The sequence below is a fragment of the Dendropsophus ebraccatus genome, chromosome 1, assembly GCF_027789765.1.
Source record: "Dendropsophus ebraccatus isolate aDenEbr1 chromosome 1, aDenEbr1.pat, whole genome shotgun sequence".
Classification (NCBI taxonomy): Eukaryota; Metazoa; Chordata; class Amphibia; order Anura; family Hylidae; genus Dendropsophus; species Dendropsophus ebraccatus.
The window spans coordinates 29,947,804-30,019,892 of NC_091454.1; positions in this window are offsets into that span (position 1 = coordinate 29,947,804).

Here is a 72,089-nt window from a genome sequence, read left to right on the forward strand (position 1 = left end):
TATCTTCTGACATTCCCGCCCTCATCATGGGCGATTTTAATATCTCTATTGACAAACCACTTTCCCCATCGGCCTCTCAGTTTCTTTCCCTAACCTGCTCCCTTGGCCTCTCCCAGCATTCTGACTCTCTAACCCACAAGGGTGGGAATACCCTGGACCTTGTCTTCTCCAGACTTTGCCTAGTTTCTCGCCTTAATAACATTCCTACCGGGCTCTCAGACCACAATCTTCTCTCCTTTTCAATCACTAATACTAATTCTCCTCCTGACACCCCAACCTTGGTCATGTACAGAAACTTACGTGCCATCAACACCCAACAACTTATAGACTCTGTACAGTCATCACTGCCTCCTATCTCTTCACTCTCCTGTCCCAATCTGGCTGCCAAATGCTATCACGACACCCTCAAAACAACCCTTGACAAAATGGCACCCCTCACACCTCAATCAGCAAAACGCAGACGACCACAACCCTGGCACACACCTTCAACTCGTTTTCTTAGACGATGTTCTAGGTGTGCTGAACGTTCGTGGAGGAAGTCTAAAACTGATGCAAACCTCCTACATTACAAATTTGTGCTTAGAAGCTACTACTCCGCTCTTCATTCTGCTAAACAATCTTACTTTACCTCTCTCATCTCTTCTCTATCCCATAACCCAAAACGTCTCTTTGATACCCTCAACTCCATCCTCAAACCCAAAGTTCAGACACCCGTAACTAACCTCTGTGCTGAAGACCTAGCATCCTACTTCAAGGAAAAGATAGATACCATCCGTCAGGAGATCACCTCCCAGTCCCAAAGAAGTGTTGATCCCATTCCCTCTTGTATTTCCTCCTCTTCCCTCTCAGTATTTGAACCTGTAACAGAGGAGGAAGTCTCCAGACTCCTCTCCTCCTCTCGTCCCACCACCTGCCCTAGTGACCCTATTCCCTCACACCTTGTCCAGTCTCTCTCTCCTGTTATCACTACTTACCTTACTAAAATCTTCAACCTCTCCCTCTCCTCTGGCATCTTCCCCTCGGCTTTCAAACACTCCATTATCACTCCATTACTGAAAAAAACCTCTCTAGACCCCTCCTGTGCTGCCAACTATCGACCTGTCTCTAATCTTCCTTTTATCTCCAAACTGTTGGAACGTCTGGTCTATTCCCACCTAACCCGCTACCTCTCTGACAACTCTCTCCTTGCCCCCCTTCAGTCCGGTTTCCGTCCTCACCACTCTACAGAAACTGCCCTTACTAAAGTCTCTAACGATCTCCTCTCCGCCAAATCTAAAGGTGACCATTCACTTCTCATCCTCCTGGACCTATCTGCAGCTTTTGACACTGTAGACCACCAGCTCCTCCTCTCCACGCTCCGCTCTATCGGCCTCAAGGACTCTGCTCTTTCCTGGTTCTCCTCCTATCTCTCCGACCGCTCCTTTAGTGTATCACTTTCTGGCTCCACGTCATCTTCTCTCCCCCTTACAGTTGGGGTTCCTCAGGGATCAGTCCTGGGCCCTCTCCTTTTCTCACTTTACACTTTACCCATCGGACAAATCATCAGCAAGTTTGGTTTTCAGTACCATCTCTATGCTGATGATACCCAGCTATATACCTCCTCCCGTGATATCACCCCTGCTCTTCTACAGAACACCAGTAACTGTCTGTCTGCCGTCTCTAACGCTATGTCCTCCCTATTCCTAAAACTAAACCTTTCTAAGACTGAGCTTCTTGTATTCCCTCCCTCTGCTAAACACCCTCCACCTGACATCTCCATCTCTGTCTGTGGTGCGACCATAGCCCCTACACAGCAAGCCCGCTGCCTTGGGGTTATGTTTGACTCAGATCTGTCCTTCACTCCTCACATTAAATCTCTTTCACGTTCCTGTAATCTGCATCTTAAAAACATCTCTAAAATCCGTTCCTTCCTTCCTGTCGAATCTGTTAAAACTCTCATTGTCGCTCTGATTCATTCCCGTCTTGACTACTGCAATTCCTTACTAATCGGCCTTCCTTCCTCTAAACTCTACTCTCTCCAGTCCATTCTCAATACAGCGGCCAGGCTTATCTCCCTTTCCAGCCACTATACTGATGCTTCCCCCCTGTGCCAGTCACTACACTGGCTCCCTGTTAAACACAGGATACAATATAAAGTCCTCCTGCTCACCCACAAGGCTCTCCACAGTGCTGCACCTCCATACATCTCCTCCCTCATCTCTGTCTACTGCCCTACGCTCTTCTAATGACTTACGATTAACATCCACCTTGATCCGCACCTCTCACTCCCGTCTCCAGGACTTCACCCGAGCTGCACCAGTTCTATGGAATGCATTACCCAAGACTGTCAGACTCACCACCAATACACAAAGCTTCAAACGTGCCCTCAAAACACATCTGTTCAAACAGGCTTACCAGGTTCCCTAATTTTGACTCAACCCTCAACCCCCCCTCCACACACACACACACAGACACCTCCACCACGCACACACACACAGACACATACATACACGCGCACACACACACCAAGCATTTAAGCACTTAGACCTGTGCATGCAGGCATTGGCTGGTGACAGGTTCACCCCCCCTTACCCGCACTGCCTTATTCATAAAGATGGCCGGACCATAGTAACAATGATGCATTTTGCCCCTCTGCCATTTTGTCTCGCACCCTCTCCTGATAGTGTGTAAGCTCATGCATGCGAGCAGGGACCTCACTCCTCATGTATGGATAATTATATGTATCTCTGTAATGTCGATTTTTTTGTCTATGTATGTACCCCCAGAATTGTAAAGTGCTGCGGAATCTGTTGGCGCTATATAAATAAAAATTATTATTATATTATTATTATAGAGTCCATGCTTTTTCACCTGTGAATGTTTAATTAAAAATTGGAAGTTTGTACAAGAGCCAAAACAACCTTTCAGCCATCCACTTCCTCCTTACCCCTGACGGGTCAGAGCCCCAATGCCCAAGATTGGGTATGGAAAGACATAGACATCTTATGTACTACAGACACATGCAAATTCCACAATGCAAAAATAGTGGTTCAAACCTAAGTGTTTCTCAAGTGAAGCACTCTATCCTGAGGAAATCAATTTTTAACAGGTCCGGTTAAAGTGTCCTGTTATTTAACAAAACTTTTGAGAAGTGACAGAGACATGGCAAAAGTTTAGATTGGTAAAAAGAGATGGAGATGTCAATAAGCCGGGAAATGAAGTGCATAGCTTTGCGCCTCTCCAAACTCATTCTAATTATCAGTGGGAGGTCTGAACACCCAGACTCTAACCAATCAAAACCTTTGATATATATCTCTGTGACATAGTCAGCTCTTAAAATGAGCCGTGTACGGATCTGCTAGAAACACCATAGCCTTGCAACATAAGTGTATTACAATGCAAGTCTATGGTACTTTTGCCAGTTTCATACACCACTTGCTTTTGTAGTGAACTAAAAACCTGTTTTGAAAAGGTATCCTGCTGTAATGCAATCAAAATGCTAAGTATGATTTAAACCTAAAATTCCCTATGTACAAAATGAATCCTTGCCTTGAATTGAATAAAGAAAAAAATATATATTTTGTTCTATCAGGTACTAGATTGTTTTGATAGCAAATTATATCTCAACAAAAACAGCAGTCTGGATAATGTCAAATGGATTTGTTCATTTATTATAGGGTTTTCTTGACATTATTGCTTTTGATTAGGGTAGATTACTGATTAAATTAAGTTTGGGTAACTAGACTTAGAGAGGCTAATGATTGATATACCTGGAATACTTACCTGTGTCCATTCTCCCTTACACCTGTCTGTGTTGCCCGTACTTTTAAGCAATTATAATCTGAATTCTGAATTACATTAAAACTTGAGCAAGAGTAGACTAAGGATTTTGGTTTTCTTTTAAAAATCTTAAGGGCAAATATTTTTCTCATGTTTCACAAGTACAAAAGTTGAATTATTGTGTTTTATTTATTTTTTTTGTTTGTTTTCTTTTATAAAAGGAGAAATATTCCATTGGGATAGATAAATGTCCTTGGAAGTGTTTGCTTGGCTTTTAGAGTTTGGAGATGAGATATTCAGATGTTCTTGTTTTTTTACTGGACGGGCGTCATTCAACGACAAATAATGATGTTATTTTATAACAGTGGCCATGACTCAAGGTATTGCGGAGGAGTTCATTCCGGATATCCTTAACCCTTCCCTAAATCGTTTTTTCTTTTCCCACCATTCTCCCCTGCCTTACCCACAAACTCCAAGGAAACTAAGAAAATGTTGGAAGAATTGGCCAAAACAGCCTTTATTAAAGTTCTTCAAAGGTATTAATAACATTAAATAACAAGATAATTAACAAGATAAAGTCAGATCTAGGAAGGTCTGGAAGATCAACATTCAGCAGCTCAAGTACTTAAACTTTCCCTAAGCCGCATTGCACCAACTCAGTAGCTGACAAATCTGTCACCTGACACTACGCTTCCATTCCTTGGGTCCTATCACATTTCTGGGGTTCATTCATCTCACTGATTTTCTTTGTAGACCCTGTAAAAATATCTTAGTCTGGAAGAATCCAGATTTTTCCCTCTTAATTATCATATATATTTTTTTTATTTCTTTTGTCCTTTTATGCAATAAAAAAAATAAATTATTGTACCCCTTTAACCCTTTTCCACTCCCATAATGCCCTGTCAGTGCAGGAGGCCCAGGTTGGGTAGACAAGCCAGGGCCCAAGGTACATTTAATTCACCATAGCTATGTTCACACAAAGAACTTTAAAATTCATATATCACAATAGTGATAACCATAGTAAACAACACATAAGTAGTAATCTTGGAAAATAAGATTGCTTAAAGAGGTATCCAGCGCTACAAAAACATGGCCACTTTTGCCCCGCTCTTGTCTCCAGTTCAGGTGTGGTTAGCAATTAAGCTCCATTTACTTTAATGGAACTGAGTTTCAAACCCCACCTAATCTGGAGACAAGAGCGGGGCAGAAGTGGCCATGTTTCTGTAGCACTGGATAATCCCTTTAATCATGATAACATAATATCTTTCTTTAATAATAGAGAATAAGCTCCCGTTTAAGATTTTTCCCTCTTAATTATCATATTTTTTAAGATTTAAGCCACCCAGGCTTGCAGTGATCAATGTCATAATCCAATAGCCCTCGCTATCTTAAAGTCTACATTCCCAGTTACCTCCCCTCACCGATTTCCTGGCACACTCAATGCCATATATTTTACACATATGTGTCAGGCCTTCATGCTTCTTGTTGTATATCCTTGAGATGTTTCAGGAACCTCTGTAGGCACACACCTGTTGGCACTCACCTGGCACCCAATTTCATTAATCACATGTGAAGAATTACAGGTAATGTTTAGTTTATCTCTGTCATAACAAACCAGTATTTTTTTTTTTTATGTAGACGGCAACATTCTGGAAGATTTGTTTTTTTAAAAACTCTTCACGACATCATTCCGCTTGAACACCTTAATTTAAAGTGTAAGGAATAATTTTTGTTGTGCTGTGATATTTAGTTTTTGTCAGTACCATATCTGCAAAGACCAAAGCAATATGGGGCCCTTAACACCCCCTTTTAACTCTTCTGTGTGGCGGACAAGTTCATTCTTTACTGAAATAAAGCCGTATATAGACCAAACAGAATGACCACGGTTATCTATGGGACAATAAGTTCAATATAATGATATAGGCAGTTTGTTAAGCAGATCCCAAGTAACATTTTCCCCATAAGGGGTACCTGTCATCATGCTGTCTGAACCACACAAAGCTAGTTCAGGGGACTCATAGCACCATCCTAGAAAAGAGCAGCAAGGAGGACATACTCTGGTGGCTTCTCTTATTCCGGCAGACTTCATTGATCATTTCTTACTTGTTTATGGGGATAGATCTGTCAGTCAAGGCAGGTTGGCTATTCCTGGATGGTGTGATAAGTTTCATTCCTTTGAAAAACTGCAGCATTCTAGTGAGAACCGTAGATTTTTGCAATGAGGGAGAATTTCTAGTTTCTCAGTGGAGCAGCATGAAACTGATGACAGGTTCCTTTTACATCTACTCTGGAAAGCAGTTCCATGCCAGTTATTTAGTGTTGCAAAACAAGAGTCCGTGGAGCCTCAGTTACGAGTCTCAAAACACGGGATAGCCAGATATCTCTAGCCTGTTGCCAACGGGGTGCCTCCATGATGGGGAGAGCACCACACCACCCTGATAAATAACCCCTTAAGTCCCACTCGGTTGCGAGTATTGGAACATAGACAGGGAAACAACAGGGTGGCCCCTTTTGTCAATGTCTAACTCAAGGTGCGAGTATTGCGATCATGACAAGGGCTTGCAAAGGCAGGCTTCCACCCACAGACAGCCGTTTCGGGGTTTTTGCCCCTCGTCAGTGTGGGGTAGGATTCTGGCTAGTTGGGGCAATGAAAAATCAACCAACAAAACACAGTAATCACTGAACTCAAGGAGAACAGCGAAAAAAATTCCAATGAAGTACTCAATCAAGAGTCTCCACTGATGCCCCCAAAAATTTAAATATGCAAAACAAGAGTCCGTGGAGCCTCAGTTACGAGTCTCAAAACACGGGATAGCCAGATATCTCTAGCCTGTTGCCAACGGGGTGCCTCCATGATGGGGAGAGCACCACACCACCCTGATAAATAACCCCTTAAGTCCCACTCGGTTGCGAGTATTGGAACATAGACAGGGAAACAACAGGGTGGCCCCTTTTGTCAATGTCTAACTCAAGGTGCGAGTATTGCGATCATGACAAGGGCTTGCAAAGGCAGGCTTCCACCCACAGACAGCCGTTTCGGGGTTTTTGCCCCTCGTCAGTGTGGGGTAGGATTCTGGCTAGTTGGGGCAATGAAAAATCAACCAACAAAACACAGTAATCACTGAACTCAAGGAGAACAGCGAAACAAATTCCAATGAAGTACTCAATCAAGAGTCTCCACTGATGCCCCCAAAAATTTAAATATGCAAAACAAGAGTCCGTGGAGCCTCAGTTACGAGTCTCAAAACACGGGATAGCCAGATATCTCTAGCCTGTTGCCAACGGGGTGCCTCCATGATGGGGAGAGCACCACACCACCCTGATAAATAACCCCTTAAGTCCCACTCGGTTGCGAGTATTGGAACATAGACAGGGAAACAACAGGGTTTCGCACCTTGAGTTAGACATTGACAAAAGGGGCCACCCTGTTGTTTTCCTGTCTATGTTCCAATACTCGCAACCGAGTGGGACTTAAGGGGTTATTTATCAGGGTGGTGTGGTGCTCTCCCCATCATGGAGGCACCCCGTTGGCAACAGGCTAGAGATATCTGGCTATCCCGTGTTTTGAGACTCGTAACTGAGGCTCCACGGACTCTTGTTTTGCATATTTAAATTTTTGGGGGCATCAGTGGAGACTCTTGATTGAGTACTTCATTGGAATTTTTTTCGCTGTTCTCCTTGAGTTCAGTGATTACTGTGTTTTGTTGGTTGATTTTTCATTGCCCCAACTAGCCAGAATCCTACCCCACACTGACGAGGGGCAAAAACCCCGAAACGGCTGTCTGTGGGTGGAAGCCTGCCTTTGCAAGCCCTTGTCATGATCGCAATACTCGCACCTTGAGTTAGACATTGACAAAAGGGGCCACCCTGTTGTTTCCCTGTCTATGTTCCAATACTCGCAACCGAGTGGGACTTAAGGGGTTATTTATCAGGGTGGTGTGGTGCTCTCCCCATCATGGAGGCACCCCGTTGGCAACAGGCTAGAGATATCTGGCTATCCCGTGTTTTGAGACTCGTAACTGAGGCTCCACGGACTCTTGTTTTGCATATTTAAATTTTTGGGGGCATCAGTGGAGACTCTTGATTGAGTACTTCATTGGAATTTTCTTCGCTGTTCTCCTTGAGTTCATTGATTTTTGTGTTTTGTTAGTTATTTAGTGTTGCATTCTACTTACACTACCTGGTGCACTTGTGGATTGCTCCTCTTAATTTTGTCTATTTTTTTAGATTGACTCTTCCTTAAATCTTACTGGTATTGGCTTTGGAAAGTCTGGCACTCTCTTGCCTGTCTCCCTGCCTTGTCATGCTCTCCTGATTTGACACAGATTTCCTTGTTTAGATATTAAAGAGAATGTACCACCGATTCATTGCTTTTTTGTCTTTCACATGAATAGACTGGCACAGGGACCGGCTGATCTATTACCGAGCACCGACCGGACATAAAGCACTGAAGATGGAACCCCCTGCGCAGGAACCAGGCAGCGATTCAAAAAAGGAATTGCGGCACCGGCATCCCTGTGCCGGTCTATTCATGTGAAAAACAAAAAAGCGATGAACCGGAGGTGCATTCTCTTTAAATTCTGTTTTGGCTTTGTTGTATATTGCACCTTTCCAGTAATGACCATTCACTAGCTTCTTCTTTCTTCAGCCTATCAGCTCCATCTGCCAGTGACTACACTTCACTGGCGCAACCTCTTAACCAGTAGTGATGAGTCTCTTCCTGCTCTGCCGGTGTGCGCACCCCTGCCTCCTAGGGCGCGCACGTTGGCTCTCTGTGATTTAAAGGGACAGTGCATCCCTGATTGGTGCTTACCGCAGCAAGTACATCCCGCCATGCGGCGGCCCCTTAGAATCCGCTCCCTCTTCCGGCTTACACCATCGCTAACGTGGTACAGCGGATTCACAACTCTAGTCCTTACAATATGGAAGTTAAATGGTAAAAAATGGCATTCCCTTAGACTCTTCTAAAAAAAAAAAAAAAATAGTCAGGGCAAATCCTGATAGTGGAAATGCAATTGCTTCACAAGGCATTGCCTCCATTACAATTTTTACACAGGCTTTTCCCTTTATTACAGATGCCAAGTGATCATCACTGAGAGATACATCCATCACGGTGCACTTTGGCATTGAGGAAAAATACACAAATGTCATGGTCATTCCGCTTAGTGTTCGTGATGGTGTTCCTAGAATCTAACAAATCTCCAGATCCCTGAATTGAGCTCAATTTCTTGGCCATTCTGTAAGCAAAGCGACAAGACTTTAAATCTCTTCTCCAAGGCAACCAAAGCTTAACATTATTACTTATAGAATGAGAGACAAGTATCAGCTCTCTGGAGCTAAGTGGTGCTCAGGATGTGTGGTCATAGCAAATGCCAGCTCTCTCTGCAGAGGTGGTAGCAATTAGTGTCATTGGTGATTGTTATTTTATTCTACCTGTCCTTGGGGATCTGTACAGCTCATTACATGGCTGGCTATTAGACCTGGCAGGTCGGAGAGTTTTCTCTTGCATGGCTATATGGAAACTACTGTGGCAAGTAACCTTTAAATAAATCATAACTAACCAGAAATCGCATAGTAGGTGAGGGGCATGTGATTTTCTAAATACAGCAGGATGTTAAAGATATGTCACTAATGCCATTGCTGGAAGCGGGAGAATTAGGAGGCTTAACTTTCTGCAAGAATATGAAGTGCGTGTCCGCCAGCTGACGATAACAGGTTCCTCTCCTCATCTTGTCACCGTGAGAAGAGAGGGAAAAGTGATAAGGTTTACTGGGTGAAGCTTGTTATGCTGATGGACGGCTGGGAAAATATAGAGTGCTATTTGTTTTTTCCTCTTATCGGCACAGAAAAATATTGGATTTTTTCTTGGTTATTTGTTCTTTGCTATTTCTTTCTTTATTTTTATTATTTTTTTTTACTATATAGTTGACATCCTTGTGCCACTTTAACATTTCTACTGCTGCTTAGAATTGGAGGATAATAAACTCTTAAACAACATAAACAAAGTCTAATGCATAGGAGCGGCTGAAGCAATTCTAACTAATGGAAGGAGTCCCCACAGAAGGCTAAATTATGGAAAATGCAGTAATGCAAGATTATACGTGTTGCTTAGATATAGTTCTCGTATGTTACTTATTATAGTACATTGTTGAGTTCAAGGCTGTTTTATTTTTCAATGGGCTACTGAGATGGAAGGAAAGTTTAAAGGGGTACTCTGACAGGGAAAAATAAATATATAAACATGCCTTAGAAGCATGTAGAGTTGCTTACTTGTCTGCCCCAGTCGTGTTTTGTTGTGGGGGTCTTATGTCTGGTTGAGTAGTTGCACGGTACTACAATTCCCAAAATGCATTGCTCTACCTCAGCCCTCTATCACAGTCCTCCCACCTAACCTATTCCCCTCCCCCAGCACTCCTGCTAGTTCCTTGCCCAAAACCTGTTGCAGTATACTCTTTCAGTGTGTGTATATATATATATATATATATATATATATATATATAGCGTAGTGTAGTGAGGGGCTTCAGCTAAAAGACAAGCCTCCTCCTTGCACAAAAACACACTAGAGCTATTACTATTAAGGATTACACTATATTAGTAAGTTTAAGGGTTGCTCTGTCATCCCGTGCTCCGGGCTGCCGCTGTACCCCCTTTCCCTTTCTCTCTTACTTTGCGGAAGCTAGTGCCCATTAGTGATGAGCGAACGTGCTCGTCCGAGCTTGGTACTCGATCGAGTATTAGGGTACTCGATGGTACTCGTTACTTGGACGAGCATCTTGCGATACTCAAGGAAATCTCGTCATACATTTCCTGTAAGTTCTCAGCCAATAAACATGCAGGAGACTCTTTGGTACATCCTGCGCTGATGTGGGACCCATACATGTCGATAGCAGCGATTGGTTGGCCAGAGCAGATGACCCTGCCATATAAAACTCGGCGCCGGCAGTGCTCGCTTCAGACGCATGCTGTGAGAGATCAGGGACAGAGCTGCTGCTGGTCAGGGAGAGTGTCAGTGTAGGATTTAGCGTTCCAGTAGGCAGGGTATATACTAGCAATATAAACAAACAGCCCTTTTCTGGGCTTAACAGCTTTTATTAATACTATTACTAGAGACTGCTGGCTGGGAGTTGCAGTGCTGCTACCGCGATTTAACTAGCACACTGTGGTGACCGGCTGCTGGCAGAAAGGGGACATTAGGTGTTGCATACTCACCCTAAGAAGTGCTCAGTGTACTCCTTTTCGATTTTGGGGCTGGTGGTCCTGGTGTACTGCACTGTATTGCTGGAATTTGTAGTGCATCCTGCATAGAACTTCACTGCCCATTGTATTGGGGTGACAGAAAGTGTGTACAGTTGGTGCCCATACCAGATAGCACCCCCTAAACTAGTGTGTACTACACTGTATTGCAGGGATTTGTAGTGCATTCTGCATAGAACGTCACTGTTCATTGTATTGGGGTGACAGAAAGTGTGTACAGTTGGTGCCCATACAAGATAGCACCCCCTAAACTAGTGTGTACTACACTGTATTGCTGGGATTTGTAGTGCATTCTGCATAGAACTTCACTGCTCATTGTATTGGGGTGACAAAAAGTGTGTACAGTTGGTGCCCATGCCAGATTGCACTGTACAGCCCCACCAAACCATTGGTTACTACAACTATTTTTCCAGATATCTCTATTTTATACGCAAGTCCTATCTCAGTTCCATACCGTACAGTGTCCATAAAATGGTGAACCCCAGGGGTAAGGGCCGAGTGCGTGGGCGTGGGGTTCCAAGTGATGTGGTTGCAGGAGGCCGTGTTTCAGGGCAGGGTGACACAGCAGCACCTGTTGAGGAGGTAGCAGTGGCACACCGCAGACGTCCACTCCCTAGCTTCTTTGACCAACTTACGGGGTCTTAAGGTAGACCGTTATTGAAACCACAGCAGTGTGAACAGGTGATCACGTGGATAGTGGATAATGTGTCCAGTAACTTATCCACCACCCAGTATTCAACGGAGTCCGCCCCCATGCTACCCAAGGGAGTGGAACCCTCGCTCCATTAGCTCAGCCTCCTTCCCCACAGCCTGGCCCCTCCAGGAAAAGAAGGGATTCAGATCCACCACAATGCTCCCAGGAACTGTTTTCTGGACTGTTCCCTGAGTCAGAGCAACCGGAGCAGTCGATCTGTCCTGATGCCCAAACTATGCAGCTCATGCAGTCAGTGAGTGATGAGAGTGGGGACTTGCAAACGGGGTTGGAAGAGGTGTCTGATGATGACGATGAGACCCGGTTGTCAGACAGTGAGGTTGTTGTCATGGATGTAACTCAGAGTAAGGAGGAGAGTGAGGAGCTGGTGGATGAGGACGAGGTGACTGACCCGAGCTGGGTGGATAAGCCTAGTGAAGACCGCGCTTCTGAGGGGGAGGCAAGTTCACCCGCAGGAACGGTTGGAAGAGGAAGAGGGGTGGGCAGAGGGAGAGACAGGGGCAGAGCGAGTAGATCAGCAACTGTTTCACGGAGTCGTGGCCAGGGCTAGATGTTCCGAAGTCTGGAGGTTTTTTAAAGAAACTGCGGATGACTGACGGACTGTAGTGTGCAACATGTGCCATGCCAGGATTAGCAGGGGAGCCATCACTACCAGCCTAACCACTACCAGCCTGCGCAGGCTAAACACCCCACTTAGTGGAACCAAGGCCAATTAGTGACTGCAAGTCGCACCCCTGCTCCTTCCCCTGTGTCACGTGCTGGCTCTGTCCCCCTGCCCAGGCCCCAGGCACGAGCGACTCCCACCCTACACGCAACCCATCACCTCCACTATGCTCCACATCCTCCAGCAAGGTGTCCAAGCGCAGCGTTCAACTGTCCCTGCCGCAACTGTCCCTTGCCTCCATGTTGCCTACTGCTGGGCCTTTACTGGCATCCATGTTGACTACTGCTGGGCCTGTCCTTGCATCCTTGTTGCTGGGCCTTAACTGGCATCCATGTTGACTACTGCTGGGCCTTAACTGACATCCATGTTGGCTACTGCTGGGCCTTAACTGGCATCCATGTTGACTACTGCTGGGCCTGCCCTTGCCTCCTTTTTGCTGGGCCTTAACTGGCATCCATGTTGACTATTGCTTGGCCTTTACTGGCATCCATGTTGACTACTGCTGGGCCTTAACTGGCATCCATGTTGACTACTGGTGTGCCTGCCCTTGCCTCTAGGTTGACTACTGCTGGGCCTTCACTGGCATCCATGTTCACTACTGCTGGGCCTGTACTGGCATCCATGTTGACTACTGCTGTGCCCGCCCTTGTTTTTTTTTTTTTTTTTTTTTTTTTTTTTTTATTATTTGTATAGCGCACACAGATTCTGCAGCACTTCACCTATCTGTATGTTTTTGGGTGTGGAAGGAAACCGGAGTACCCGGAGGAAACCCACGCAAACACGGAGAGAACATACAAACTTTTTGCAGATGTTGTCCTTGGTCGTATTTGAACCCAGGACTCCAGCACTGCAAGGCTAGAGTGCTAACCACTGAGCCACCATGATGCCCTTGTCTCCATGTTGGCTACTGCTGGGCCTTTACTGGCATCCATGTTGACTACTGCTGGGCCTTTACTGGCATCCATGTTGACTACTGCTGGGCCTTAACTGGCATCCATGTTGACTACTGCTTGGCCTTAACTGGCATCCATGTTGGTTACTGTTGCTCCTGCCTGGCCTCCATGTTGGTTACTGTTGCTCCTACCTGGCCTCCATGTTGGCTACTGCTGATCCCGGCAGTTCTCCGTGTGCTTAATGCCATGCAGTGTTTGGCCTAATTTTGGGCTCACTTTCATCCTAACTCACTTTTAATGGTTCTCTGTGAGCTCACTGCCATGCTAGGTCTGGTATAATTTTTGGAAGGCTGACTGGCTACCGCTTCTACCTTGTTCACTCTGTCCTCACCGTTATGCTGTATCAGGCTAAATTTTTGGGTGGTTCATGATAAGCTACCTCTGTTTTAATGGTTCCCTGTGTTCTCATTGCCATGCTGTGTCAGGCTGAGTTTTTGGGTGGTCCCTATGCCTACCTCTGTTTTAACAAGGCTGTTGCACAGAATTAGGCATAATGGTGCCATTAGGCAGCCTCAGAGGCATGCATACATGCTGCCCCTGCTGTTTCCTGTCCATTTCCATTGTGTTGTGTCCATCAATTTCTGAGGTTGACAGGTTTTCACACGACCTTCTCTCTACCTATCTTGAGTCTCCTGCAAAAAAGCTAGAGTCTCCCTTTGACTTCAATGGGGTTCGTTACTCGAAACGAGCACTCTAGTATCGGGAAATACTCGTTTCGAGTAACGAGCACCCGAGCATTTTATTACTCGCTCATCACTAGTGCCTCTTCCCTGATGTGACTTACATCATCGCTAGTGGGGGTTAGCAGATCCACAACTCCTGTTGTGCTAGTAAGTTATATATCTTCCTATCAATCAATCAATAAATCTATCTATCTATCTATCTATCTATCTATCTATCTATCTACTCATACTCTAAAATGTATGGCTAGATATCATTTTGAAATTTAATAGAGACATGACAGAAGACCTCGACTTTTAGGTTCAGACAAAGATTCGCTTTGATTGCTGAGAGTAATAGTGTGTTTACACAGACAGATATATCTGACAGATTTTTGAAGCCAAAGCCAGGAACAGACTATAAACAGGGAACATGTCATAAAGGAAACCCATGAGATTTTTCCTCTTTTCAAATCCATTCCTGGCTTTGGCTTCCAAAATCTGCCAGATAAATCTGCCTGTGTAAATGCACATAAGAATCTACAATCTTGTGCTCCTCTGGCTCGACTACTTTAGAGAGACATAAATGAGCTAGAGAAGTTTATGGCCCATATTCAACTGCATAAAAAGTGAAGAGGAGCTGCAGGAGCACAATGCCTTTCACCTTGACTCTTGCATGTTAGTAGTGGTGGTGAAGGATGGGGGGGGGGGGGGGGTGTTTCCTCAGTCCTAGAATCTTGATGTTATCCTGTAATGTGATTTTCTGACATACTTCTATATAATGGTAAAAGAAAAATAATAGGATGTGAATGATGCTTTGTCTAATTGTATGACAGAAAATAATGAATACTGTATAAAGAACACTCATTGCGACAGGAGAGAAATGGAGACAATGGTATTATGGTCATACTGAATGACCAGATAATAGTGTGTGGGTTGTGCTGTATGCTGTTCTATTGTTTTTACATAAAGGATTTTATATCAACATATTTTGTAGCCTATCCAACCTTGACCTAAAACCTTGCTTCTGTTCATAAAATTATCCAAACAGAATTCTAATTATTAATAATAATAATAATAATAATAATAATAATAGGAAAATGTTATACTGACGTAGCATACTTAGTGCTGTTCTTTATGGAAACCTCTCACAATATGGAGGACATAATATATTAGACCAGCTACAGTATTAAGAGTGGTGGTAGCGGGATAAGGGAAGGGGACACAAAATCTTACAGCCAAATTCAAATGTAGTTGGAAAAGAAAAACTCTATCTGATTATTTTAAAAGGGTTATCCAACGCTACAAAAACATGGCCACTTTCTTCCACAGACAGACGCTCTCTTGTCTCCAGTTTGGTTGCAGGTTTTGTAATTCAGCTCCATTGAAGTGAATGGAGCTTAAATGCAAACCGCACCTGAACTCGAGACAAGAGCGGTGCTGTCTCTGGAAGAAAGCGGCCATGTTTTTGTAGTGCTGGATAACCCCATTAAACCATTTGGCTATTGGAACATTCCAGACCTCATTGTTGATCTGTGGTTTACTGAATATTGTGTTATCATGTATTATAATTAGAGATGAGCAAAGCAAACCTGGCAAATAAAAATTTGCTCTGAATCAGGGCATCAATTCGCTTCGTTTTGTTGTAGCTTCCAACCAAGTTTCCAGTTAACCAAGTAACTGGGTGCCTATAGGAATTCACTGGGACCAGTGAAGACACAGTCCATATTATTCACTCACTGGGCACTGTAAGCTCTATTGAGTTATACCAATTTACTGGGATCAGTGAATGGAGCGTGCGCCTCACATAATCACTGCTCGCACTCCACTCCTACTGTGTTATTAGATTGGACGATTGACTGGCTGAGTAACATTTTTTTTAAATTGTGATTTTCCAATTTTTGACACTTTTACAACAACATGTGTTAACAAATTTGTTATTCTGTAATAGTCCCAACATTGTAGCTACTATAGTTAGGCTGTTTAGTTGAAATTTGTTATAGTTCGATTCAAGAACATTTACGAATTTGACAAAAAATTCCTGAAGCTTATGAAACCAATTTCCGCCTGCTTCGCTCATCTCTAATTATAATTATCACATGTGGACAAAACCCAGTTTGCATGTGGTGACTAATAGCTGCTTGATATTACAGATGTGGATAACTTGATCCAAAGTCCAGTAGGAGGTATCAATATATAGTAATCCACTGAGGCAAACGCCCCAAAAAAATACCTATATTCCCTATTGGTAAAATATAACTTTTAATGAAAGCATAATTAAAATTTACAAACTAGACAAACAGTAAACAACATATAATGTGGACAGTGGTTTAAAAGGCTTTGGACAATCTGCCTTTATACTCAATCATAAGAAATATATATACAAGGGATGGAAGTGCATCACTAAACGGTCAGTACTCGCTTGGAGTCACCACAAACAATTTACTAATCCAAAAAGGGGATAAAGCAAGACACCCCAAAGGATATAGATGCCTCCTATCCAAGAATCAGTATATATAGGTAAGGTGACATAGTGAACGGGTTTGCCTATCTCGTCCCCCGAGCGATTTTGCGCGTTACGCTCAGCTAGCTAGCCCCCCGTATTATCAGTATCAGTGTCACCAACTACGGCAGTGTCCAAAGTACTAAAACAGCCCAACGTCTGACATGTTTCATTGCCAACGCAACTTTCTCAAAGACTATAGTTTTCTCAGAGCCATAGTCTTTGAGAAAGTTGCGTTGGCAACGAAACATGTCAGACGTTGGGCTGTTTTAGTACTTTGGACACTGCCGTAGTTGGTGACACTGATACTGATAATACGGGGGGCTAGCTAGCTGAGCGTAACGCGCAAAATCGCTCGGGGGACGAGATAGGCAAACCCGTTCACTATGTCACCTTACCTATATATACTGATTCTTGGATAGGAGGCATCTATATCCTTTGGGGTGTCTTGCTTTATCCCCTTTTTGGATTAGTAAATTGTTTGTGGTGACTCCAAGCGAGTACTGACCGTTTAGTGATGCACTTCCATCCCTTGTATATATATTTCTTATGATTGAGTATAAAGGCAGATTGTCCAAAGCCTTTTAAACCACTGTCCACATGATATTACAGATGTTGCAGAAATATTGTGGTTTCATTTATATGTGAAGACTGCAATGCGGTACCTACCTTCCTAATACAGTACCTACCTTCCCATTACAGTACCTACCTTCACAATGCATTACCTTCCTTCCCAATACATCAGCTACCTCCCCAAAACAGTAACCTCCTTCCCAATACAGTACCTCCTTTACAATACAGTACCCACCTTCCCGACACATTACCTATTTTTCCCCTACAGTACCTGCCTTCCCATCTTATTATACTATTATATCTTATATCTTATTATACTTCCAAGAATTTAGGGAAGCAAGGAAAAGAAATACTTTACTTGCTCATATATATATATATATATATATATATATATATATATATATATATAATTATTATTTTTTTTTTTTTTTCATTCAAAAAGTTTTATTGAGCAACAGGGCATACAGCATACGTCTCTCTGTTCAGTAGATAGATTTTATTGGTCCACAAAGTAAAGTGGCAAAGTTATCCAAAAATAATGTCATGCCAATTTCTCAGAAACCTTCTGAAATATTTCTGGAATCCTGGAATATTAACAATGAGATATTTCTATGTAATGGTAGAAGAAAAATAAGAGTTAAAATGTGAATGATGCTTTTCTAGTTGCATGGCACAAAATAATGAATACAAAAACTACTTATTGCTGCAGGAGTGAAATGGAGAAAATGGTATTATGGTCATATTGAATGACCAAATAATAGTGTATGGATTGTGTTGTATGCTGTTCTATTGTATGATCCAAAGGTCTTCATATGAACATATATTTCAATTTAGCCAACTTTGATCTAAAACCTTGCTTCTGTTCATAAATGTTTCCAAATAAAATATTATAGGTTAGACATCGGAATAAACTTGAACAACTCCTCACAGTTCCGTTTCTATAAAGCAGTTAATTCCTCTATTGGGAAATGGGGAGGGGGGAGGTCTTGAGCACACAGTTCTTAAACAAGAGCAAACATTCAGGCTTTTGGCTAGGGCAGAATAACCCAAAATGTTGGAATTCCTTGGGAACCCAGAGCTAGTCCATTTTACTCTAGTTTTTGATGCCACTAGTCACTGTTTGCAATACGCCAACAAATCATTGTTTATGGCTGAGCGGAAAGGTGACAAGCTATATTTACTTGTCCACTTGCTGTTATTCCCAATGGTAGGGTCTTGGGGGTCATAACTGGTCATCCATGAGATACTATGAAGCCCACTTGGGTCCTAGTGTCTTGCCAAGGGGGCATCTTTCAATGTCATCTTTCCTATCTTACAATAATTTTTTCCTTGATTAGGCTGGGTTTACACTACGTTTTTGCAATCCTTTTTTTTGTAAAAAACTAAACAAAAAACGGATAGAATAAAACGGATGCATGTGGGTGCATCCGTTTTGATCCTTTTTTTTCTATTGAGTTCCATTATATAAAAAAAAAGTATCCATTTTTTTTAGCGGATACTATTTTCTAGTTAGTTCCTCTTATATTATTATCTGGTATTTATAAAGAAACTATGAGCAGGCTAGAAGAATTTAACCTGCTGATATGCCACTATAGCGTATGGGGTGATACAGAAACTTAACTTAATCCTCGGTGGCGTTTTTGGTAGTCTGTAGTTTAATCTTTATGCTAATAAGGTGGTTTAGTTAACTGGGGGAGGTACTACCCTCATTTCACCAATTCGCCCTGGTTGGGCCACCACTTATAATGAATATTCACCCGGAGCTCAGCAATGGTGAGCCTCAGAGTAGCGTCACTGCAGAGTACTGCCCCAATATTCATTAGGAAGGTGGGCCGGCCAGGACAGATCAACGAGGGTGGTAATCACCTACCCTGTGCACTATACCGCCTCATTAGCATAGGGGATATACAACAAACCACACTTCATCCTCAGTGCCTTATGCACTATAGGGACATATCAGCAGGTTGGATGCTTCTAGACAGTTTCTCTTTAAAAATAAATAAACTAAACTAGCTTAAAAAACTTTTATAACTAACAAACTACAAATACTCTCTACAAATACTTTTTTTTTTTTGGGAGGGGGGGGGCAATGACATTACATTCCTGAAATGAAGACTGTCTCAGCATCTATTTCATGCTGCTAAACAAATTTTTAACTCGATCATGATAAAAATTCCACTAGGCAAATAGCTTATAAAAGCTCTCGAAAATTACGTCTGCTAACTCTATGATCAGTAGACCTCCAGTAAACAGCATCCTGATTGTCTTGAAAGTAGATATAGAGCAGCACGTTATACCGTAAATCCCCTTTGTAACTTGTTGAACCTCCAAACTTCCCCAGCCTCAAAGTGAATAGACGGAGCAGCAAAGGACAACTTAGAAACTGTTAAAAGAATCAAACAAAACAGTTGCCGCTGAATGATTGCATGAATTGCTTTTTTGATCCTGTCCTTACATTTCCCTTGAGAAAATGGTTTTGATGAGTACTCGGCAGTTTTAGCATGGTGTGGAGAAAAAATCTTCAGTGATGACAAGTTGGGCAAATGAAGCAGCAAAACAATTGATCCAAATCTACTGATACACTTGTCTGAAAGACATCATTCCTGAACTGTAACACACTGCGCGCAGTGTGGCAGAATTGACAATTCCTTGTGAGTAATCTAGAATGTTATTTTGATGGAAACTATAATTTTTTTTTATTTTTAGTTTTTAAGTTAAATTCATGTATGTATAATTAAAGAACTTAAAAAATAAATAAATAAAATCTATTACATGTGTAAATTCAACTGGCCCAAAGGTAAGTCGGTTAGGAGTTAATATCTAATGATGATAAGAACTTACAAACATTGTTTTGGGAGGTTTAATTCAAATTGACCATCAGAGTTTTTGCAGTTTTGAAGATCTTATTTTAATCCTGCAATATATTCTGTGGGGCAGCACATTGCTGTTTACTGTACAGGAGCAGGACACCAGTAAAAATGACTGGATCCACGGCGCATGACCGAGCGGCGGTGACGCGATGACGCAGGGCCGGGGCTGGCCTGATGTCACTTCGGTCACGTTGCTACCTGTGAGGAAATGCAATTATGGATCGCCAACATGCGGCACAGGTGTGTATAGTTGAGCCACCAATCCCTGGACAGCAGTGCAGGTATATATGGTCCCCTGGTCCTCCCCCTCATTACTCCCTGAGGAAGCGGTGCGAAACAGCGTTGGAGTGAGGTGGGAGGCCAGCGGACTGGGACCACATACACCATTGGTAACTGATAGTGTTATGTGTATTGCCATATCCAATACAGCACAGCACTGGCACTTTATATTTTTTGGTATATGCATTTAATGCTGAATGAGTTGTATACAAGGCTTACATTCATGCACATGTACTTTAATTTATCTACTGTCCCTTGTCCCAGTAGTGGAGTCTCCCACCCCCTAGGTCTTCATTTTAATTGTTCTTTTCTTTTTTGTGATAGAATAAAGTTTTGTCTATTTGATATGAACTTGTAGTCAGTTATGGTTATTATGCGGGATACACAGTACAATATAGGTGTTTCATAATGTAAAGTATGGCCTGCAGTCGTACTTTACATTGTGTGCACAACTATTTTCTATGGCCGTTGTTTGCAAATTGCGGCCATAGAAAATAGACATGCTCATTATTTTCTGCGGCCGCAGTTCAACTATGGCCATAATGTATACTGTGTTTATACACTATGGCCATTGAAATCAAACGTATTAATTTAAGTAACAACAGATGTTCTTTTCACTGAAAAGAACGACCATTGTTCATTAAATTAATACATTGTGTGAACACAGCCTAAATGAGCAATGAACATACTGGATAAGCCTTACTGCTTACTCAAAGGAGGCCTGGATTCTCTTCTTGAAAAATATAATATTACAAGTTATGGCCACTAGATTTCATGTGATAGAACGTCGATCCAGGGATTTTTTCTGATTACCATTTTGAAGTAAGGAAGAATTTTTTTTTCTTGTTATTGGTATCTGCCACATAAGGGTTTTTGCCTTTTTCTGGATCTCTGTAGGTTGAAGGTTTTTCAATCTTATTAACAATGTTACTATGTAAATGAGCAGAGACTCCTGTCAAAAGGACAATAGTCTCTGCTTCTATATTTAGTTTCTGTGGTTCCATATGCTAGGGTGCTATGAAAGCTACATGGGGGGCAGGAGGCTGTGACTCACTAGGTGAGAATATGAGTGGTGATGCATACAGAACTGCCACTTATCTACAAGTAACACACAGTCATTGGACCATGTGCTGTAGAACATTGTTTTTAGAGCTGTATACTATGATGTTCCTCAGTTCTGGTATGAATAAATTGACAACTTGGCACTATCAACCTTCATGTCAATGGGGTGTGTTCTACAACAGAAAAACTTAAAAACTGGCCAGCACAACCAATACCATTATTCCCACTGTGAAGACACATGCTGCCATGGTTAAGATACAGGAGAAGAAAAAAAAGAAGAATGCAACAGCACGCTGCAATTGCTGCCGACATGCCGTTAACATAATATATTTAGAACTCAAAACTGTTCTAGAATTTTTATTTTTTTTTAAGAGAAAAAAATAAGGTTTCTAGCAATCAATTTGATGAAATAGAGTTTGCCATCTCATCACATTAAGGTAACTTCAGAGAGATGGTCCTACACTGCACACAAGCCTGTCTTGGGCTAATACTAAGCCTATATACTGAGCATGCAGGATTCATCTAATCTCAGTCTAACATACCAACAGGGGATTAAAAGAGTGCTTGGCCAAATTTAGGTAGCCTCTCCCCACACATGCAGCACAGAAAATCAAAAAAATGAGCAACACAACCAATACCAAGACCACTACTAAACATTATGTGGGTGCACGGCCATGGCTAAGGTACAGACAAAAACAGAAGAGTGCAACATTTCAGTGGTATTGGTTTTGCTGGCCATTCTTTTGTTTTTCTGTGCTATGTTCATGTGGGGGGCTGCCTCCATTTGGCCTTGCACTCTACCCATCTCCTGTGGGTATTTAAGGCAGTGACTAGGGGGATCCTGCATTCCCATCGTGTAGGCTTAGTACAGTGTTTCTCAACTCCAGTCCTCAAGACCAACCAACAGCACAATACAGAGTTCATCATGAGGCTATGTTCACACTATGTAAAACTAAGGCCGTTGTTGCCGATGGCAACAACGGCCGTAATTTTTGCGCAGCAGAACACAGCCTATTAAGCAATGGGATCCCGGCCGGAGCGTACACACATCGTATACGCTCCGGCCGGGATCTGTGCGGCCCCGCAAATAACTGAGAGGTCAGTTTTCTGCGGCCGGAATTCAGTGAATTCCGCCCGCAGAAAGACCTGTCAGTTCACACAGTGAAGCGAGCGGCTCTGGACGCTCGCTTCACTGTGTGCTATGGGAAGCTCTGATGCGCCCGCATCAGAGCTCTGCGGCCGGAAAGATCACCTGGCTGGTACTTAAGTAACGGCCGAGATGGTCCGGCCAGAGACCGGCCGTTCTGTGACCCGGCTGGGGTCACGGAATGACCGGTCTCATATGTAGTGTGAACATAGCCTTAATATGTACAACTATTGTTAGTTTAGGGGTAGTGACATACAAAATATCACATTACATACAAAATAAATTAGTACTTCTTGACTAGAGAAGAGCGACCTTATAGTAAGTTTGAATGTGTGTGAACCCAATTATTCAGTGTTTTAATCCTGCAGCCTGGAAAGCATGGGTGCAGCTCTCGGGTTTGCATGAACATAGACTGACTGTAATTTTTTTCTTTTTTATTTTCTACTAGTGAATAGAGAATAGCTATTTCAGCGAATTCTACGCGATTCAAACTATTTGTTTTCGTTCGACTATTCAAACAAAAACGCAGTAAAAATTCTATTCACTTTTTTAAAATAAAGCTTTAACTGTGATTGGCTGGCTAAACTATGTTATCTCCTGAGTATACAAATAGGTGATTTCAGATTTGTGTTACTTGCTGGTTGGGGCTAGAGAGGGACAGACTGTATACCAGGGAGAGTTAGCTTTTAGTGGAAATTATGTAGTAAGCGACTCCTCAAAAACCCTTTGTTAGGGCTAAAAGTATAGAAAGCAGATATTTAGAAGGTGTTTTGAGACAGTGTGTTCAGGGACCTATTAGACAAAGCGATTTTTAACATTTACCGAAAAAAGATAAACTGTTGCAAACAAGATTGTTTATTGTTAACCTAAAATTGTTAACCATATTACACAGAACTATAGTCGTTAGTTCCGATCGTTATTGCGAACGTTACTACAATCGTTTACTCCATCTGATTCCAACAAAACAATGAACAATGTGCGACTACACTGAACGAGTAGTAAACAAATGCGGAACTTGAGCAAATGAATGTGGAATTACAGCGAACGATTAGCGAACGATTAGCGAACGATTAGCGAATAGAGATGAGCGAACCTCGAGCATGCTCGAGTCGATCCGAACCCGAACTTTCGGCATTTGATTAGCGGTGGCTGCTGAACTTGGATAAACATGTGGAAAACATGGATATAGTCATTGGCTGTATCCATGTTTTCCAGACAACCTTAGAGCTTTATCCAAGTTCAGCAGCCCCAGCTAATCAAATGCTGAAAGTTCGGGTTCAGATCGACTCGGACCCGAACCCGGTTTGCTCACCTCTATTAGCGAACAATAATTAACAAACGATAATCATCCCGTGTAATAGGAACCCCTAAAAGTTAGATGCACCTAGGCATGCTTCCTCTGCTGTCCCATATGCATTCCAGTAGAGTTGGCATCATTTCCTGAGGTGTCATTGTGGACTTGGTGACCTCCAAGTGATCGAATAATGATTTTAAAGTCCTAAGTATTTTTCTCCCATTGACCATAATGGAATTTGATAGTCGATCAAATATACAAATATCGGGGGCTATTTGAATAGAATTTTGAATTTTCAAATATTTTACTATTTGCTCATCTCTAGTCTATTCTAAACAGCTATTTAAGATGATGTTAAAGAGTAAGAGGGCAGATGTACAGTTTACCCAAGTAAAGAGAATTCAGACAAAAGCCACATAGTTTTAGTACATAATGCAGTTTCATTACGATCCATCATGGTTTGGATGAGGGTTGTCATAATTTTTTTTATTTCAGTTGTCATAAAGGAAATTCTCCAGGCAAAACGGATACAGTGTGTTATGCGTAGTGCAGAGCCTGAGGGGGTGATGCATGACTTCTCTTTTGAGTGTTCTTTGAATTCCTGAGTCATGTTCCACTGCTTCTGGCCCTGCACTAGGCATAACCCAACAAATCAGTTTTACCTGAAATGTTCTTTGAAGAAAATGCTTTCTTAGGTTATTTTCCCACCATGTAAATATCACGGGCATCTTTCTGGACAGCAGTCATTTTAGCACTAAATCACGGCCATCTATTGGTAATAATGGCTGCAAATAATGTTCATGAACATTACTTGGGACTTGCAATACTGATAGAAAGCCATCAATTTGGTGCTGAAATGATGGATGTCCGGAAAGATGGCCCCCTTTTTTACATATAGGGGAACATAGCCTTATACTGTTAGACAGCAACAGGACAAGTGTTAAAAGAGCAATAGTTCAATGCTAAATATGTAGATAAGGCACTCTGGAATCATGGGAAATGTGTTTATTAAAAGAGACATGTCAGGAGAGTGGACAGCCCCACCTTAAAGGGAACCAATCAGCCCAATCGGCTGATATGGTTTCTTGAACCGCTGTATACTGCTCCTGCAGCAGCTGTGTAAGCGAAAAAAAAACATCAATTTAATCCCCTGGGTGCATGACAGGCAGCGACGGGGAAGTAGTCATCTCGGCAGCTCCCCGCCCGTATCTAGTCACAGTGCTCTGCCTTTCAGTGAGCTCTGAGGGGATGAATGAAAGTCTGAGATGTCCGTTACTGGCCTCTCTGCCTGTCAATCATCTCCTCGTGGGTGGTGACTAGATATGGGCGAGAAGCCACCCAGAAGACTACCTCCCCGCCACTGCCTGTCACACGCCCAGGGGATTAAACTCTTTTTTTCGGTTATACAGCTCCTGCTGCAGCCACGGCCGGTACAGTTCAGGGAACCATATCAGCCCGGGCTGATTGGTTCCATTTAAATTGTTCCCACCATGAGGTTCAACATCCTATTTTAGTTAAAATAAATGCACCATAACATGCCTGAAACTTCCTATGGAATCTTAAACTGCTAAATCAAAGCTGCAACAGTTTACTTATGCCATGACATATGTACCATCTTTAAACATAATATTACTAGAGATGAGCGAACCGGGTTCGGGTTCGAGTTGATCCGAACTCGAACGTTCGGTATTTGATTAGCTGGGGCTGCTGAACTTGGATAAAGCTCTAAGGTTGTCTGGAAAACATGGATTCAGCCAATGACTATATCAATGTTTTCCACAAAGCCTTAGGGCTTTATCCAACTCCAATATTATCCAGCAGCCACCGCTAATCAAATGCCGAAAGTTCGGGTTCAGATCGACTCGAGCATGCCCGAGGTTCCCTCATCTCTAAATATTACACATAACTCAATGCTATGATTGTATAAATAAACACTACGGGGGAGATTTATCAAAGGGTGTAAAATTTAGACTGGTGCAAACTGCCCACAGCAACCAGTCACAGCTCAGCTTTAGGCAGTGCTGAAAGGAAAGCTGAGCTGTGATTGGTTGCTGTGGGCAGTTTGCACCAGTCTAAATTTTACACCCTTTGATAAATCTCCCCCTACATGTCCAGATAATATTGTTAATAATGCTCAACACAACAAATCCTTGACTCACAAAGGGTTATCCTCCAGCACTCAGGGAAAGAAAAAAACCCTGTGTAAGAAACCTTTAAGGAACCATGGCTGAAGGATTGGCCTTCCCTTTACTTACAGGATTATTGCCGTCCTGTTTCTTCAAATTGACAACAAAATTGTATTTCATGAGCCATACTAAGTATTTTTGTATTTTTTTGTCCATTTTTTTATTTTTATTTTTACATTTTCTTTGTACATATGTTACTGTATCATTAACATCAAGTGCATAAGTCTTCCCTTGTAGTTCCTTGGAAATTTCCTGTAGCACATGCCACATGTGCTTAACTACAGTGATTAGAATTAAAACAAAACATTTCTTTGTTTTATTTTTAGAGGCAGATGGGAATAATTCTCTCCCTTCATGTGTTTTGTATTTTTACGCTAAACCCTCCTATTAATGTAAAAAAAAAAAAAAATAATAATTACACATTATGGGCCTGCCGCGTGTTTATGGTCTGTCCCAGATTCCCCTATCAGAATAATGAAATATCTGAGAGCAGCTGATAAGACGAAGAGGCTGCTTTCATGACAGCTACATAAAAAATACACATCGTTTCCAAACCTTACTAGCTTATTTACTTATATTTATTTAATTTTGTAACTTTTTTTGCACCACCGAGACTTTCGGCTGGATGTGCGGAATGAAGTATTTGAGAAATTAATTAAGACAACAGAGGCCTACAGAAAGAAAAAGTTAATTAGTTGCGGCAATCATTTAGATGTGATCCAAGGGAAAGAAACAAAGGATTAAACTCGTGTCAGAGGGAGGAAGGCTTCTCTAGAAAAGGGGATTACTCAAAGATTTCAACCAAAGGGACGGCTCTGTGTGGTTGCTTCTTTTGTAATTGGGGATTTACAACAAACACATAGACTCATTAACATGAAATTTCTTTGTGGAAAGGAAAGAGGGAGGAAAAAAAAATCACAAACCGAGAGGCGGGAGGGAGCGGTGGAGCGAGGGAAGTCAAGAGCGAGGTGGCAGGGAAAGTGCCCTGTGTCAGTCATTGTCTATTGAGGTTTTTAGAAAGGCGCGGTATGCATGCTGAGCCTAAGAAGTGGAGATTTAGAAAAGTTATCATGGTAGACGTGGCTCTGAGGCCTGCTGTTGTTGGCTTGGATGCTCATCTACCTGCTAAATGATGTATTTAATTATATAATTGGAAAATGGCTTCCTGCGCGGCTAGAAAGACTTGATTCGAGCCATTAAAAAGTAGTCTGCAAACAGATTAACTCAGCAACAATGGGATTAGAACTTCCAAAGGAAATGTTCTTTATCTGGAAAGGTCTGTAGTAAAATTTACAAATATAATACCTAATTATCATCTCGTACTGAATTAGCATTGACTAATCTATCATATTTGGAACGTAAACATATGGATATTTTTATGATTCTTACAACTCATGTGCACTAGCTTCCCTATAAAAACAGTGTAAAAAAAAAGTGTAAAATAGAAACTGGTGTAAACTGCCTAAAGCAACCATCACAGATAAACCTTTAACTTTGGTAAAATAAAAACAGAACTGCAATTGGTTGCTGTGGGCATGTTATACCAGTTTACACACTTTGATAAATCTAGGCCCGTGTTTTCTTTAGGTTGATTCTGGGTTGATTCTTCTTTTTTTTTTTTTTTACCTTGTACCAGTAATAGACCTTGATGGAGAAGGGTCATTGAGGGTCCAGTGCCCCTGATTTGCTCATATGTTCTAAAGATGATGTTACCAAATAATCCTGGCTCCTGTTTCAGGACTTTGCTGTAGTTGTAGGCTGTCACCTACATGACTTGCCTCCTTTTTTCTCCAGTTACCACTTGGCAGTAATAAAAATATTTAATAATAGTACCTCCCTTCCTTACTGTGACCAATAACATTAGGTTGCTAAGGTGTTGGGTGCTCTTTTATATCAATAGGCCAGGTGGTCTTTTTGTAGAAAATTTGTTATATTTCTATTGACCTTACATTAACCTGTAAAGAACCGGGCCAATTTCAATTTTTGCATTTTTGTTTTTCCCTCTTTGTGCTTAAAAGGCCATAGCACTTGCATTTTTCCACCTAGAAACCCACATGAGCCCTTATTTTTTGCGCCACTAATTGTACTTTGCAATGAAAGGCTGAATTTTTTCATAAAGTATACTGCGAAACCAGAAAAAAATTCAAAGTGTGGTGAAATTAAAAAAAAAAAAAAAACCAAAACACATTTCTTTTATTTGGCGGGTCTTCGTTTTTACGCCGTTCGCCCTGGGGTAAAACTATGTTCCTCAAGTCGTTATGATTACAATGATATGTAACATGTATAACTTTTTTTGTATCTGATGGCCTGTAAAAAATTCAAACCATTGTTAATAAATATATGTTATTAAAAATCTCTCCGTTCCCCGGCTTATAGTGCTTTTATCCTTTGGTCTATGGGGCGACTTTTTTATCGCTTTTTATTACAATTTTTCTGGATTTGATGCGACCAAAAATGCGCAATTTTTCACTATGGGATTTTTTGGCGCTTACGCCATTTACCGTGCGAAATCAGGAATGTGATTAATTTATAGTTTGGGCGATTACACACGCGGCGATAGCAAACATGTTTATTTATTTTTTTATTTGTTTATTTTTATTTATAAAAAAGAAAAAGAGCATGGAGAAGACTACGATGATTGTAGGTACTAGATAAACAATTTATAAACAATTAATAAAATCACAAGCAATAAATATATAATACAAACTTTCTAAAAAAGAAGAACATAAATGTCCCAAGGTGAATCGCTGCGATCATAGGCTGGTATTGTGAATGCCGATCTTACTCACAGTTCATTATGCTATCCGGCCGGATAAACAGCTAATGTTCACAGAGTCTAGTCCATGAGAAAGGAGCAACCAGGTGGTGTAATCCTCAGCGTGTGATCTTCCGGACGCCGTGCCGTGGCCACAGCACGTGATATCCGCACGTGATATGATTGGTTGTCTTGGACGTAGAAAGACTCCCAGCAGAGTCGTACTAGGATCGCAGTTAGAGTAGATTAGATGGATGTATGATGGGGACAACTATCATACATCCATCTAATCTACTCTAACTGCGATCCTAGTACGACTCTGCTGGGAGTCTTTCTACGTCCAAGACAACCAATCATATCACGTGCGGATATCACGTGCTGTGGCCACGGCACGGCGTCCGGAAGATCACACGCTGAGGATTACACCACCTGGTTGCTCCTTTCTCATGGACTAGACTCTGTGAACATTAGCTGTTTATCCGGCCGGATAGCATAATGAACTGTGAGTAAGATCGGCATTCACAATACCAGCCTATGATCGCAGCGATTCACCTTGGGACATTTATGTTCTTCTTTTTTAGAAAGTTTGTATTATATATTTATTGCTTGTGATTTTATTAATTGTTTATAAATTGTTTATCTAGTACCTACAATCATCGTAGTCTTCTCCATGCTCTTTTTCTTTTTTCTATTCCCCTAAGTGCAAACAGGTGTACACTCTGGAGTACAGACTCTGATAGTAGGCAGTTACAAGTTGGTGGGACGTTTTCTTTTCTTTTGTCGTTCCATTTTTATTTATAACATGGGAAAAGGGGGGGGATTCTGACTTTTATTAGGGGAGGGGGCTTTTTACTAATAACATCACTTTTATTTTAACTCTTACACTTGTACTAGAAGCCCCCCTGGGGGACTTCTAGTATAAGTGCACTGATTTCTCATTCAGATTTGTGCTGCATAGATATGCAGCACCGATTGATGATATTCGCACATCGATTGCTTCCGGCTGCTGCAGCTGGAAGCAATCGAGTGCCGAGCTGGGATCAAAGCCATTACGGCGCTGACCCCGGAAGGGGTAAGATGTGTGGATCGCTCCTTTGACAGCTGCATCCGATCACTGTATTAGCGGGCACGGCGATCGGACCGTGCCTGCTAAAACCCGCGGTCCCGGGCTACGAGTGGAACCCGGTAACGCGGCAGTTCAGAGCGCGGCCGCCACGCGGCCCTGCTCTAAGCGTGGTAAGGCGGCCCTGGACGTCTGGGTACGTCCAGGGTCACCTAAGGGTTAATACTGATCTTGAACTAGGTCTTTTTTCTGACTAAGCTCCTGTCTAATAATGTTTTTATTTGTATAGCGGCAACTGATTCCGCAGCAAACACAGAGAGAACATACAGATGTATACCTCCCAAGTGTCCCTCTTTTGGAGGGACAGTCCCTACTTTTGATCCATATCCCTCTGTCCCTCTTTGCCCCTTACCTGTCCCTCTGTTTCACCTAGAAATGATATTGGCATTAATAAACTTTCTTTGTTGCTCTAGAAAGTTTCTGGTTTCTTACTGTATAATAGACCCAAACCTTCATATTATTCTATCATGTGGTACAAGTTGGATCTTAAAAATTGTTATAGTCAGATAAATCATGTGACATTATGGCCCCTGTCACACATCATTTCAGACATGCAGATCATACAGGGTCCCATGCATACATCTGTAGGTGTTTTGGATGCATTTCGGGGCCATTTTCTGCGCTTAAAAAAAAAAAATGATTAAGCCATTGTGCGTCCATGTCACCTATCTGACAGTGGGTTCCTGCAAATGTGGACAGTTACTGAAACACATCTGTATTCTTGTCCGCAGTTGCAGGTCCGTAGTTACATACAGGGTTACTGATGTGTGAATGGGACCTAAGGATGCAGTCACACACAGGACCTGCTGCAGATTTGCAGATATCAATGTAACTAAATGCATTAATCTGCAGCAGATCCTAAATTAAAAAGTGTAGAAATGTCTGTGAAATTTCCCTAGACTGAACTACAAGTGTCCCTCTTTGACCGTCCAAAAAGTTGGGAGGTATGCAGATGTAGCCAGGGTTAACATGACGCAACAATTGTGTCAGAGAGGTATGTTCGGTCAATTAGAACGTCATTATGATCATGTTAACACTGAGCCACCATGTTGGCTTGTGTTAATGTTTGTGTTCATGGTTGTGTCAATAGCCTGCTCCTGATCGTTTCCTGGTAACCTAATGAAGGTTCTATGAGATAACACTGAGCCGAAACACGTTTATGTCCTATTCACATTCAGCGGCATACGTGCGTTTTTATTTTATATTTTTGGCTGGTTGCGCTTTCATCTTATGAGGAAGTCCTCTTTTATCTGTCTGGTCCGGGTCGATGTCCCTGCTTATATTGAGTGTTTGGGTTTATATTAGTTTAGCAAGTCATGTCGGAGGTCTGAATTCATTAAATAACAATAACTAGACCTGAGCAATCACCAAATAATCCTATGGGTTTATAATAATAAATATAAGTTACTAAATAAATAAATATTTCTCATTGGTTATTTTCTAAAACAATCTTTGAGATCCAAAAAGGAGCCAACTGAAAAAAGACAATGGACAAATGATGTTGTTACTGACAATCAAAATAATGTATGGTCAGTTTAACTGATGATGTATGACCAGAAAAAAAATGTGACTTTCTTGTTCTGTATTAGTGATTATAGTATTTCAACAGTTAAACAAGATTAATTCAGAGCAGTCGCTTACCCACTAAAACAGCCCTGTGGTACTAGCAAGATGCAATGTTCTTCCAGTTGTATGAATCATTACCCATCCAGTTATTTTTGGACACTTCTATGATTCAGTCCTGCTGATTGGCACAGCATGAAGTTTCACTTTATTTTTTACCAGTAAAACTTTTTAAAGACTAAAATAAATGTAATAAATTCCCAATTTTTTCAGATCCATTTGTCCACATACAGTGTAACATGACAACCACATGCACTTTCTGCCTCATTTTCTAGATGTCCCTTTTGTTCTAAATTAATTTTGTTCTAAATTAATTTAATCATAACTAGAGATGAGCGAACTGGCCGAGATTCGGGTTTGTATGAACCTGAACTCTCGACTTCTGATTCCCTCTGTCTGCCCGCTCCATGGAGAGGGTGGATACAGCCTGAGGACCGCCTAGAAAACTGGATTATAGCCTATGGCCCGGACAGGTAAGCATAGGCTCTTTTTTGCTTTCTATGTGTAATAAATTGTTTTGAACTTGTTGTGAACTTTGCTAAAAGTTTGGTTCTGTAATGAGCTGAACTTTTTGCAAAGTTTGTAACAATTTCAGTTTTTGAAGTCAGATTTGCACATCTCTACTTATTACCCCATAATCAAGACAAGTGTTGCCAAAAAATGATAACTTTTGTCGGGACTGCCTAACTATCTGATGTAAATAAGAGCCTTCTGACTTTCCCCCAACAGATGATGCTGGGGGAGAGGAGGATGGGGCTAGTAGAATTATAGTTATCCAATACTTTATCCAATAGTTATCCAATTTACTGGCATCTAAATTTAGAAAGAATATTTCTTCCAACCGAGCTCTTTATACATCTTATAAATACATCTTATAAATTCTCACGACTGGACATCAGTTAGTGCCTGAGCATCCGTTCATTATATTTTAAATGGGATCTGTCATCCCTCCTCCCCAACACATATTATGTTATTGATAGAGTTGGATTGAAGTAGTTAAAATCTATGTTCATTTTTCTGATTTGGCAAAAAAATACTTTTTATTACAATAAACAAGCCTAGGGCAAGGGAATGCATGTCAATGGGTTGGTGTGTTTCTCCACTACAATGCATCTACTCCTGTCAGTGTCATGTCTGGCTCAACAGAGTGCACACCTGCTCTCTTTCTGATGCTTAAAGGGCCACTGCTTGATTCCAAATCCTTACCTTTCCAATAACCTGCCACCTTAGGGTGGCATAACACTTCTCCAGCCACTAGGAGTTAGGGCCCTATTAGACGGGACAATTATTGTGCCGAAAATGGTTATATCATTCGAATTTAAACGATATTCGTCCTGAGTAATTGCAGGCAACGATCGAAAAATCGTTTCTGTGACGTTGATCGTTTATTTAGATCTGACCCTAAAATCATTGTTAATCGTTCGCTGTAATTCAACAATTGTTCGCTGTTATCCCGCATTTGTTCACTAATCGTTCAGTGTAATTCCAAATCTTTCGAGATTCTCTATTGATGAACTTCAAAAGAAGGGTCAGAAAGAAAAAATAATATATATATTTTTCTGATTCTGGGCAATCTGTTTAATCCACTGATCATGACATATTGCTACCTTATCCCTAAATTACAGTCCACTCTTCACTTAGTTTGACATTGATAAAGAAAGTGGCAATTAACTGCAATCTTTTTTTCTACTGAACAGGTTCTGCTCCAGACATTATTCTTCTATTACAGCAGCTATAACTGAACTCCTTTGTAAGATTTTTATGAAAATCTTCACTATCTATAAAATGGAACGATCATACAATGTTGAATTCCCTATTCCCATCCCACCAATATCCAGGCCCAATGCTATTCCTCTAGGTGGCCTTTGTCATTATAAATTACATTCAATATACAAATTTCTGGCAGTGTGCAAAAGGAAACCACTAGAGATGAGCGAACCTTGAGCATGCTTGGGTTCATCCAAACCCGACTGTTCGGCATTTGATTAGCTGGGGCTGCTGAAGTTGGATAAAGCTCTAAGGTTGTCTGGAAAACATGGATACAGCTCATGACTATATCCATGTTTTCCACATAGCCTTAGGGCTTTATCCAACTTCAGCAGCCACCGCTAATCAAATGCCGAACAGTCGGGTTCAGATGAACTCGAGCATGCTCAAGGTTCGCTCATCTCCAGAAACCACCAATATCCATATAACTGGAAATAGACACAAGATAACTTTTCCGAGCTATGCAATATTTTTTTGCTTAGTGAGCATATATACTTACGATTTGGCAGTGACTTGTTTAGACTTTATTTGTCTTTTTGTTGCAGTAAAACTTCAGTTGCGTGTACATATTAGGCTCTGTGCACACAAAGCTGTTTCGGCTCAGTGTTATCTCATAGAACCTTCATTAGGTTACCAGGAAACTGGCAGAATTCCACGCGGAGAGAGGAGGCGTGCAAGCCTCCCATAGACTTTCATTATGACAGGGAGACTGGCGAGTTTCCGCTGCAGAGGATTATGCCAGTTTTGCCCCATGTGCACAGAGCCTTACTAGAGATTTTGGCTGTGTGCCTGCCTCCACCTCCCTCCATACCTTCTCCTCCTGACCTCGGGACTTCTTTGCCCGCCATGAGGCTCTGAGGCGGCGTCGGAGACGGCGGCACCCCGGATCGGGGACGACGGCCCTGACGCGGATGATGGCGGGACGTACCGGTGTGGTGGCGTGCTTGCGGAGCTCCTCCGGGTGCCCCTTGGGGGAGCCGCTGATGCTGGCGATGGTGCGATGGTGCGATGGTGCGGTGGTTTGTTGGCGGCCGGCGCTTGCTGCAGCCGTGGGACTGCTCCAAGGCGTGGAGGAACGGGATCTAGATCCGGCCGCATGAGAAGATCCATACGCGGCTCCGGTGATAAAGAGGAGACATCCGGTCACTGGTGAGAGCAGTGGACCGGAGGTGCCTCCAGATGTCCCACAGTCTTGGTGGACTCTTCCCCCCCACAGGACGTCTGTTGCACATTGGGAACCAGTAAGTGGCTGAGCTGGCTGAGCTGGGCAGTATGGGGACTCGGATCTCTCTCATCCCCCAGTATCTGGACAGTATCAGTATATTGCAGGTATTACTTGGGGCAGCAGGCCCAGGGGTGTGTATTATTAGCTCATGGACTTGGAAGCTGGCCGCAGGGCCTACTCATAGTGGGAGGAAGGGGAGATGAGCGTGCTGTTAGTACGTTATACCTTTGCTGTGTGCATGAACTGTCGGCTCAGGTGTTACTGCCACTATTTATATATATACCTCCTGCTTTGATCCCTGTTCCAGAGGCCTCTTGGTGGACTGTCTGGAAATCTGTATGAACTTCCTGGACTTATACTATCTATGTCCCTGAGGAGGTAATGGAGAAAAGGTTCTTAGAGGAGTGTTTAATATAAACTGGAGAGGCAAGGTATGCCCTATGTTTCTACACTTGCAGACATTGCAGCTGGTTGAGAGTTGAACTGTAATATGGGGATAATTTTCAATTCTGGCTGTAATTTCCCCTGTTGCCTTCCCAGCTGGTGTAAATCCTGAGCACAATCAGTCCCGGGCCACGCCAGCGCAGAATGCCGCCTAAAGCACAGAACAGGAAGTCCGTTGGTGCCGTCTCCACGAAAGATGCTCCAAGAGCCTCAAAAATTGATAAGCACATGAAATCCCCTGTGCAGCCGGCTAAGACACGGCAGGCCCCTACAACCCCCCCTGCTGGGAGAAATCCTGATTCTAATTTAGAAGAGGGGTGCCTGCCAGAATCAGCTGAATCAAATACCTTAGAGGTGATACTTTCTGAGCTTAAAAACTGCACCAAGTCAATTGGAGTCCTGGCTACAAATGTGGGCTCATTAACGTCAGATGTATCCATTATGAGAGATGACATGAGAAAGATGAGGGAGAAAATTGTGTCTATGGAGGAGTCAGTACCTGTATTGGAAAAAGATGTAACTGAGCTTAAAGCTAAACTGCACTTAATGGGAAATCAGCTATCTGATGTGCAGTCTAAAGTAATTGACTTAGAGGACCGGGCAAGAAGGTCCAACATAAGACTGCTCGGTTTTCCTGAGGGGGTAGAGGCGGCTGACCCGCTCAAGTTTTGTTATGAATGGATATTGGATACGTTTGGGAAGGATGATTTATCACAGCTTTTTGCACTGGAACGGGCTCACCGGATACCTTTTAAGCCTCCCCCCCCAGGTGCTCCCCCAAGGACCATGATTATTAAAACTACTAGCTCGGCTGACCGGGATAGAATCCTGAGAATGGCCCGACAGAGGGATTCTATCTTATATAATGGGTCTAAAATTGCATTATTTCCTGACTTCTCTTTTCAGACTCAAAGGAAGCGTGCATCCTTCAGGGAGATCAAGAAGAGAATGCATAGCGCTGGAATCTCGTTTTCCCTCATCTTTCCAGCTAAGCTGAGAGTAATATACAAGGAGTCAGTAAAATTTTTCCAGAATCCTCAGGAAGCCTCGGATTGGCTGGAGAGGGAGGGAATGTGAGAACATGAAGTTATCTTTTGTTTTCCTCTTCTTTTTTTGTATGTTCCTTATTTCTCTGGTTCTTTTTTCTCTTCCTCTTCTTCTACTGGATTGTTTCTGCGGAGGGGGGGGGGGGAGGGGGTGCATGGCTGAGGGGGTGTAGCAGGAGTAACACCAAGGTTAGAGGTCGTTGAAGCGGGTGACTTCCCGCTCAGGGGCCATGAGATTGGGGAGGGAGGGGGGGGATATGGAGGGAGGGGCAGGGGAGGGAGGGTTGGCTCGTGGGTTGGGTTTTTTTTTTTTTTTTTTTTTCTATTTTGAATGAGTTATAGAATATTGGTATGGAACATTAGGGGTATGTCGGACAGACTGAAAAAAATGGCAATCCTGGAGGTTATAACTAAACATCTTCCTGCGATAGTTATATTAGTGGAAACTCATGCCACTAAGGACTGTGTCCCTTTAGCTAAAAGAAAATGGGCCCAGCTGGAGTACCATTCGGTCTGTTCGGCATACTCCTCTGGAGTTTCGATTTTCATTCACCATAAAATTAATTTTATTTGTAAAACTGTTAAAATTGATACCAATGGGAGGTTTATTTTTCTACATGGCACATTGGAAGGAGTTGAAACTATTCTCGCAGCAGTTTATATCGCTCCTCCTTTCAGAAACGAAATACTGATTAATCTTGTAGGGTTTATGAAAGAGAGGAATTGTGAAGCAAGTTATGTGATGGGGGACTTCAATTGTGTCATGAATTATTCTCAAGATAAGAGACGCCCTACGGGGACCACTGAGCAATGTGTTTCTCCCTTATATAGATTATGTGAAGAGCTAGGCTGGGTAGATGCCTGGCGAGTACTAAACCCTGGGAAGACCGGTTTTACATGCTATAGCACCTCATACGATACAGCGTCCAGAATTGATCTAGTCCTGTGCAATGATAAAGCACTGAAATATATAAGGAAGATAAAAATTGAACCGAGGTCTGTTTCCGACCACACCCCGATCTCTGTGGAGATGGTGGGAAAGAGAGTGGAAGCGGCTCCTCCCCCTTTCAGGCTGAACCCCTATTGGTTGACAATTTTACAGAAAGAGGATGTAATTAGGAAAGAAATCTGTACGTTCTGGGAGGTGAACAGAAATTCAGCCGATTTGTTGGTTGTTTGGGATACGTTTAAAGCTTACATAAGGGGTATCTTCTTTAAATTGATCTGTCAGAAGAAGAGGGGTTTTGCCTGGAAGGAGAGGGAGCTGTGTGAGGACGTTGAGAAGGCGGAGGCCTCCTATGGGTCAGATCGCTCTGTTGACTCCTGGAATAGGCTCCAAGAGGCGCAGGATAAATATGCAGCCTTTTTATCGGAGAAAGCGCAACATAAGGTCTTTTTCCAGGGTCAGCAGAGATATCTGGGTGGAGGGAAACCGAATAAATTCCTGGCAGGGATCCTTAAAGGTAGGCAGGAAAGACAGGATATTACGCTCCTTAGGGACTCTGGGGGGTGTTTGATCTCGGATAGTAAGGAAATTGAGCAGGAGTTCCTGAACTACTTTACTTAAAATTGGGTGGGTGGGGGTGAGTGTGGGTTTGGGTAGGGGAGGGTTTTAACAATAATTATAAAGTAGTAATGTTTATTACTCATTGTTTATACTTGTGCAATCTAAGTATTTATTTGCAAAAATAAAGAGAATTAAAAAAAAAAAAAAAAAAAAAAAAAAAAGATTTTGGCTAGTGTTCCTTCACTTACCATGATGTTTCGAGGGACAAAGCCCTTTTAGTATTGCAGAGCCCTCTTGCATAGCCCAGAAACTTTACAAATGACATGTCATTGCAGTAAAAATGGTCATACACCTTTAACACTTGGCTGTTAGTTATCTGTTCTAATCTACACACACACACACACATACACACACACACTTTGTACACCACCAGTCTTGACCGATCTATATCTCCTTGTTTACGTATAAGGTATCAATCAAGGTCACTGGGCCAAAAAGAAGCCACCAGGAAACGTCCAGATGACTTATGGTTCAGAATGAAAAAATAATAAATAAAAATAAATGGGATATGTGATTGTTAGAAGCAGCATGTGGCCACGTACCACTTCACCACTCTCTGTCTCTCTGTCTTTTCTAGGCTACTGGTTCTTTATGGGATCGGCAAATCAGAAAACAATCTTGACATCATTTGCTTTGCAGTGTCTAATTTAAAATCCGTTTTGAAGTCACGGTAAAATATTTGGACGGATTCTACTGAACGAGGAGGATATAGTTATAAAAGTAAAGTTATGTGTGAAGATTATTAACATGATACAATTAGAATCTGTCATTCTTCGAGCCGGCCGTGCTTGTTCGGAAGAAGAGAAGGGAAATTTATGGCGTATTGAGTAAAGAGAGATATGATAAGACTACAGTGATGAGAGCTTTGAATTAGCATATTCTACAGTTCATCTGACGGATGCTCAGAAAATAAGGGAGGGTGATATGGAGAGGAGGAGTGTAAAGGGGTATAGAGTAGCTAATTCTCGGTTTTCTGGTTGAGCTGCCACCTAAAGCTTCTCCTCCTTATCTCCTCCTTCTGTTTCACAGTTTACAACTTTTAATTATTTTATGTGTTTCCGAGGCTCCATTTCTTCCTGTGCAGTGTGAACTGCTGTCTTCTCTGGTTTAAAAAGCCTAAGATGATATCCAAGGCAGTCAATAAAGGCTGTGAGCGAGTACGGGTCCCTTTGGGAATACGCAGGCCTTTGAGATAGAGGTGGGAAGACATTAAAACAAAGATGTATGAGAGGTTGGCATTACACTCTGTTAGCAGTGCAATATTTAAATAATCTAAAACTACAGGCAGAGCTAAAAGGGAAAAAAAATCAATTTCAAGTTGCAAGATTGTACTGCATAGGCAGCTTCATCAGTATTGCTGCCTTAATTTGGTCTATCGCCTGCAAATGAACCTTTTAATAGAGAAAAGCATTTTTAAATGGGTATTAATGTACTCTACGTGAATATATACGCTGCTATAATGAAGCACTTTTTCTCGACGTCGAGAAAGTTACATGCCATCGGAGCAAAGATTATACTTGTAGCATAGTTTTTTTTCCAAATAGAATTCTCAGGAGATTGGGAAAATGAGGTTGGTGGTGGCTATTAAGACTTTTTGTTGTTGTTGTTTTCTAATAACATTATTTTTTATGGTTTTTAAAGGGGTTGAAAAGCTTGACTGCTTTATTCCAAATAGATTCATGTAAGTCCATGGGTTATATTGGGTTCTGCATGCAGATCAGCCCCATGCACAGCAATGGACATGATGGCACTTTTTCTCGAAGAATGCAGGCACATTTTTGTAATCTTGTACAGCTTCTTTAATAGTGTGAGCATAAAAAAAATAATATAATAATATTGCTATATGATTACAAAATTATAAGGTGTTTATAAACTATATCTACATACCATTGATGTCAAATGGGAATGGGAATTATAAGGAAACATTGTTTAGTATTGATGTTTTCTATTGTTTTCTACCATTTACATCATTACCAACAATCCACAGTCAGAAGCCATAATTGAATCATTGTCCGCACCCTTATGATCACTCAGATTAGTTCTAAGCAAGCTAGGTTCTTTCCCCATTTTAAATATATCAGAGATGTAGCCAAGTTATTGGTGGTACCTCCCCAGCATCCAGCACTCAAGGCATATATCTCACCTACTTACTCTAGCTACTCTACATCCATACATAGAGTTAAATGGAGGGCCATGTATATGCTCAGGTACCATATCTTACAACTTATCTGTGTCACCATGCAACTGGAGAGGTATGAGATGCATCATTCTAGTAATGTAAAGAAGAATAAAGAAGTGTTAAAGTGTCACTGTCACTTCACAAAACTTTTGACCCGTACCGATCAGGAGTTTAGACCTGTACTGATCGTGAGATAGAGTGGCTGAAGCCCGTCTTCTCCCAGCTCTGTGTCACGTGATCAGTCGGGCTTATAAAGGAGCACTATGGAGCCCAACTGATCACGTGATACAGAGCCGAGAGATAACTAGAGATGAGCGAATCGGCCGAGGTTCGGGTTTGTATGAACCTGAACTCTCGGCTTCTGATTCCCGCTGTCTGCCCGTTCCGTGGAGAGGGTGAATACAGCCTGAGGACCACCTGGAAAACTGGGATACAGCCTATGGCTATGGCTGTATCCCAGTTTTCCAGGCGGTCCTCCCGCTGTATCCACCCTCTCCACGGAGCAGGCAGACAGCGGGAATCAGAAACCTAGAGTTCAGGTTCATACAAACCCGAACCTCGGCCGGTTCGCTCATCTCTAGAGATAATGTGCTGCAGCTCGTGAACATTCAGACCCAGACCGATCAAAACTTTTGACACGTCTCTATGACATGTCAAAAGTTTTGTGAAGTGACAGTGACACTTTAAAGGAGAAGTGCGTCAATTTAAAAAGAATCAAACGGCATGAGCAGGAGAGAACACAATTAAAAACAACTACTTACCTCCCCTTGCCTTTTGCATTGCTGGATTGCCGCTCTGGGACTCCCATCAGGCTCCTGAATCTCCATTACAGCTAACGCCATGACCCAGTTGATGGACTGACCGCCCACTCAGCCAGTCTGAGACTGGGAGGCGACACGACTCCAGCATTTTCCAAGTCGTGATACTATCGGAACTCAGGGGAAAATGCCTTCTGGTGGGGTTCCCAGAGCCTGTGACGCAGTGCTTTGTGGACATGGGGAGGGGTAACAAATAATTGTTTATTATGTCCTCCCCTTCCCCAGATCGCCAGGCGTCTCCTTTAAACACTGGCCAAAATGCATTGGTAAATATATTTATTGCCTAAGCCTCAAGAACACTTTTTTTTTTTTTTTTTTTTTACTCATAACATCAGTGATATAGCTCCATGTGAGTAGGAAGAAACTTGTTCACATTATTAGTATTATACCTGGGCATATAGACTCACACTTCAGTCATCATTCTTCATGAATAGGCTTTATTCCATCTGTATACAGTATATGTAAAACTATAGTAGATTGGACATTATATTATATGAAAACTCAGCCCCTCTAGATGTCGTGCAGCATGTGGAGAGAAACTTTTACTTTTTCAATGCTTGAGTGCCCGACTGAAATCAATGAGAGACTTGAGCATTTAACCAGGTCCCCCCTGCATGGCACAGAGGAAGGTTCCTGGTTAACCTGTTACTTTTTTTTCAATTTTTTCATGCCTTCCAGGGACAAAATTTACAAAAATTAGAACAAAAATATACAATAGGCTTCAGGAAGACACATTACCTGGTAGTTGGCTATTGTTTGCAGTGTTTGATAGGGCCTACACATAGGAACGTCACAGAACCTATACCTAGACCTATATGTTATATTATTATTACTAGTCATCACTCCATTTGACCAATTAGTGATTATTGCTGCCATAGTTTCCTTTAAAATAACCCATTCTCTTGTAGTAGTAAGTAGGTAAAAAAAAAAAATCTCTTGACTAGGTCCAATGAGAAAGAAGAAGATGCATGCTAATGTTTTTTTTTTTGAGAAGGAGTAGTTCACAAAAAAACAACAACACAACTTTCAAATCAACTGGTGCCAGAAAGTGCCAGAGATTTGTAATTTAATTTTATTTAAAAATCTGAAGCTTCTAATCAGCTGCTGTATGTCTTGCAGGAAGACATACTTTTTTTTTTCTTTATAGGGATTTGCTACTGCTCTGAACAGTTCCTGTCATGGACAGGGGAGTCAGCAGAGAGCACTTTGTTAGACTGGAAACAATACACCTCTTTCTGCAGGGCACACATCAGCTGATAAGTACTGGAATGCTTGAGATTTTTTTTTTTTTAAATAGAAGTAAATTACAAATCCCCGGGGATTGCTGGGACCTTTTAACCCTTTAAAAATGGAAATATGTTAGATGAAGGAGGGCTTGGGTGCAAATATTACTCTACGCTTCCTGCAATTATTTCTTCAAACATCCCAACCTGTAATAGCTTCTTATATGTTACTGTAGACTGCATTTAAGCATGAATTAAAATAGGATTAATTATTCTTTAATTTAGCATGTTTCATTTTTTTTACATGATGTTAATAAGACATTTGTTTGGAAAGATATATTTCCAAAATGTAGAATATTCGTGCAGTATAAGGCTATGTTCACACTACGTAAAAGTACGGCCGTTGTTGCCATTGGCAACAACGGCCGTACTTTTTGTGGAGCGCAGCATAACCTTATCTGATATGGGATCCCGGACGGAGCGTATACATCGTATACGCTCTGGCCGGGATCCCATACGGTGCCGCAAATAACTGACATGTCAGTTTTCTGCGGACGGAATTCAGTGAATTCCGGCTGTAGAAAGACTTGTCAGTTTACACAAGTCTTGCTTCACTGTGCGCTATGGGAAGCTCTGATGCGGGTGTGCTGATGCGCCCGCATCAGAGCTCTGCGGCCGGACGGATCATCCGGGGTCATGGAACAGCCGGTCTGATACGTTGTGTGAACATAGCCTTAACCAAATATGATATGTAATCAGTATATTTCTAAATATTTAGGTTAATTACTCACTATTTTTGTTATATTCGGTGAGTATGTAAGGGAACACTCCAGACACAAATGATTGACTGTTATAAGCCAAATGCAGGACCTGCTGCCGCCGCTCCTATTGCGCGGGGACAACAATCAACCGACATCATGTATTTAGGCTGATCGTCGCCTTTTATTAGACAAAGCGATTATCAGCTGTAATAGTCGATAATCGGCCAAATGCGGCTGATAATCGCTTTGTGTAAGAGGGCTTTTAGTTCTATGGGCCCTAATACTCTATGTAATCAATTGTTGATCTTGAGATCTGGGCTCATTTACAAAGGCTATTGCATGGCTCAAGCATTGGGTGGGGAGGGCCTTGTGAACAATTAGTAGATTGTGGCCCTTAGTGGCAATCAGTCGTTGTGGAGATGAACGACTAATGTTTACCTTTTTTTTTTTTTTTTTTGATGGGTTAACATGACCCAATCAGCTGAAGAATTACCATTTCCCCATACATCAGCTGATTGCTGACCTTATTACGCAGGGTTAATTGAACCAACCACAATTTCCTACATACATTACATTCACTAAGTTGATATATGATCATGTTACAATCATTTTTTTACTAGTTCTAATTTGGTTACTCAAACCACTAAAAGGGCTAAATCTCTTTACCTACAGTATGGCTATTTTCATTGGTATTGAATTCACCAGAGGACCCTCAAGTTGATGAGTGCTTATAGCGTATTTTAGACACCACTCTGAAATTGCGTTAAAATTGCAAAAGAAACTCTCATTTTATTGCTTAGCATATATTCCAATATATTTAGTCAACCACAGCTGAGCTCTCTAACACCGACTCCATGGGTTGTAGCCAACTCATTTGGCTTGTGTTGTAGTACTTGAGAAAATCACTTGGAAAATCCATGTTTTTCTGCTTGTACTGTATCTACAATAGCTACAAGAGCTCCTTCCTGGAAAATCTGCCCCCCCCCCCCCCCCTTTACGTTGTGCCATTCCGTCCATGCCCCCTGTTTTACACACCCAAATACTCATCAGCAAGAACAGTTTGGAATATTTTGCATCAAGAACACTTAAACATTTAGTCTCAAACACTTAGCTATGCCAAATGTAAACTACCAGATAAACTACTACTAAGGGAAAACTGTAATATGCATGGCAGGATAACAAAAGCAAAACACAGCCTGCCTTGTTGTCATCTCTCAAAGTGTGGATTATGTAGAATAATTGTTAAAACAAAGTCCATTCCGGAACTGTTTAATGGACCGTTATGCTCATCATTTGCCACTTATGTATCTCTAGTAGAGATAAGCGAACCTGGAGCATGCTCGAGTCCTTCCGAACCCGAATGTTTGGCATTTGATTAGCGGGGGGTGCTGAAGTTGGATAAAGCCCTAAGGCTATGTGGAAAACATGGATATAGTCATTGGCTGTATCCATGTTTTCCAGACAACCTTAGAGCTTTATCCAAGTTCAGCAGCTCCCGCTAATCAAATGCAGAAAGTTCGGGTTCGGATCGACTCAAACCCGAACCCGGTTCGCTCATCTCTAATCTCTAGCACTTTCAGTACTGGTTATGTAGACGGAATACATGGTATTGCTTTGTTTAATTATTTACTGTGTTCAGATCATTCAATTGAGAGGTTGTATCGGATGGGAAAATCACAAATGCTAAGCAAACAGAAAAGGGCGCTTTGTGTGGAAGACCTAATTCAATCTCATAGATTAAATCGACTGTCAATAATTTGCTCCCCTTTAGGTGGTCTTGTACAGTGCCTGTAGTGATCAAACAGTTATCTGCTGCCACTCCGCTTTAACCCAAAACTTCTTCCCATGCTGGTCCAAATAGTAGATGACAGGGGTTACTCGGGGGATGCATCTCCCATGCTCGTGATAAAAGAGTTCAAAGAGTGATGGTTATTCTTTGAACTTCCACCTGAGAGAACTAGCAGGACATCTATAATACAGATCCTTCTATAGTTTAACATAGGAATCTGTTGCGAAGCTCTGAAAAGCATGAAATCTATGTATTTTTTTAAGTTAAAATAAAATAATTTTCCTTTAAAAATAATTGTTAGATTATGGAGTGTCTTTGTTCCCTCTGGTGCCAGCACTGGAAGCTAAAAACAAAAAATAGAGGTGGGATGACATAAGAATCTGAACTCTTACAATTTCAAAACAGTAAATAAAAAAAATATATATATATTTTTTTTTTATAAGTGTATTTGAAAGGCTATGTTCACCCGCAGTATTTGGTTAGTATTTTGGTAAGTATTTTGCAACCAAAACCAGGAGTGGATTAAAAAACAGAAAGGCTATGTTCACACACAGCTGAAATTGAGTAGACATTTAATAGCAAATAATTTCTGTTATTTTAAACACTGACGAGGGGCAAATACCCCGAAACAGCTGTCTGTGGATGAATACCTGCCTTGGTAAGCCCCTGTCATGTCGCAATACTCGCACCTTGAGTTAGACTTTGACACAAAAGGGGCCACAGTGTTGTTTCCCTATTTATGTTCCAATACTAGCAACCAAGTGTGACTTAAGGGGCTATCTATCAGGGTGGTGTGGTGCTCTCCCCATCATGGAGACACCCTGTGGCAACAGGCTAAAGATATCTGGCTATTCGCAACCAATGTTCCACATATTTTTGTTTTGCATATTTAAATTTTGGGGGGCATCAGTGGAGACTCTTAAATGAGTACTTCATTAGAATTTTTTCACTGATCTCTTTGAGTTCAGTGATTACTGTGTTTTGTTTGTTATTTTAAAACAATGTTTAAAAAAAAAAAAAACTCAATTTAAACAGTGTGAGAACATGGCCTTTCTGTGTTTTCGATCCACTCCTGGTTTTGGTTGAAAAATACTCACCAAAATACTGACCAAAAATACTGTGTGGGAACATAGCTTTAGGCTGCGTTCACACTACGTATATTTCAGTCAGTATATGTATATTTCAGTCAGTATATTTCAGTCAATATTGCAACCAAAACCAGGAGTGGATTAAAAACACAGAAAGGATCTGTTCACATAATGTTGAAATTGAGTGGATGGCTGTCATTTAATGGCAAATATTTGCTGTTATTTTAGAACAACGGCTGTTATATTGAAATAATGGCAGTTATTTACTGTTATATGGCGGCCATCCACTCAATTTCAACATTGTGTGAACAGATCCTTTCTGTGTTTTTAATCCACTCCTGGTTTTGGTTGCAATACTGATTGAAATATACTGACTGAAATATACATATACTGACTGAAATATACGTAGTGTGAACGCAGCCCCAGCCTGTAAACAACTTTCTTTTCTTTTTTTTTTTTTTTAAGGAAAACAAAACTAACGTGGAACTGCAGACTGCAGACCAACAGTAAACAAAGAGCCACACTGAAGAGAATGGTATTCCAGCAAAGGATATCATCAATAGGGCAAGAAATGTAGTCAGAGAATAGTATTTTGAGACTGGGATGATCTCTTCATCAGGCAAATGTATAACAGTTCAGTGCTGATTTAGAGATTGCTTTGACCTCAAAAAACCTCTGTGTGTCGTTTAGTGCCAAACTTTGGATGTAGCACCTCTCCTCTGATGTAAGCTTTTTTTTCTTCAATGTTTTTCACTGGCTGGAGCCCAGACCATCGGCAGAAGCTACGTACATCACTCGTCTTGCGAATTTTTCTTCTACACTAACAAGTGTTGTGCCCGTGGTACAACTTCCGACCCCCCTTTCCGGGTGAGTCAGTTTTCTTTTGGTGCTCACCACCATTGAAACAATGTTTCATGATCACCTTGCTTCTTTCTGTCTAGTCTTTTGAAATATACTGTAGTTAAATACAGGTATAAACAGGTAAAATATGTTAAAAGAAAGTGAAAAGACAAATCTAAACTGCTGATATGTTCCCTTGGTGTATTGAGTAATGAGGGTAAAGATTAGTCTCTTACCTTCATCCTCTGCTTGGTTCCCATGCAGTTAGTAGCTAGATCCTTAGGCTAATTGGGTTGTTTGGAATACTGGGGGTGGGGCTAATGCCCCTTAGAGCACTCACCTGGCCTGCCCTTGGCAGGCCCACTCCATCGATTTTCAGTACCAGAGGCAGGCCGGTCCCATCAGTGCTCTGGGGGCAGTAGTCACACCCTAAATATTCCAAACCACTCGTTACCTAACTAACAACTCCATGGGAACTGCGCCGAGGATGAAGGTTACATACTTACCTTCATCCTCAGTGCTGTGTGTTTAAAAGATTTGTCTAACTTGCTGATAATTTCTCTTTCATCTTGAAAACAAGGAGCTATATATGACTAAACCTCCTAAAATCAAATTTATTTTGCATTTGATGACTGATCTGGATTTGGCCCTCCACTAGGTAGGCAAGGTACAAAGTGCCCAGCCAACTGAGTATGCAGAGTTAAGTGATGATGCACAGCATTGCCACTTACTTTCTTGCATTGTCACTTACAAGCAATGCAAAGTGCCTGGCCAATTGGGTGTAAGAAGTGTAAGTGGTGATGAATACAAGGCAGCTGTGAATTTGAACATGATCTGACCATGACAGGAACTTCTGTTAAAGAGGAGTCCCTGCTTCACCTCTTACTGCTGAGTAGCAAGGCATATGTTGTTTGATTTATTAGCCTGAAGCGAATTAGAAACAAAATCAAATTCTGACAAACCTTATTTATTTTGTAAAATTCTGAACAAATTGAATTCAGTCTGAATAAATTTACTCATCTCCACTGGCAGTAAAATCAACACTCATTATTTTGCTCACAAACTGAAAGATTACCGCATTATGCTCACAATGAGGGTTGGACATTGAAAGACCCCTGGGGCATTGTCATCATAATTTATGGAACGGGTAAAATAAATAGTTTAGTAGTAGAGAGAGTTTTCAGCCATCTTTCTTCCCAAGAGAAAAAACAGGTGAAGATATTACAGTTATAACCTGTGTTTGAAGGTACTGCAAATAGAAATGCAGTTTGTTATCACACCGTATCTAAAAATATAAGTATTATGCAGACAGAAATGATGAAAATTAAAAGACAATAAACCCTGTTTTAGTGAGACAAAAGACAACTAGGAATGGAGCCAAATGAATTACATATTTAAATTGTAGACTTTAATGAAATCAGATAAGCTTATTAACCCCTTCACATTAGCTATATATATATATATATATATATATATATAATATATGTTCCTACTGCACATCCCCCGTGTACATATACGTTCCTGACTATGAGGGGTTTGATGTGTGTGGGACCGCTGCAGTGAAGGGGGCCCGCACACATCAGCGTCTCAAGAGCCCAGCATAAAGACAGGCAGCTGCGAAACCACAGCTTCCTGTCATTACCCCCTTAAACGCTACGATCTATAGCGATTGCGGCGTTTAAGGTAGTCAGTGACAGGAAAAGCGCCTGATCGCTTGTACCGACGGATGGGTGATCTATATATAGAATCTGCTCTCAGGCAGGCTCTATGCATAGATCCCAGACAACACTGATCTATGCTATGCTATGCTATGGCATAGCATTGATCAGTACATGCAATCTAATGATTGCATGTTATACTGTAAAATAAGAGTGTAAAAAAAAAAAAAGGAATAATAAAAAAAGTTTTTAAAAGTATTAAAAAAGCCCGTATAACCCCCCCAATAAACGTTTTACATACCTCCTTGCCCATTATAAAAATAAAAATATATAGAAAAAATAAACATATTATATATTGTAGCGTTAGAAATAATGCGATCTATTAAAATATTCCTTTATTGTTCCCGTACGGTGAATGGCGTAATCGGATTGCTGATTTTTAAAAATTATATAACAGAAAGAAATTATAAAAAGCGATCAAAATTTTTATTTTACACCAATATGATATTAATAAAAACTAGAGATTGTGGCGCAAAAAGAATAACACCTTGATCAGCCCTGTAGGTGGAAAAATAAAAGCGCTATGGCTCTTAGTAGGCGGGGAGGAACATTGCACTAATTTGACCCGGACATCTGTGCATCAATGAGATCCGTCTTGAAGGGGTTAAAGACCTAATTATTTAAATACAAATACGAAACAGCAATGCTAAGTATCACCACTTATACTCCTTACATTTACTGAGCTGGGAAAGTAAGAGTAGATCTGAATTCAAAATGGCTACTGAATCCAAATTAAAGCGATGGTCAATTGGCAGAGTATCCTTCTAAGAGTTTCAAGAGGTTCATTCATTACCTATTGTAAAATATACTGGTGACTTACTATAACATTAAATTATTTATATATAATTATTAATGATGAGCGAGTACTAAAATGCTCGGGTGCTCGTTACTCGAGACGAGTATTTCTCGATACTCGAGTGCTCGTTTCGAGTAATGAACCCTATTGAAGTCAATGGGAGACTCGAGCATTTTTGTAGGAGACTCAAGTTCGGTACAGGGAAGGTCGTGTGAAAACCAGTCAACCTCAGAAATTGATGGAAACACAACGGAAATGGACAGGAAACAGCAGGGGCAGCATGCATGCATGCCTCTGAAGCTGCCTAATGGCAGCCTCAGCGCTTAGCCTGACACAGCATGGCAGTGAGAACACAGGGAACCATTAAAAAGGGGGTAGCATATGATGAACTAGCCCAAAATTTAGCCTGACACAGCATGGCTGTGAGGACAGAGTGAACAAGGTAGAGGCGGTAGCCAGTGAACCTTCCAAAAATTATACCAGACACACCATGGCATTGAGCACACAGAGAACCATTAAAAGTGAGTGAGGAAGCAAGTGAGCCTCCCAAAAATTAGGCCAGACACAGCATGGCATTGAGCACAAAAAAGAACCATTAAAAGTGAGTGAGGAAGAAAGTGAGCTTCCCCAAAATTAGGCCAGACACTGCATGACATTGAGCACACAGAGAACCATTAAAAGTGAGTGTGGAAGCAAGTGAACATCCTAAAAATTAGGCCAGACACAGCATGGCATTGAGCACACAGAGAACCATTAAAAGTGAGTGAGGAAGCAAGTGAGCCCACCTAAAAATTGGAGTGAGTCCAGGGGCTGGGATTTATAGTGAACAGGAACCCGGGTGCTGACAGCTAACTGGCTAGGCCAGCTGTAAGTCACCATCAAGGGTACACCTGATGCCTCTCGACCAGGGGTGATGAGGCCCCGGCCACGGCTAGACAAAAACTAAATAAAAATAAAAATAAATAAAACAGGAAAATCTGGAAAAATATTTGTGATCCCACTAGTTTTGGGGGGCTGTGGGATACAATCTGGTAGTGGCTGCACCTATACACACTCTGTGACACACCCTTTACTCTGTGCAAGCAGTTGTTAACTTAGATCTGTCTTGCGTATGAAATACAGAAATCAGGAAAAAATACTTGTGGTCCCACTAGTTTTGGGGGGCTGTGGGAAACAATCCGGTAGCGGCTGCACCTATACACACTCTGTGACACCCCCTTACAATGAGCAGTGAAGCAGTTCTATGCAGGTGTACTACAAATCCCAGCAATGCCATGTAGTACAGCAGCAACCACCAGCCACAAAATAAAAAAAAGAGTACACTGAGCACCTCTTAGGGGTCTCTATGCAACACCTAATGCCCCCTTTCTGCCAGCAGCCGATCACCACAGTGTGATGGTTAAATCATGGTAGCAGCACTGCAAGTCCCAGCCAGCAGTCTGTAGTAATACTAATAAAAAATTATTTGAAGCCCTTAAAAAGGCTGTTTGTTTGTATTGCTAGTATTCCCTGCCTACTGGAACGCTAAATCCTACACTGACTCTCTTCCTGACCAGCAGCAGCTCTGTCCTTAATCTCTTTCAGCATGCATGTGAGCCGAGTCTTGCCGGCCGCGCTTTTTATATGGCAGGGTTATCTGATCTGGCCAACCAATTGCTGCTATCGACATGTATGGGCCCTGTGTGATCGCAGGATGTACCAAAGAGTCTCCTGCATGTTTATTGGCTGAGAAATAGCGCCCAAACTTACAGGAAACGGATGATGAGATTTTCTTGAGTATTGGGAGATGCTCGTCCGAGTAACGAGTACCATCGAGTACCTTAATACTCGAACGAGTACCAAGCTCGGACGAGCATGCTTGCTCATCACTAATAATTATATATATATATATATATATATATTTATATATATTTATATATATAAATATATATAAAACTCCTAAGGCTATGTTCAATGGACTTTTAATTTGCCAATTAGTAAACACAAACTAAAGTAATGTACCAAAAGCCGTCATTGTACTGAGGCTAGACAGCTAAATAAGGTCCATTATTTTGAGTCTAAAATAACGGACGTTATTTTAAACGGAGCTGAAAAGACGTTGTGTGAACATAGCCGGTGCTGCTATATAGGATAGGAAATCTTGGGAAAGGAAATGTTGGTTGCAGCAGAGGGGGCCATGTCGTCCTTGACTTCTGCCAGTTAACAAAAGTAACAATGTACATAAAAAAAAAAAATAATAAAAAAAAAAAAATATATATATATATATATATATATATATATATATATATATATATATATCAAAGTAAAGTAACTTTATTAAAGCAAGAAACAAACGTAAAAACAAGAAGTGGCTTGAAACAGCCGTACCCGAGTGATAACCAGCGCTGCCCAACACAGTATTCAGGAGTAGAGTGCAAATAAAAATGTAAAAGTTTATTGCATGCTGCGCATATGTGCAGCATGCAATAAACTTTTACATTTTTATTTGCACTCTACTCCTGAATACTGTGTTGGGCAGCGCTGGTTATCACTCGGGTACGGCTGTTTCAAGCCACTTCTTGTTTTTACGTTTGTTTCTTGTATCATACGGGCCCCTTTTTTCTGGGAGTATCCCGTTCATGTACCCTCAACTAGCTCTTGCAGCCTAACATCACATCAGAAGGACTTCCGCCTGGACCCACGTCAGGATCAACCTTCCATCCACCTACCCTACCTCAGGGTGATATGCATAAAGCCCAAGGGGCAACAAGGTGAGCCTTGCTACCTTCCCTTTCTCATTACCAACAACTTTTGCGGTATCACACGAGGCGCCGTCCTCTGCCTGTTTTTTCTACCCTTTGTTCTTTATTAAAGCAAAATATTTAAAATATATTTTTAGAATTCGAGTACCCCTTTAATGATCAATGGCTTCTCTCAGCCAGGACTAAAGCAGCCAAAATCTTCTTGTGCCACATGTAGCAAAGCTACTGGCGAAAAGAAATCTCTTGTAGAACATAGTTTAGGAAAAAAAGAGCAATGTTGAATTGGGCCACCTTGGGCTCGTGACACAATGTAGCTTGCAGAGTGTTTTGCTGTAGTGTTTTTCCATAAAGATAATCTACCTTTTTTTTTTTTTTTTTTTTTTGTAAAGCAGTGTGAAAACACTGCCTAGACTTAGACATTATCTGCAAAAACATTTATTGATATAAGAAAAGAGAAAATTTATGAGATCAGAATGTTAATATTCAAAATATGAATTCTTTGAAAGACATATTCCGGCGAAATAACCATTCAGTCCTTCCTTAATTAACTTCATCTCACAGCACTCAACAAAGGTTCTTTTATATACATTTACACTTTTGTTCTACATCCCTCATGTCCTTTATCTGCTTCGGCATTGAAAGGGCTCTTTGCCGCTTTAGAATCACAGCATCATAATGCTCGACCTTGATCACCATGTTTCTGGTTCTGAACAAATGCAAAAGCAGAGCAACGTGTGTACGAGATATATGAAATTTTACTACATGGTCATAAAGTAAACCCAACAACCTGCTGTACAGACACAGTTCACATTCATAATTCATGAGTAGCTAAAAAAAAAAAAGCCTGTGCCTAGCTAATCTCCCCCCCCCCCTTTTTTTTGTTGAATTTTGGATGACAGGTTATCCTTTGCACCCTTCATGTGGCGCAGTGGTTCAGCTCATTCCGTATACTGTATATTGTACTTTGTAATATTTACAGTTTTTCGAAACTACCAATAAACAACAACAACAAAAAAGAAGAAAAGTCTGCTGTGACTTCAATGCAAAAGCAAACAAAGCTGACTGTGGGCGCTAAGGTATATACAAACATTTATAAATAAATCTACACATAGTACAGGTCTGTTCCACAATCTATTTTTACATACAATTGTCAAATAACAAGGGACCATCCGATATATCTAGAAGGCAGAGATTTTAATCAGCATCAAAAAGAGGTTTCTTTACAGTAAGAGCAGTGAGAAGATGTGTTGGTTGATTTGCTGAAAGGTTTTCAACGCATAGATGCCTCTTATAATAGTAATAATAACATATTGATTTATTTCTTCTTGTTTTGAATGTGGGTCGGTTACCCTGGGACTTCAATTTTGAAGAATTTTTAGACGTTTACTGGATCAACCCTGTGGAAAAATAGGATGAACTTGATTTGATCATCTTTGCTCAGCCTATGATATTACTATATGTCCCTCTACTGCTGTTGTAAAAAGTATCTGAGCAACTATGTATATTAACTTCTATTGCAGTGTAGAGTGCAATAGGCAAAGCACCAATGTCACGAGACAGTTTTCGTTTTTAAACTGTATAAGGCCATGTATATTATAATCTACAGCCCCTGAATTCAACATCCAAAATCCTCCAGACATTAGTAATGCTTCTGGAGAAGAGCTACATCAGTAAGTGGTGGTCTTTCATTGATGCCCACCATGTACACACATTCTATTAGATCTGTGTTATTCAATGTTGGATATGCAAAAAAGGGGTCAATGGAGCCTCTGTTGCAAGTCTCAAAAGGGAAGGAAAACCTGTTGCCAAGAGGTGCCTCCCAGTGGGGAGATATCCAAACCACCCTTATACGTAACCATTTAAGTCCCACTCGGTTGGGAGTATTGGAACATACATAGAGAAAGCCAGAATCCTGCACCACACTGACGAGAGGCAAATACCCCAAAACAGCTGTCTGTGTATGGATGGATGCCTAGCTTTGGTAAAACCTTTTCATGTCGCTAAACTTGCAACTGAGTTAGACATTGATGCAAAAGAGCCACCGTGGTATTTCCCTATTTATGTTCCAAAACTCGGTGGGACTTACAGGGTTAAGTATCAGGGTGGTTGTAATCTCCCCTTTGGCAACAGGTTTTTTGCATATTCAAATTTATAGGGGGGCAATGTATTAAAGGAGACTCTTGAGTGAGTTCTTCATTGTATTTTTTTCACTGATCTCCCTGAGCTTAGTGATTGATGTGTTTTATTAGATGTTGCAAAAAAAATTCTTCAAGATTGTGATTTTAAGCCTAAAGTCTAGGTTCTATCTATCTATCTATCTATCTATCTATCTATCTATCTATCTATCTATCTATCTATCTATCTATCTATTCATCTGTAAGAGGAAGTATACACTAGATGGTCTATTCTTAAAGTGGACCGCCAATGATTTTTTTTTTTTCCCTTTCATAACAGGAACTCTGTAAAGTAGTAGCCAATTAATATTAAACCTTTCCTGCTTTGGACAGTTTGTGACATTGACAGAGGTAGCAGCAGAGAGCAGTGTCAGACTAAAAAAAAAAACTCCACTTCCTGCAGGACAAACAGCAGCTGATAAGTACTGGAAGATTTGAGATTTTTTAAATATAATTAAAATTACAAATCTATATAACTTACTGATGCCAGTTCATTTTAAAGAAAAAAATCACCAGAGCTCTCCTTTAAGACAGATATAGCTATTGGCTAAATGTTCATTTGGCTGACACTCTCTTTAGCACACCCAATTGTTAGAATTTTCTTATTGGAGAGAGGAAGGGTAAGTCACTGTCAGACAGCTCTGGTGGCAGCTCAATTCTTATTGAACAGCACACCAAATCCTTCTTTCCCCAGATATATACTTTAGACAGTTGGCTGTTCCATTGGAGTTGGAGGGGACCTTTAGGATAGGCCACCTGACTTAGGATGGAAGAGAAATGATACTCTGCCTGAAACTGCAGCCAAGTCCCATTCATCTGAATGGAACTGAGCAGCAGTGAGCTTTTGGTACTAGGCACGGTCACTGCCAAAATATATGACGCTATGTATGATGAATGCTGAAGGGGACATGCACACTGGAATTACATGGCACCACTACAGATTCTAAGATATCAAAAGTTAAACCACCTCCAATCTGATAATTGCATCCTATTGGCTGAGATGGCATATTCTATGTGTCAGCATGGAGAACAGGTAGCTCTAAAGAACTAGACTGGCACCATAATGCTTATGGGGGTGGGGGGGGTCAGTAATTTACCTTTACGTTGATCCCATTGGATAACCAACAAGTCAGTGGCATAGCTACCATAGAGGCAGGGTAGGCAGTTGCTATGGGCCCCGTGCAGGAGGGGGGCCCGGGTGAGAAGGTAAGAGCGTGTGTCCTTCTGCTTAACCCCTTATGTCCTGAAGTCTGTAAGTGACCCAATGATTACTTACATGCTGCAACACAAAAAAGGTTAACAAGCAGAAGACAGAGATCTCTGCTTCACTGCTCTGATAACCTCTGACCTCTGTTCTTCAGCTGGCAGTAAAGTAGGAAAGGAAAATGTGCAGAGCTCCATGCAGAGGTTAGGGGTTATCAGTGCATCAGCAGTAAATTATATATATATATATATATATATATATATATATATATATATATACAGTGAGTCCAAGAAGTATTTGATCCCTTGCTGATTTTCTTTGTTTGCCCACTAATAAAGACATGATCATTCTATACTTTTAATGGTAGATGTATTCTTACATGGAGAGACAGAATATTAAAAAGAAAATCCAGAAAATAAATCTAAGGAATATATATTAATTGATTTGTATTTCATGGAGTGAAATAAGTATTTGATCCCTTAGTATTCATTAGCAGTTCTGGCTTTTACAGACCAGTTAGACACTCCCAATCAACTTGTTACCTGACCTGAAGCCGCCTGTTCTCACTAATCACTTGTGTAAAAAACAACTGTCCACAGAATCAGACAGATCACACAGATTTCAAGTCTCCAACATGGGTAAAACCAAAGAGCTGTCACAGGACCTCAGAGTCAGAATTGTTGACCTTCACAAAGCTGGAATGGGCTACAAAAAGATTAGTAAGGTGTTGGATGTGAAAGTAACAACTATTGGTGCAATTATCAGAAAGTTTAAAGAGTATAACATGACAATCAACAGACCTCGGCCCGGTGCTCCAAAGAAGATTTTGCCTCGTGGGGTGGCAATGATGCTGAGAACAGTCAGAAATTGTTAGCAAATGACCTGAAGGCAGCTGGGACCACGGTTTGCAAGGAAACAATTGGCAACACTTTGCGCAACAATGGATTCACATCCTGCAGTGACCAAAGGTACCCCTGATGAAGAGCGCACATGTGGAGTCGCGCCTCAAGTATGCCAATGATCATTTGAAAGATGAACCAAGTTATTGGGAGAAGGTTTTGTGGTCAGATGAGACCAAAATTTAACTATTTGGCCTCAACTCCACCCGCCATGTGTGGAGGAAGAAAAATGCTGCCTATGACCCCAAGAACACTGTGCCCACCGTCAAGCATGGAGGTGGAAGCATAATGTTTTGGGGGTGTTTCTCTGCCAAGGGTACAGGGCTACTTCACCGCATCACTGGGAAGATGGATGGAGCCATGTACCGCACAATCCTGAGGGACAACCTCCTCCCCTCTGCCAGGGTTCTGAAAATGGGCCGTGGTTGGGTCTTCCAACATGATAACGACCCTAAACATACAGCAAAGGCAACAAAGGATTGGCTCAAGAAAAATCACATTAAGGTCATGGAGTGGCCCAGCCAGTCGCCAGACCTCAATCCGATCGAAAATCTATGGAGGGAGCTGAAGGTCAGAGTTGCCAAGCGACAGCCCACCAACCTTCATGATTTAGAGAGAATCTGCAAAGAAGAGTGGGCCAAATTCCCCCTGGTGTGTGTGCTAAACTTGTGGTTAACTAAAACAAACCTCTCACCGCTGTGCTTGCAAACAAAGGCTTTGCCACTAAGTATTGAGTGTGTTTGGCAAGAGGGATCAAATACTTATTTTCCTCATTGAAATACAAATTAATTAAAATATATTCTTTAAAATTATATTCTGGATTTTTTTCTTGATATTCTGTCTCTCCATGTTAGAATATATCTACCATTAAAAGTGCTGAAGGATAGTGTCTTTATTAGTGGGCAAACAAAGAAAATCAGCAAGGGATCAAATACTTCTTGGACTCACTGTATATATATATATATATATATATATATATATATATATATATATATATATATGATCTTCTAATTTAGCTGTGAAATTTGAGAGTGAATTAATGTGAAGAATTCTATTCATTACAGTATTACAATTTGCTATCAAATTTAATAAGAAAAAACTTCCTGAGCCGGGAAACTACATGAAGTAGTGTAATTATAAAAGACTAGGCTAATATGTGTATTTTCAGTGTTTTTGCATAATGCCATGGATTAGATTATTAGTCAAAATGATCCATGTCAAGGAAGGCAGAGGCAAAAAAAAAGCTTCAAACTTAATGTGTTTAGAAAATAGCTATTCCTATGAAATACACTGTCCGCTAATAGTGTTCACTTCTGACAGGAATGCAAATTTGCTGGGAAAATCCCTGCTTGCTCCAACAATATCTGCCAGTTGACTGAAATAATAACATCATGCACCTTAACCATCAGTTATGGCGAATGTTGATGAATTGACTCTGGTAATTGTGTAGGTGAATTCACATGCAATTAAAAATTAATTGCTAATTGTCAGATCTTACAAATTTTCTGTCGATTCAGAAATGATGTGCGCATTTGCATGCGGGGGTGCATTTTTATCATAATTTCTAATGAATCTGTTTGCTGAAACGTAAGGGCGGGCGATGCGTCCAGCGGAAAACTAATTTGATGGTGGAGCTGCAGATTGAATGACTGGAGACCCGGGGCTAGAGGTCCCTGGGTCCTCATTTAGTTCTTGAGAGAAATGACCTGTTGTGTTGATGTTAGAAGTTAAATTATTAATACCGAATGTGAACATACAGAATTATCTAGAAATGTGTTCACCCCCCCTTGCAAATCTGAATGGTTTTCTTGCTTCTCTTGTTTTATAGAGAACAGGATAGTCAATGTATTTAAATAGAATTATTGGAAGAAAATATACAATGGTAGTTTTTAGTAAATGCGCTGTCCCTTTAAGGAGCAGGACATGTATAAAGTGCCAATACAAATCAATGGTTGTATACGTAAAATATGCAAGTTGTTAAGTTTTTCATAGTAAGCTTTATTTTGTTGAGGGCACTTCATTTATTACCCCTTCAAATTAAAGCACCGAGATAATAAAGATGAGCGAACCTCGAGCACCTCGAGAACCTTCACATGGTGGCTGAAGTTGGATGCAGCCCTAAGTCTGCCTTAAAAACATGGATACAGCCATGGATTTTGTTCCCACAAGTGGGGAAAGGCTGCTGTGTTGTAACATTGATCGCCGCAAATAATGATCATGATCAATATTACAAGACGCTTTTCCCCCGTTATGATACCATATTCGGAACATTTCCATAGGCTGGTTACATGTCTTTGAGGATTCCACAGGGCTACATTCAACTTCTTTAGCCACAGCAGCCACTGAAGCTCAGTTCACGTTCACCAGGCTGGGCACAGGGCAACAAGCCCAGGAAAGGATCCCTATCTGGTGCCCTGCACTCACCCAGTCAATTATTTAATAGCAGAGAATGTGATAATGTGCTGGGCTGGCACAGCAAATATTTACTGAGCAGCAAGGCATACAATGTATACCTTCTGCTCAGTGCATAGTTTCTACTAGGGATGGTCCAAACCCGCCGAGGTTCGGGTTCGGCTGAACCCGAACGCTCGGCATCGTATTCCCGCTGTTTGCCCGCTCCGTGCAGCGGGCAGATACAGTGGGAGGAACGCCTGTAAAACTGGGATACAGCCTATGGATATGGCTGTATCCCAGTTTTCCAGGCGTTCCTCCCGCTGGATCCGCCCGCTACACGGAGCGGGCAGACAGCGGTAATCATTGCGGAGGGTTCGGGTTCGTACGAACCCCGTCCAAACCAGGTTCGTACCATCCCTAGTTTCTACGGCACGCTAGTGTAGCCGCCTCAGAAACTATGTAGAGGAGCAGCGACTCCTTTCAATGTAAGCAGTGATTTAGGTGGCCATGCTATGCATAGTCACTTACTCTTCTGGCCTGCCTGGCCAGAATTGAATGTCGATTACAAATTTAATCGACCATTAATTTACAACAAATCACCCCAAAATTAATTTCAGAAGGTTTGTTCTTCTTTAAGGATATCCTCATATCCCTGGAATGGGCATAAATACATCATAAGATGAACCCCAACTTGGGATTCCCCTATATAAAGTAAATTGAAGAATTTCAAAAGTAGACTGTTTTATTTGGTCAACCATTCAGTAATTGGCCGATATATATATATATATATATATATATATATATATATATATATATATATATAAATTTTTTTTTTTTTTTTTTTTTTTTTTTATACGTATATAATATAACCATCTGGAAAAAAAATGACCCTATTAAACTGTTCATCACAAGGGCAAATCATTTTAGATAGGTCTGGTATTTTAATTATTCTACTTGAATACGGATCACCTGAAATACCAGACACAACCCATGGACAAATGGGGTGCTATTTTTTTTTTTTTTTTTTTTTTTAAGAGTACTTTTTAAAGAAATGTTAAATTTTTAGTTTTTGAGATTTTTTTTTTTATAAAAAAAAATCTAATTATTTATTTTTATTTTTTTTGTATTTGCTCAATAATCATACAAAAGGTATATTTAGATAAACTGTACTAGCAAGGTATTAAGCCAGTTAATAAAGATGCTTCATTGCCAGGAATATGTTAATGAGTTCTCAGCTAAATATGACTTTCCAGCACTTTCTAGTGAATAGACGCTAATGTTTTTCCCAGGGAGATTGTTATATTTTACAATCAAGCAGGATCTTCTAAGAATTAAAACTGACAATTTCATACAGAGCAACTATTTACCTTAGAGGGAGCAAATGAAACATCATAAAACACATTTGGAAAGTACTCGGTTATATTATGGGCATGGAAATACCGCTGTGCAGCTCTATATGGTGTCTGGAAGATACAAATTAGCTTAAATATATTTTATGTGACTCTCAAAAGAATGGTTTCTACTATTTAAGCCATGAAGAATAGGTTGTGTTTGTTTTGTTAGAAAATATCAAACATCAATATATTTTCCTGTGAAGTAATGGGCTGCTCAATGGAGTAAAGGCCTGAGTATTCTTCTCTGCAGTCATACGCTTGCTCCTTAGAAGTTAATTTAAAAAAAGAAAATCCATCTTGTTCTCTATAGTACACCAAGTTCCATCTATGTGACATTTGAGAGTTCATTGGTTCTTGTTTTTAGAATAGAAAGTGGCACTGGTCAGTGTTTCAGAGGAGACACATTTCTTGACACTGCACAAAAGGAGCTACAGTTGACACTGTAATGCAATCCAGTGATTGACAGCTATCTGTGCTTAACCCCTTAACGACCGCGGGCGTAAGTGTACGCCCCCAAAACCCGTGCCTTAACGCAAATGGGCGTACATTTACGCCCGCGGTTTCCCCGATCGCTGTGTGTGTACACTGTATAGCAGGCCATCCCTGCTCGTCGGCACGGGGGGTGATTAACCCCTCCCGTGCTGACGATCGCCGCTATTGGCTGATCAATTCAGATCAGCATATGGCGGCGATCTGCTGTGGACACCTCACCGGGTTCCGAACGCGTCCTCGTCTTCGTCGGTGTCTTCGTCTTTTTCCGGCGGTCCCCATCGGCGATCATCGGCTCCAGCGTCGTCAAACTTCGGCTTTTTCCGGAATTGGCGTTCTACTGCCCCCTAGCAGCTGATAAGTGTATATAATACACATATCAGTAGCTATAGGGTTTTCCCAATTTTTTTTTTTTTTCTATTTTTCGCACCCTATCGCCGCTGAGTGCTGATCAGCATCGCAGGTAAGTGCGCCGCTGATCAGCAACTCCTCCTTTTTGGCGTAGAGTGTTTTTTTCCTATATCCTACAGCCACGGTCTGCTTATAAGTGCCGCATTTATCAGCAACTCCTTTCTTGGCGTAGTTTTTTTTTTTATACTTAATGTTAAAAAAACATGTAAAAAACACCATTACACTACACGGAATAAAGTTTTACACTACACCACTACATACCCCATATACCAATCCCCGTATAAAGATGGCCCCCAGGGTGTTTTCGGTGTCGGACGCATATGCTATTATTGCCTCCGACACCGAAACAGCCATAAGGATGAATGAGGGGTCCTTCGTTCCTCCATTCATCCTCATCCTCTTCATCCAATGACGTATCTGGGGGTAGCGTAGCGTACGCTGCCCCCCAGACACGTCTTTTCCGCCAGTACCGTCCCAATAAGAGATCACGGTATGGCGTGAAATTTTACAAACTCAGTGAGAGTAACTCAGGGTACACTTACAGATTTAGGGTACGTGCACACTGCGGAATGGAGAAGGATAACCCTTTGTGCATTCCGCAGCTGCCACCCACCGGCAGACTGATGCGGGCGCGCGTCTCCACCCGTGTCATAGACTCCATGTTATGCATGGGCGGATTCCATCGTCCGTCCAAAGAATGAACACATTTGACGGAGAGCGGAATCCGCCCGTGCATAGAATGGAGTCTATGACACGGACGGAGACGCGCGCCCGCATCAGTCTGCCGGTGGGTGCCAGCTGCGGAATACACAAAGGGTTATCCTTCGCCATTCCGCAGTGTGCACGTACCCTTAGAGTGTATGAAGGAAGGGACACCCGAATCCAGCCCCCAGTTCCCCCCCCCCCATCCTCGGAGTTAGTGGGAAGATCGTTCGGGAACTGATCTTCCCAATGCTGGATAAAGGTTACCACCTGTACGGGGATAACTTTTATACCAGCACCCCCTCTTCCGGTCCCTTGCTGCCCTGTAGCTTGCGGCACGATCCGAACATATCAGAAGTAGTAATAGCGCCCTAATATTTAGCAGCCATGGAGCGGACCCAGCGCTTCTGGATATGAAGGACCCCGTATCACACCAGGACAACATTTTCCAGGTGACGTCCCCCACACTGTAAAACAGGAGACCCCAGAAGAAGTGCAGAGTGTGGGGTAACAGGGGGATCAGGAAGGACACCATTTTCCAGTGTGACGCCTGTCCTGATCACCCCGGCCTCTGCATACTGGATCGCTTCAAGGCGCACCACACGTCACTGGGGTTCTACATTATCTAAATTCTGTCCCTTATTTCCTATTTCAGGGGTCACGTTGATCCAGGGATTATTCTGATCGCCATTATGGAGTCAGGAAGGAATTTTTCCCCTGTGATGAGGCTACTGTCGTCTGCCTTACGAGGGTTTTTTGCCTTCCTCTGGATCAACACAGGTTGAATTTGATGGACACCTGTCATTTCCAACCTTATAAACCAAAAATTGGCCTAATACCCCCAAATAAATTAGAATTGTCCCTTTTTCCCCAGCTAAATAGGTATGGCCGCCATTCCTATTAGAGGATGCCATGATGCAATTACAAAGCCTCTGTGCGGCCAGGACAGTAGAAACCCCTGACAAGTGACCCCATTCTGTAAACTACACCCCATAAGGAATCTAACAAGGGGGGCAGCGGGGATATGGCCCCCTGGTGACGGGCACATTTGGGACGTGAAAATGAAAAAAATTGTATTTTTTATTTTCACGGCACATGTTCTACATATGTGCCTGTTACCAGTGGGGTCCATATGCTCACTGCACCCCTTGTTAGATTCCTTATGGGGTGTAGTTTCCAGAATGGGGTCACTTGTGGGGGGTTTCTACTGTCCTGGCAGCACAGGAGCTTTGTAATTGCGACATGGCCTCCATCCTCCATTCCAGCCTCCAAATGGCGCTCTGTCCCTTTGGTGGCTTGCCCTGTGCCCATATGGCACATTATGTCCACATGTGGGGTATTTTCGTACTCAGGGGAAATTACCCTACACGCTTTGCGTTTATTTTCTTTTTTATCCCCTTGTGGAAATGGAAAAAAATCAAGGCTAGACCAACATTTGGTGTAATTTGTTTTAAATTTTTACTCTAAATCATTAATCTTGTCTTGATTTTTTCATTTTCACAAGGGGCTAAAAAATAAAAAAACGGGAAATACCCCACATGTGGACATAAAGCGCCATGTGGGTGCAGGGTAAGCCTCCAAAGGGAAGGAGCGCCATTTGGTTTTTTGAGGCTGGATTTGGCTGGAATGAATTACGAGGGGCCATGTTGCATTTAAAAGGCCCCTGTGTTGCCAAGACAGTTGAAACCCCCCACAAGTGACCCCATTATGGAAACTACACCCCTCAAGGAATGTAACAAGGGGTGTAGTGAGCATATGGACCCCACTGGTGACGGGCACAAATGTGGAACAATGTGGCGTGAAAATGAAATATTACATTTTGTACACTATAATGTTGGTCTAGCCTTGAATTTATCATTTTCACAAGGGGTTAAAAGAGAAAAAAAACACACAAAATGTTTAGAGCAATTTCCCCCGAGTCCGTAAATACCCCACATGTGGACATTAATCGCCATGTGGGTGCAGGGCAAGCCTCAGAAGGGCAGGAGCGCCATTTGGATTTTGGAGGTTGGATTTGGCTAGAATGGATGAGGAACGCCATGTCGCATTTACAGAGCCCTTGTGCTGCCAGGACAGTGGACTACACTACACACCTTAAGGAATCTAACAAGGGGTGCAATGAGGATATGGACCCCTTGATGACGGGCACATGAAATTTTTCACTTTCACGTCACATTGTTCCACATTTGTGCCCGTCACCAGTGGGGTCCATATGCTCACTGCACCACTTGTTAGATTCCTTGAGGGGTGTAGTTTCCAGAATGGGGTCACTTGTGGGGGGTTTCCAGTGTCTTGGCAGCACGAGGGCTCTGTAAATGCGACGTGGCCCTTGAAATCCATTCCAGTGAAATCCAACTTCCAAACGCCAATTGGCGCTCCTTCCCTTTGGAGGCTCGTCCTGCGCCCGCTTGGCACTTTATGTCCACATGTGGGGTATTTCCGTACTCGGGAGAAACTGCGCTACATGTTTTGTGTTTTTTTTTCCTTTTATCCCTTTGTGAAAATGAAAAATTGAAGTCTAGAACAACGTTTTAGTGTAAAAAATACTTTTGTCTTTTTTCACGGCATATTGTTGGGAAAATCTGTGAAGCACCTGTGGGGTCCAGATGCTCACCGCACCCCTAGTTACATTCCTTGAGGGGTGTAGTTTTCTGAATGGTGTCCCTTTAGTGGTGTTTTTTAGGTTTTATCACCCCAGATCCTCTGCCAACCTGAAGTGGTACAGTCAGAAATGACCAAATATAACGGAGCCATTGAAATGCACTAGGCGCTCCCTTATATCTGAGGCTTGTGGTTGCGTCAAATAGCGAAATAGGGTCACATATGGGGTATTTCTATAAACTGAAGAAACGGGGCAATAAATATTGGGGTGCATTTATCTGGTAATAAGTTTATAATTATGAAAAATATTGGATTACAATAAAATCTCTGCACAGAAAATTAAAATTTTCAAATTTCTTACACACTTGGCTTTTATTTCTGTGACTCCCCTAAAGGGTTAAAAAACTTTCTGGATCTGCTTTTGCAGAGTTTGGGGGGTGCAGTTTCTGAAATGGGGTGCTTTGTGGGGCTTTCTAACATACAGGCCCCTCAAATACACTTTTAACCTGAACAGGTCCCTAAAAATATCTGATTTTGAAATTTTACTGAAAATTTGGAAATTTGCTGCTAATGTTTTACGCTTACTATTGTCTAAAAAAAATGAAATATAGTTTAATAAATGCTGCCAACATAAAGTAGACATGTTGCTAATGCTATTTAATATATAATTTATGTGGCATAACCATTTTCTGTATAAGCAGAAAAGGTTTAAAGTTGGAAAAATGCATTTTTTTACAATTTTTCACGTTATTTTGTTTTTTTCATAAAGATTCGTTATAAGTATCAACTCCAATTTACAAGAAATGTGAAGTACAATATGTCACGAGAAAACAATCTCATGATCAGCCGGATAGGTAAAAGCATCCCGAAGTTATTAATGAATAAAGTGACACAGGTCATATTCATAAAATTTGCTCCGGTCCTTAAGGCCATTTTAGGCCCGGTCCTTAAGGTGTTAAAGGGGTTAAAGTTCGCAAAAAAAATACTTACCCATTACAATTAACTAATCCCTGCCAGCCATTGGTGTCCTGCAGTTCCTGAAGATGCAGAAGCACTTACCACACTGATGGAATGCCCGCTCAGCCAATCAGTGATAAGGGCGGGACACCTCTGCAGTAACTGACTGGTTAAGAAGGCAATCTCTATGCCAAGCTGTGATTTTGCAGCTGGAGGAGTCGGATATGTGACATACCTGGCTGCGAATGACACCTAGTGGCTGACAGCTGTGGGTGAGTGTGGTACAATGGGGCCACAGGGACAGGTAAGTATACTCCCTTTATTATGTGTCTGCACCTACACACCTGTCTGAGATTTTTATCTTTGGTGGGACTTCTCCTTTAAGATTTTGTATAGAGAGAGCTGTCAGTCACTGAGTAGGACCACCTTCTTGACTACAGAATGAGTAGACATTTAAATGAATAAACAGGAAAATATCCTTTATCCACAGCGCCATTCCTGCACAGTTTGAAGTTTAATCTTTCATCCAGTAAGGCCATTTGGAACACTGAGGGCTACCACCCCCAGAGAACCGATCCTTCCCACTGGCTGGGGGAAGGGGGGGGGATCTTCATTCTGGGGGCGGTACCTTCATCCTCAGCTTCCTGTGTATGATAGGGAGCTTTCAGCAGATTCCCTTTAAACAGTGTAAGGCTATGTTCCCACAGTAGAACATCAAGCATCACAGAAAGATTTGATCTAACAGCATCCAGTGGTGATGATATGGTGAATCTTTATTCAAGCATCATACACAGTGGTAACATTTTGACTCAAAGTTTTTCACCTGAATACCGGCACCAGGAGACATGGGAAGCCCAAGTCCAGGTATAGACTGAGAAAAGCTAAGAAACAGTGCCAGAGTTTTGGGGCGGTGTCCAGCAATACAGATTCAATTTAACTTTTGACATGTCAAAAATGTATTTATCTGATGCTAAGACTTATTTATCTGACACTTTATTAGGGAGCGTTCCCCTTAAGGGGAAACTGAATGGTTCTGTAAGTACTCTACTAGAAGGCACTGTGACATACCTAATCCTAATATTATCAATAAAAGAAACCTACCTGCACACTGGGTACCTAGGACATCTAGGACAAGAACAAACAAAATTTGAGATTGTTGGCTCCAAGCCATTACATTTTCTTTTCCTTTTTTTTTTTTTTGTTTTGTTGTAAATCTCAGTTTTGAGCACTATAAGTTGCTGCTTTTACACAACAGTAAACAGTGAAAATCCGTAACTCCTGAGACAAGGGAGAGAGCTTCCCCACCGCAAGTATGAGGGCACATGTGCTCTTATTACATCGCAGATTGAAGTTGTATGGAAAGGAAAAATGAGCATGGAACTAAATCGATAAATGTCACATTAAATAAAAGGTCATGCAGATGAAGCCACATGGGCATAAACTGGAGATTAGCTCTATATTAGTAGAAATGTTTGTACATATGTTCATGCACTAAACACATGGGAACTTTATAGATATGTGAATAGAATATGAGGGAAAAAGAAGAATTAAAAAAAAAAAGAAAAACTCTGGCTTTTTAGAGAGACTATATTAATTCAATGTTTTCACAGTGATACATTTTAAGGCTATGTTCACACGGCGTAAGAGACCGGCCGTTACGTGACCCGGCCGGGTCACGGAACAGCCGGTCTCTGCAAAGATCATCCCGGCCGCAGTGTTCTGATGCAGGTGCATCAGTGCGCGTCCATATCCGAACTCTCATAGCATACAATGAAGCAAGTGTCCAGAGCCGCTCGCTTCATTGTGTGAACTGACAATTCACTGAATTGCGGCCGCAGAAAACTGACATGTCAATTCTTTGTGGCGCCATATACGCTCCGGCTGGGATCAGATAGCAGAAGGAAGGAAGTGTTTTACGATGGCATCAACGGCGGTACTTTTACGTAGTGTGAACATAGCCTAAATGTGTATTATAAAAGAGAACAGAAAATGAAAAAAGAAAATGTTTCATGATTGATTAAGTTTTTTTAATAAATAAAAAAAATGTTTTGTTTTGTTTTTTACAGTTGATCTTTTAGATCAGTGTTTCTCAACTCCAGTCCTTAAGACATACCAACATGTCATGTTTTGAAGGGGAAGTCCGGGCAAAATAATTTTAAAATATATTATTGCCCAACAAAAGTTCTGAAAATTACTAATAGGCACTTATTATGGGAGATGCACCTATAATGCATTTTCCCTGCACTTACTACAGCATGGCGTGTTCAGGTCTCTGTAAAGTTGGTGATGTCACGTCACATCAACTGCCGTCTCCTGTTGCAGCGGTGGAACAGACTTGAGCAGCAGGAGTCAGCAGTTTATGTGACGTGACATCACCAACTTTACAGAGACCTGAACACTCCATGCTGTAGTAAGTGCAGGGAAAATGCACTATAGGTGCATCTCCCATAATAAGTGTCTATTAGTAATTTTCATAATTTTTGTTGGGCAATAACATATCTTAAAATTATTTTGCCTGTACTTCCCCTTTAAGGATTTCCATGCTATTTCACAGGTGATATAATCATACTGAAATCCTCAAATCATGACCTGTAGGTGGGCCATGAGGACAGGATTTGAGAATCACTATGTGAGCTACACAGCATTGAATCTCAGCACAGTTTAACGTCTTAAGGTCCTATTACACAAAGCGATTTTTGGCCGCACTTGGCCGATTATCGACCATTATGACCAATAATGGCTATGTGTAATAAAAGAGAACGATCACCGGACATGCATGATGTTGGCGCTGATGGTTGTCCTTTTACGTTTTTCAACATGAAAGTCAACGATAGCAACTATCTGCTGCCGTCGCTCCATGTAATAGGACTTGTGGCAGCAGACCGCCGCTGTCTTCTATTGGCTGCAGGGGGCTCCCCGGACGATCTTAAGATTATCTGGGAAGCTCCCCAAGCTCCCCATGCCACCAACGCCCCCCCTGCCATCTGGGTACATGTGCTTACCCGCTCGCTCTCGGCACATGTACATTGTATTTAAATATCTGGATTTTCTTAAAAAATAAAGCAGAACGTTGTGATGTGATACTCATAATATCTACCATCCTCTGCATCCTCCCCCATGTTCTTCCCTAGATAACGTGGTATAGGTAATGTGATCACACATAGATACCTGGGCACTGTTTTATGTTTAAGTTACCTTGTACATAAGACTGGGTTAACACTACGATAATCAGGAACAATGTGTCGTAAATATTCATCGACTTCCTGATAAATAAGCGGTGCTGGTGTATAGTGTGATGTATTGCAGCAAGTCCGTTCAGTTTAAAGGATTTTTTCAGGTAAACAGAAATATTGGTCCTCAACTTCTGGGTGCTGACCCCTTCTATCATCTGCTGATCAACAGTTAAACAGGGCTAGAAGTAGCTGACTCAAATAGGAGCTGAGATGCAGTCATTCTTTGCCACCATGGAACCTGTTGTTTCCGGCCCCTTCCATTATGTAATGTGAGGGGGGGGGGGGGGGTGCTAGGTGTTTGGTAGTGGCCTTCGGCTATCAGTTTGTTCTGTCTAGGCCTGAACACAGTCAGCCATTTCTCATATAGATCCATATATATGTATGTATATATATATATATATATATATATATATATATATATATATATATATAGAGAGAGAGAGAGAGAGAGAGATATAGATAGATATATATATATATATATATATATATATATATGTATATATATATATATATATATTAGACTTAAAAGCCCAATAAGCTATCTTTTGAAGTCTCACTACATAAATGTAAATGAGCAGTTGTGTAGTCAGCTAACAGCTACATTAGGGCTTTTAAACTAAACTAAATGGGAACCCCTGCAGTATGTTGCCACATACATATCCCTCCCCCCTTTTTTTTGACAGGACGCCAATGTATATCTATAACATACCCAATTAACACAGTGTGAATCAGTCTCAATCGAGCTTTGGTAAGATGCTAGAAGAAAAAAAAACAACAAAGGCCTGCTGAGCGCCACTTTACCTGAAATACCTGAATGAAACATCTATTTAAGATGTCCCCTGTTAAATATATTTTATATCTTAAAAATTTAAATAATAAGAAACCTAATGGACTCTATACCTATAGAAAATAAAACTCACAATTCTACATACAATAGGTAATTTTGCAATTCACATTTTTTTTTTATCATGCATTAAAACAAAGCTATACTTACTTGTATCCAGGTCCAGTATCCTGGAAGCAGCTTTTTAGTCTTGTGCTGGTGGGGAAAAAAAAGAGACTAAACGTCCTGGTCATCTGCACGGTCACAGAGAAGGCAGTCATTTTCTTGACGGACACATTAAGCTGTGACTTTCCATACTGGCTTGGACTTCCTGCGGGACTGAGCAAGTTGCTAGTCATAAGTCTATAGGAATCATGTACCCATATACATGTGTGTACATATAATATCATATTTTGTAATATAATCTGCCTACACTTGAAAATATGACTTTCATTTATTCACATGTTCACATATTTAAACAAAAACAGGCAAATTGCTTTAATAGATTTGTCCAATCTTGGCTTATAACACAAAGGTTGTCCACGAAGCCCCTCCAATCTGTGTAAGCTGTGGGCGAGTGTATTCAATGATGATGTGATTATGATGTAGAGAATAATTTGATTGTCCGCCTTTCAGCCAGAGAAGAAGAAGAAGTAATTGCCGGAGAAGAAGTAATTGTACCCTGTAATCAGGCTGCTAGGAGTAATAATAAAACACCTTCTTTTGTATCTCAAACCTCATTGTGAGAGTCATATGATTTCAGAGACTGATGTGAACAAGAAGGACATCACCTTTTTCCATTTTAATGCGAAAAATAAATAATCTGTTGACTATAGTTTCTTTGGTTGTAACATATCAAACATGATTTCATGTGTATGCTGAAATTTAATTTAGGTATATTGTAAGTTATTGAATTCTGATAATGTGGCAATTATGGGTTTAGTTATAATGGAGTTTCCTCTTGGTCTCATATACCTCTTGACACCAAAGTACTGTGTCTTATTACGGATAATTTGGTAACCCAAATTGGTACATAGACACAAATAGAGTAAGAACCTTTTGCAAATGCTGTTTTTTAAAATTTAGAGCGTTGATGGTAATAGAAGACAGTGGTTAGTTGGGTAGGTTCTAATTTGGAATAATGTTAGCTGTTTAAAAATATGTGTTCCATAATTTCTTCTAGGTCTGTATAATGTTATTGGGATTAGTGTTTGACGTGACCATATAGAGTGTTTTGGTGCACAACTTTATTGTGACATATTAATTTATCAATGGGAAACCTATAACTTTCTTATTTATCCTCTACCCCCATGTACCAGTCTGCCATTTGCCTTCATGTAATTTGTTTTTGATCTTGTATTGTTCCTGTTTGTTACCCCTATCATTTGTATAGCGCTCTGGAATTATAAATAAATTAATACTACTACTACTACTACTACTACTACTACTACTACTACTACTACTACTACTACTACTGCTGCTACTACTACTACTACTACTAATAATAATAATAATAATAATAATAATAATAATAATAATAATTAATTTATAAGGAGTTAAAATATTTGCATGTAACCTCAAAAATATTCGAAACAGTTGTATCTGGAGTGTGAAATATATACATTGTTTCTGCAAAAATAAGACTGTAAAAAAAACTAGGGCTTATTTTCAGGGTAGGGCTTCTTTCGGAGAAACACAGTATAGCCCTTTACTGTAAACTTACTCTTTATGGTAGTAAGCTGCAATACTGTATGTCACACTGTTGTTAGGATCCTATACTGTATGTTTCCCTGTAATTAGGCCTCCATACTGTATACCTCCCCCTCTCTTGTTCTTTTGCATACTGTATACACCCACTTTTGCAGTAAGACCCCCCCCCATACTGTATACCTACCTCCCCCTCTGTAGTTGTCCCCCTATACTGTATACACCCCCCTCTACAGTAAAACCCTCCATATTGTATATCATAGCTCCCTCTCTTTAGTTGTTCCCCCATACTGTGTACATTATACCTCTTCAGGTAGTTTACATACTATAAACCTACCTCCCCTCTGTAGTTATTCCACTATACTGTATGCATCCACTTCTGCAGGTAGTCGCTGTTCTATACTGTATCCCCCTCTGTAGTTATTCCTCCACACTGTATACATCCATCCCCCTCTGTAGTTATTCCACCATATTGTATACATCCCCCTCTAGAGGAAGTACTATACTGTATACCTCCATCCCTCTCTGTAGTTATTCCACCATATTGTATACATCCCCCTCTACAGGTAATACCATACTGTATACCTCCATCCCTCTGTAGTTATTCCTCCATACTGTATACATCCCCCCTCTGCAGGTAGTCCCAATACTTTAAACCTCTCTCCTACTCTGTAGTTAACCCATGTATCCTCCCCCCCATATCCAATGTACTTTACTGTGCACCTTCTTACCAATGCTGCCTCCCCTTTAGCTTGTATTAAGCAGATGGGGCGGAGCATAAAAGTCTGGCACTGATTGGCTGATGCTCAACCACTCAGTGTCAGGGACCTGGTCGCCTGACTTTAGCTTGGGCTTATTTTTGGGGTAGGGGATTTATTTTAAACCTACTTTGAAAAACCTGGAAAAACATCTTATTTTTAGGGTAGGTCTTATCTTCAGAGAAACGTGGTAGATAATTCACATAGGAAGTGACTAGGGTATTTTTTTTCCCTGTTTATAACGAATATGAAAAAACATGACCAGGAATTAAAAACATGAGATTTTACTTTGTTGTTAAGCCAATATAATTGACATGAGTGGGAAGCAATGTTAAAGGAGAAGTCCAGCAAATTTTTTTATTAAAGTTCTGTATTGTTCCCCCCCCCCAAAAAAAAAGTTATACAAATCAACGGTATACACTTATTACAGGAAATGCTTATAAAGTGCTTTTTTCCCTGCACTTACTACTGCATCAAGGCTTCATTTCCTGGATAACATGGTGATGTCACGAACCGACTCCCAGAGCTGTGCAGGCTGTGGCTGCTGGAGAGGATAATGGCAGGGGGACACTGAGGGACACAGGGCACTGGAGGGACACTGAGCATCCCTCTGCCATCATCCTCTCCAGCAGCCACAGCCCGCACAGCTCTGGGAGTCGGGTCGGGACATCACCATGTTATCCAGAAACTGAAGCCTTGATGCAGTAGTAAGTGCAGGGAAAAAAGAACTTTACTAGCCTTTCCCATAATAAGTGTATATTGGGGATTTGTATAACTTTTGGGGGGCAATACAATACTTTAATAAAAATTTTCACCGGACTTCTCCTTTGATTCTTAAAGACTATATAAATATGTAATATACAATGGCAAGTTCATTTCTATCTGATTTTGCCGCCAAGGTGAAAGAGAGATGTTTCGGGCTTGT